General features: G+C 39.6%; 1 protein-coding gene across 5 annotated transcripts; it reads left to right on the top strand.

The window, feature by feature from the left end:
• Positions 1-9,495: 9,495 nt before the first annotated feature.
• Positions 9,496-38,348, top strand: LOC143885440 (transcription initiation factor IIE subunit beta-like). Of its 5 annotated transcripts, none has more exons than XM_077389615.1 (6): positions 9,496-10,341; positions 15,980-16,116; positions 35,051-35,344; positions 35,527-35,658; positions 36,084-36,200; positions 37,547-38,348. In XM_077389615.1, the coding sequence occupies exons 3-6, from the start codon at positions 35,078-35,080 to the stop codon at positions 37,889-37,891; spliced, it is 861 nt and encodes a 286-aa protein (XP_077245730.1). In that variant the 5' UTR covers positions 9,496-10,341; positions 15,980-16,116; positions 35,051-35,077; the 3' UTR covers positions 37,892-38,348. The 5 variants fall into 5 exon arrangements, with proteins under 5 accessions (XP_077245730.1, XP_077245729.1, XP_077245732.1 ...); XM_077389614.1 differs by having other exon boundaries at positions 15,994-16,116; XM_077389616.1 differs by lacking the exon at positions 9,496-10,341 and adding an exon at positions 15,295-15,330.
• Positions 38,349-72,089: the final 33,741 nt, after the last annotated feature.

Consider the following 72,089-nt stretch of genomic DNA (forward strand, 5'->3'; position numbering starts at 1 on the left):
GCTTTGTCTCCGAATCAAGAGGTATCCCATATACTGCCACAACTCATGTTGTGAGGGCACCATTTCTAGAGGTCCTTGGTAGAGCTCTCCTTCTCATGTGGAGATCGAGGATGAGGGGATTTATCCCCACATTCCTGGATCGTGTGGTGCGCAGTACCGGGCCAACAACTTCAGGTATTCATAAAGTCGGTGAGTTTTTCATTGAAGACAATTTAAACTCAGAAATTGAAAGATAGATTTCCGAAGTCAAAGTAAGAAACTAGACAACTGAATTCCACGCCAATCCTGGGTTTTTGAAGAATAGATGAACGTCAGAAAGATATTCTAGGATTGTTAATGCTTTAATGAGTGCTTGTCCTTGAAGATTGGAGCACATTCTAAAAGAGATTTGGAGACATAAAAGAGATGGGATTTATCTTCAGATTTAGGCACTCTGCGCTTTTATTTTGTGAATCAAATGAGTTAAAGGATCCTGTCTAGTGAACTTGTTAGTTGTTCAGTCACGTAATGAGAAATTACTGACCCACTTTGAATTTGCTTTCTTTCAATAAAGTATCGTGGTAGAATAAAACTAGATACAATTCAGGTTATGAGATGGTGTGACATGAGACATTGTTTTCCTTATAAGAGAACATGAGTATTCAACTCTTTTAAATTAAGGGTATATTAATTAAACATTCAAAAGGACAAATAAATTTCTTTTATGCCAGTATAATGGGATCACTGACTGGATCACATTTCATAGCCATTACACCAAATTATGAATGCAATTATAATTTGGGCACTGTGGAAAGATTTAATTTTTCTTTTTTTTTTTGGGAAAAGTATATGATGTAAACGTTTTTTAGATTACAAGCAAATCAAAGGTGTAACTTTAAACAAGGAAAAAGTTTTTTTTCTTTTTTTTGAAAGGTAAACAAGGGAAAAGTAATATAATTCGAAATGTGTTTGTGCCTTTACTAATTAACTAAGAGTAAGATAAAGCTTCCAAACATTCGTCAACTTGCTAATCATATTATTTGTGGGAAGCAGCCTAGCAAGTATGGAAAAGACTCTTGCATCCATGCCATTTGTTGCCCACTAAAATGAGAGAACTTTTTTTAGAAGATAACTAAACTAATTAAGAGGAAAGATCTACAGTTGGGGGCAGAGGTTGCCCCTCATACATTACATCCCAACGGACCCCAGATTTAACTAACAAATCAGCTAAACCATAAGCTGATCTCAGAATACAAGTAAACATTCACAAACCTGCAAGTCCTACATAACCGAAGGGTAATCATCTTTGAGATCGACAACAAAAATGCCTTTAGCAAACTTCCGTATCAAATGAAGCAGCTAGGTTTTGTCCTTCAGATCATGCTTGGACTGTAAATGAAATAAAGCCAAATTATTTCATAACAATTTGACTGCCGTTAAAAGCATCTCTTTATAAATCCATCTAAGACAGACATACATATGTGCATACGAGGCTACATAAAGCATGCAGAAACAAGCATTCACACATGCACAGTATGCAAGTAACATTTTTATGAAAATGCTTTTAGCCATTTCTAACCTGAATTCTTTTAACATTCTGGATGCCCAATAAATGTGGAGGATAAACATGAAGAGTCGAATATCTTGATTTTTCTTATAAATCTGACTGGCGAAATACAATGGCTGTGGTATAGATGCCTGAATACTAATGGAAGTTTCGGGAAACAACATATACATCTCTCTAACTGAGAATTGGAAGTGCCTTTGGCCTTTGAAAATGAACAGATAAATAGTTGGATTGTAGGGAAATAATTACCTTGTAAGAAAAGCGCCTTCCATCATAATACGCTTTATGGTTATTCCTCAAACTATCAAAGACGGCCTTGTTAGCATTCACGTCAACATAACATGCTTCATTTATCTGCTCAGGTGTAAAGGCTTGCCTCGTCTGTTAAAGTTTGAAATAAAAGTCACACGCAATTGCGAGAGATGATAAATTACTATTGCATTCTTTATAATATAAAACATACACCTAAAATTTACATGCAATTGCCCTAGGCTGGGACAAGACATCCCCCTACAAGTACATAAAAGACCAAAGATGCATAGTGGCAGAGAGCCCCACACATCGGATGACTCCCTGTACAACAATTGTATTCTTAAGAATGTGTAGACACCGTATTTTGACCAGGCCCTAAAGTCTCCGATGTCGAATAAAGGTCCACAAGTTGAATCAAATTTCGAGAAAATAGGCCCAAATGAGAAGAGAGCTTAAATTTTACCAACTTGGTGTAGTCATCGATAGGTGCGAAGTTCTCAAGGGATAGCTAATATTTCAAAGAAGATGTCTCCAAAATTTTGCGGTAATTGGGTGAGAATTGGTGAATAAGACGAGTCAATTGAGAGTGTATTTATCGTTTTAGGTTGTACACGTGGGGTTGAGTTATTTGTTTTATGGTTCCCAGAAGAGGAAAAGGAAAATGTATCACTATTATGAAGCAAAGCAAGGTAGTGAATCATCCATCTAGGGAGTTTCCCAAGGAAGGGAAAGGTAGAAAAGGCACCTTTTCTTTCATTATTCAATAAAGGGTCGGGGGGGGGGGGGGAGGGGGGGGGGAGGGGGGGAGGGGGGTGGTCGGTAGATTAGCCAACGGAGGGGGTGTCTGTTTCACCTAAATGGGTAAAAAAACAGATTCCTATATAATGAGAGAGAGAGAGATCGCTCGTGAGAGGGCTTCTCATTTTTTAGGGTTTTGTCTGAGAGAGAGAGAGAGAGAGAGAGAGAGACAGAGAGAGAGAGAGAGAGAGAGGTTCTGATCATCTTCTCTGGTGATTCCCACCGGAGATCCTACCATCTCCACGGCCTCATTTTCACCTCTAAGCCTTCTACAGATCATCATCTCTACCTTTCTTCCCAGACCCTCCTTCACAACCCATTAAACCCTCTTCCATTTCATCCCTCCCCTGTTGTAGATATACCCTTTACAGAACCTGAACCACGACCTAAATCTAAATCTCACCACCATCATCAAACCTGATTCCTTATCATTCATCAAACCCTAGTTCCACCAGTTACCTTTGATCTTAGACACCCTATTCATTTCAGCAGATCTGATCTTGCTGTGTTTAGATCCATATCAAGATCGGGTAGTGTTTTCATTTTCTGAGTAATTCTTAGCAATTGGGTAAGTGAAGGAGCAGATGAGGAGGTAACTTCTGTTTTCTTATCTTAAATTTTGCTTGATCTTTATTACTTTTTATGATCTGTAATAATTCCTATATGGTGCTTATTTTATAGCATAGAATCCTGATTTTTGTTCATGAACGGATGATAATCCTACATGATTTGTAATGATTCATCTGTGATGTCCATTTGCTGATATATATAAATGTGATTTCCTTCGGAGTCTGTAGTAGGTTTCGAAGGATTGTGATAATTTTGATTCGATCAACATTAGACATCATGGAGTAATGATTTTGCGTGAAATTTCCTATGATCCGTGCTTATCTCTCTTTGTTGATCATCTGATGATATACAATAGGGAGTTTACTTAGAGTTGGTCATAATTTTCTATGGTATATGATAATTTTACTCTGACGACAGTCCCATGACATATGGTATACAGAAAACCTTCTATCCCTCTTTTTCTAACTCCTTTCCTTATTCCTCTTCTAAAAAAATGTCTCATGTATTTATCTCCTCCTGTCCTAACTCTCTCTCTCTCTCTCTCTCTCTCTCTCTCTCTCTCTCTCTTCTGATTCTCTTTCCCCTCTCCTCCACCACTTAGTTTTCCCATTAACAGTCCCATGACTGTCCGAGTGCATTTCAACCTCTTTTCCCCTTTAATTTCTCTATTTCCCCTTCCACTCTACCCCCTTGCCTTTCTTTTCTTTCTTTTCTTCTTCCTCACTCATCCCTTCATCCTTCTCTCATTCTTTACCTACCTCTAGCCCATGGTTTTCCCTTACTTGGGTGTCTATTCAATTGGACTGCAATCTTTGTTGTCTAGATCTCTTCTTGTCCTCCTCTTTCCCTTCTATGTTCCATCCTCCCATCCTTCTATTCTTGTTTTCTGCTGCTCCCGCAACCTAGGGACTGTTGAACTGCAATTTTGGATTTGCTTAATACATACGTCATCTCATTTGACGCTCATTTAATACCTTTTTTATTCCCACCTATACCTTGTTGTTCGAGGGTTTGCACGAATGTCTCTCCGTCATATTTTTCTTTCTTGGCCTGCATGAGTGGTGACAGCTGTGGCTTCTCTAGATTGTTCAAGTTTCCGAGCTTCTCCACCGCCCTCCTGGCATCCGGGTGCGAGATTCGAGGTGGATGCATAGGCTTTCAAGGTGAAATCTGATCAATTGTTATTTCCAACCTTATAAGCCATTTATTGATTGGCATAGTCAGATACCCTTTTAGCCAGAGACCCTTGGCTCTACCTGATTTTTTAGATCATTTAGGCCATATAGATGGTTAGTTGGGCTCTAGTTCTATTATTTGATTTATTTTTCATATTATATTCAGACACTTACGCTCTGTTTGTCATCTTTTGGTATAAACTATTATTATTATTATTATCATTATTATTTTTATTTTATTTTTTTGATTGATAAGTTGGGGGTTATGCAAGACCTCTACCAAAATATACAAGAGAGAAACAAAACGAAATTGCAATCAAATGTAGGAAGACCCCACAGAGTCTTTAAGAATGCAATCCATCAGGGATTGAGGGTTGGGGTGTGGGGGGGGGGGGGATGTCCTCGCCCTAACTCGGACAATTGTGCTTTGAGAGTAAGTCAGCCAAGGAGTTTGCCTCTCTACAAATGTGAGAGATACAACGTGAATTGAAGAGTAAGAGGGTTTTCATGATTTCTGAGTGGGTAGGAAGGTTGTTACAAGGGCACTTGCAGGTGCCATTGATGATCTTGACAGCCATAAGAGAATCCAATTCCACCCAAATATTTTGAATGTTTTTTTGGCAAGTTGGATACCTTTGAGGATTGCTCCGTGAATGACACTGTTTTCATACGGCAAAAGGCCTCCGATTGCTGCTTGCTCACCATAAAGGGAGGCATCGGTATTGATTTTGATGGTTCTAGGCGGAGGTTTCACCCAATTTCAAGTTTTTTGTTCCTTTGGAATGGGAACCAGCTGAATATTGAGGTTCGATGCAACCGGGATGCTCCTAGGAATTGGTTCATCATTGAGGGATAGAAAGCAATGGCAGATTTTTACCGTTTGGAGGATGCTTTCAAGAACCACCCTTTTGTTCTTATGTGGATTACTATGGATTATTGCATTCCTTTCTTGCCAGATGTGATAAACAGAAGCTCTCGTCGCGAGCTTCATAGCCGTTGAAGTCTGACCTTTCCCAACGAAGTTTCTCCGAATCCATTGCTTCTCTTCATGCAAAGTTTTCTTAGGTTTTCTCCAAGAGCAGAATCCCTCGAGAATTGATGACCAAGTCCATGCAGAGAAGGAGCAATTGAAGAGGATATGGTTGATAGTCTCCCTGTCTCTGTTACAGAGGACACGTCCCGTCTCTCTAGTTCCTCCTATGGCCAGGAGGCGATCGCAAGTACGTAGCCGATTAATCATAGCTTGCCACAGGGTAAAAGAGTGCGGGAAACCAGAGGGTGGATGTCCAAGGTATCTTTGGGTGATGGCTTCGAATTGTGTCCCAAACGCTGCTAAATGTGAAGGATCCATTGCTATTTTGTTTCCATATTGCACGGTTCTCAATTCCAGGGATAGGAATTGCGGATGAGAGAATCTTTCTATCCTCTGAATACTAGCGAGTATGGAGGATTGGGTCTCAAATGTCTTTTCTTGAAGATCAACTACAATAACTGATTTTGGTATGCTTTTCAGGTAATAGTTTGCACTACTTTGCTTTGCTCTTGTAAAGGACCAACAGGATGCCATGGTTGGCGACATAAATCGATCTTATTTCCATCTGCAATGGCATACCATATATGTCTTTTGGCAAGGTCAAATACTTTGAGATTACTGCGGAAGCATCAAGATAGGTTGGATGGGGCTGCCTTGAACTAGATGTTTTTACCTTTCACATATTTCTTTTTTACCCATTGCACCCATGGAGTGTTTCTATCCGAGATTAAGAATCAAAATTGCTTTAGTTGGGCCGCTTGGTTTATGTCCTTAAATTTTCTCAGGCCAAGTCCTCTTTCATTGTAAGAAAAGAGGACTTGTATGACCAGGTGATGTCCTTAAATTTTATTTTTAAGGTGTAAATATATGTAAACCTTGAATAATATCATAAGACATAGAATCGGGACTGGTCATGCTGAGGGGTTTTTATTTTAGAATCGGGACTGGAATCGGACGTTAATGCCAACCTTGAATAATATCATAAGACATAGAAAATCATTCATATTAGAGACTGGGTGAAATGCTTTAACCAGAGTAACATGATCTTTTCTTATGCAGTACAGAGACAATTCATTCTAGAACTGTGTAATGCATTTATTTTGGTCTGTACGGACTCTTTTGGCTTCTATTAATTTAAGAAATATTGGGTTTTTCAGATTCAAAGAAGTAATTTTTTTTACTATATCAGTTACAACAATGTTTTTGTTCACTTCCTTTGGCAAAATTGATCCTTGAGAATGGTTGGTTTACCTGGCCTGCTTCAATATCATTCTGCAACTTCGTTGCAGCTACACCTGAAGTGGTAAATATGGATGCTCCATTGCCATATCTGTGATAACAGGGCACTCAGTATCTTACAGATAGCAACATATATTATACAAAATGGCACCTTAGATACTTTAAAGACAAGGTTGAAATAGGAGGGAGTACTTGTTTCTGTTAACAATGTCAATGGCCTCCTCTAGGCTCCCAGCCTGTAGGTGGGTAGTAAATCAGAGACAAACTATTGATTTTTTTTTTGACTTTTTGCTTGATCGGAAATCAATGGCGGGGAGTTTTTTTTTTTTCTCTCTCTCTCTCTCTCCGCCCTTGGTTCTTAACGGTCGGGCATCATATAATTTCTCCTTCATAGATTGCAAAATTAAAGGAATAGATTTGTTTCGCAAATCACTAAATAAATCACTAGTCCTGTATCATAGCCAGATGAATGGCAATGGACTAGGCAAGTGGTAGCTAACCAGATTAACAGTCCCGATCATGCTCACGTGTGAAAGATCTGAGGTGCCACCCACAAGTCCACAACAACAATTTGACTGTTTTTTCTCACATGCTAAGAGCCATGTTTGGCTAGTTGAAACATGTTTGGCACATGCAATGACAAATTATCCAACTAGTTTGTCTCCAAGGAGCACATATAGAGTGCCTACTATTAGTGCCCGACCTACAAGTACATAAAAGACCAAGGAGCACATATAGAAAAAATTTTCATATAGAAGAAAATTTCATATATGAAAATTTCTTCTCCAAGGAGCACATATAGACTGCCTACTATAAGTGCCCGACCTACAAGTACATAAAAGACCAAGGAGCACATATAGAACAGATTTTCATATAGAAGAAAAAATAAGTAATAAATATTGGAAGGCCCAGGTATTTATTTGGGCCACTGATCCGGTTGGGCAACATAAATATGATCCATCTTCATATCGAGATTTTATATCGTGCCCGACCGTCAAGAAACAAGGGAGAGAGAGAGAGAGAGAGAGAGAGAGAGAGAGAGAGAGAGAGAGAGCCCCTCCTCCCCTTAATTTCTGATCCAACAAAAGCCCCTTTTTTTTAACTTTTTGCTGGATCGGAAATCAATGGCGGGGAGTTCTCTCTCTCTCTCTCTCTCCGCCCTTGTTTCTTAACGGTCGGGCATCATATGATTTCTCCTTCACAGATTGCAAAATTAAAGGAATAGATTTGTTTTGCAAAGCACTAAATAAATCACTAGTCCTGTATCATAGGCAGATGAATGGCAATGGACTAGGCAAGTGGTAGCTAACCAGATCAACAGTCCCGATCATGCTCACATGTGAAAGATCTGAGGTGCCACCCACAAGTCCACAACAACAATTTGACTGTTTTTTCTCACATGCTAAGAGGCATGTTTGACAAGTTGAAACATGTTTGGCACATGCAATGACAAATTATCCAACTAGTTTGTCTCCAAGGAGCACATATAGACTGCCTACTATTAGTGCCCGACCTACAAGTACATAAAAGACGAAGAGTACATATAGAAGAAATTTTCATATAGAAGAAAATTTCATATATGAAAATTTCTTCTCCAAGGAGCACATATAGACTGCCTACTATTAGTGCCCGACCTCCAAGTACATAAAAGACCAAGGAGCACATATAGAACAAATTTTCATATAGAAGAAAAAATAAGTAATAAATATTGGAAGGCCCAGGTATTTATTTGGGCCACTGATCCGGTTGGGCAACATAAATCTGATCCATCTTCATATCGAGATTTTATATGGTGCCCGACCGTCAAGAAACAAGGGGGGGGGGAGAGAGAGAGAGAGAGAGAGAGAGAGAGAGAGAGAGAGAGAGAGAGAGAGAGCCTCCTCCCCTTGATTTCTGATCCAACAAAAGTCCCTTTTTTGACTTTTTGCTGGATCGGAAATCAATGGCGGGGAGCTCTCTCTCTCTCTCCGCCCTTGTTTCTTTAAGGTCGGGCATCATATGATTTCTCCAAAAATAGATTGCAAAATTAAAGGAATAGATTTGTTTCGCAAAGCACTAAATAAATCACTAGTCCTGTATCATAGCCAGATGAATGGCAATGGACTAGGCAAGTGGTAGCTAACCAGATCAACAGTCCCGATCATGCTCAAGTGTGAAAGATCTGAGGTGCCACCCACAAGTCCACAACAACAATTTGACTGTTTTTTCTCACATGCAAAGAGGCATGTTTGGCTAGTTGAAACATGTTTGGCATTGTAGACACCCCATTTTGACCGAACCATAATAGAGTCGTTAGGATAAAAATCCTGTCAAACTAGTGTTTTAGTGTCCCAAATTTGTTCCCAAGCTAGGTTAGGGTCCCACTAAAGTTCCCGTAAAATTTCGTCAGAATTCGAGCACATTTTGCGTAGTAAACGAGCCGAGGTAAGTGTCGTGGTGCAAGTTTATAAGGGTGGTGATTTAGCCAGAAATAGGGCTGCGCTGGAACCTGGAAAACCAGTTCAAATTTTTCGTAATGGGTTGTCTAGGGAGATACATGGGGTATACGGATTAGTGTGTAACAAAATTAGTCACGGGAGAATCTTAGAAATATCTTAACCCTTGAATCAAAAGGTGATTTGAAGGGTTAAGATCAAAGGAAGAGAAGATATTTTTTACAAATTTTTTTCCCCTGTTTTCTACTTGGGTCGCCTCTTATAGAATAATAGTTGTCCTAAACTTGCCCAGAGGGTTGTCCTGGAAGGTTTGGGGGAACAAATATATCATTTCTCTTTTTTCTTCTTGGGCACCCGTGTGTTATAAGGTATTAAAAATACACTGATGGTAGCTGTGTCAGAGGAAAAGGCGGGGTCGAATTTTTGGTATTTTCGTCAAATAAAACCCCAATCGGTCGGGGTTTTGGAGAAAAAAAAAAGGAAAAATTCTCTCATTTGCAGAGAGAGAGAGAGAGAGAAGCCGATCATCTCCCTTGGTCTCTCCCTTGCCGCTGATCATCTCCCACCTTCCATCACAGCCACCAACCTCCACCTCCCAAAACCCAAACCCACTATCATCATCATCTTCCCCAGCAAGCCTTCAATTCTCATTTCCCGCAAACCCACACCGACAATCTTGCCGGAATCCGACAATCTTGCCGGAATCCGACCGAGAACCCTCTTTACCACTCCCTCTTCAAACCCTCTTCTCATTTACCATCGCCCAAGCCCACTGCAATTTCACCATCATCTTTGACCTCCCAAACCCTTTTCTACCATCTCCTCTAACCCCAAACCCTTTCCCACCAGCAAGATCCATGGATTCCGGCGAAATCCATTGACTCCGATCAACTCCATTATCTCTTCCCTTGATTTCCATCTCTATTACTACCACCTAATTTCAATACCACCACCATTTTCATCATCTACCATAACCCAAACAGCAGCTCCAAAGCTCAATATCAACCCCTTTTCCACCACTTCAGCCCTATTCTCTCATTTCCTTCAAAACCCCAATCCTAACACCAACTTGATCTTTCCCTACCTTATCTAAAACCTAAGATCCCTCTTCGTTTCCATTTTTACAAAATCCAATACCAACAGACCTGGTCCCTCTCTCTCTCTCTATCTTCAGCCATCAGTCGTCGGGTACCCACAGCTCGCATCTCTGAAAAAGGGAAGCAGCCAATTCCAGGTTTCATCGGCGCAATTTCGGAACATTGACTCCGGCAAGGAAGCATTTGCTCATCTCAGGTAATCTCTTATCTCTTCTTTGCTAGGCTTATTACCTCGAGTATGAGTGATGATGATGATCTAAGTTTGGAAAGTGAATCTAAGTAATAGATAGCAGAGTTTGTTTCCTTTTTTTCATAAACCAAGGAATTCCACCTCAAAATACCTCTGGTGTCATAAACTTGGTTTGTACTTTGTTGATTTTCTCGCCAAGAAGTCCTACTAATCAACTAGTTGTTTTCTCACTGTAACCTCTTGTTAGAAAAACAATTGCAAAGGTCTTTACCTGTTATGTTGATTAGCGAAGATAAGTAGATGGAATGTAAGTGACAAATCTTGTGCTATTTTATCATCAGGTTCTGATAGCTGTAAGAAATCAACTTATCTTCATTTGTCTTTGTGGGATGCATTCACTTGAATTATCTCTGTTATTTCAATCCAATGTTTTATGGATGCATGGAGACATTTTGGGCACATATATACATTGTTGAAGGATTTCACACTATCATTTTGAGCCCATGGTTCAGCCACTGCTAACGCAAATCAGCCCCTGTTTTTACACTAGTATGAGACCATGTTTCAACCCTGCTAGCACAAATTCAGCCCATTTATTTGCAATTTAGTCCAAGTTCTTTGTCAGCTCAGCTACTCGCAATTCAGCCCAAGGTTAGCCCCGTGTTTTGGCACAATGTGAGCCCATGGGTTGGCCACTGTTAACACAATTCTGTCCACCAAATCTGTCCTTGTTTTGGATTAGAATCTGTCCCTGTATAGCACAAATTCTGTCCACCAAATCTGTCCCCTGTTTGGCACAAGTTCTGTCCACCAAATCTGTCCCTGTTTTGGATTAGAATCTGTCCCTGTTTAGCACAATTTCTGTCCACCAAATCTGTCCCTGTTTTGGCACAAAATATGCACAAATCTGTCAATCGGCATCGGCTCTTTCTATTTGCAGGTTCGTTCATTTATTTTTAATGGTACTGAGGAGAAGAGTTAGATTTATGGAAGAATATTTAGCTCAGTAGCACCAATAGATAATGCCTTTGTCTATTGGTGCTAATGCTCTTATCCTCTGTCCTCTGTGAGTAGCCTAAGCCTAGTTCTGGCTATTGGATTCAATTGATTTGAATTTTAGAATGGTTTTCATCGGTTGGAGCAGCATTCTATCATCTTCGTAATAGTATAATCTGCTCGTTGTGTTCCGTTGAATGTGTTTGTTAGACTCAAGCATCACCTGCTATAATTCTCTTTTGATTTCCGATAGATGTATATGAGAATTTCCTTTATATGAGAAATTCCTCTTGAATGCAAAACTTCCTAATGTCACATGCAAAGATAAATCTATCTGGGGCATTGTGAGGCAATAGGCTGATGATCAGTTGCAGCATGTTGGGATTTCGGGCATTATTTCAAGTGAATTTCTTTGTGTCGAGCCACCAGTTCTCACTCAAGGTTAGTTTTATGCGCTCTTTGGCAATGTAGGTAAAAGTTTGCATCATAAGTGCCCCCAATGCAATTGTTTTGGTAGCATGGGTAAACCTGATTTAAAAAGAAAAAAAGGATAATGAGGTGCTGCATCAAGTAATTATTGGCTTTGAATTCATAAGAGAATTGGAATAGCTTCATAGCTGGGGTCTTTCATTTCTTCGTTTTTGGTTTCACTCTATTGGGCCTCTATATCCTTATTTGTCGCGCCTTGGTTACTTGTCGGTGATTTCCATTGTATTTCGTGTATCGTCATAGAACATGCTTCAATTTTCAGTACAATGGTTATTTGTATTGTTCTACTTAGGAAGCGCTCAACTTGCATCTTTTGAATATGGTATTGAGGTCTGGATCGTCACTCATTGTCTGAAAATCTGTTTTATTTTATTTTATTTTTCTTGTAAGAATTTAGGACATGTTTGAATAATGCTTGATATCAAAGCTCTTCAGCTCTTTTCATTCTTCGGATCATGTAATCTGTTTAGCATCATGATAAAATCTGCGATCAGCTGAATGAGAGCATAGAATCACTCTATGGTGATTAATGTCCTGTTAGTTGTATTGTTATCAATGGAACCATGGGAATGGCGATGATAGGGATACTTGGAGCCCACCTTTGTGTATAGGAGGCGGGCCTTGCCTCATTTATAGAACCCCTATTTGGAGACAAGCCTTGTCTCATTTAGAGAGTTTCCCCTTTAGGAGGCTTACCTAGCCTCATGTTGGAGCCCGCCTTTGTTCTAAGAGAAAACCTTTGACTTATTTTCCCTCGCTTTTGATAGTGTTTTTAGAGTCTTTGACTCATTTCCCCCTTTCTTCGGTGTTGGTAACTGGGGGTTTCTCCTTTAGAGTTGTAGTCTTTCTTCCTTGATTAGAGACTAACTCAGTCTTATTAAAGCTTTGCTTGCTTGGGATATCGGATCGTTTCCTCTGTTCGTGGGGCACTTGTTTACTTGTTTGGGGTTTATTCGTGTGTCTTTGACACTAGTTGCTTATTCGGGGTTTCTCCCTTTTGCTTTAGGGCTTTGCCCTAGTTTGTGGTTATGCTTGTGTGTTCTCTGTAAGAGTGAAAGCGTTTAAAGGACCTAAAGCATTGAGGAATTTTAAAATCTCAAAAAAAAAAAAAACATTTGAAAACTTTAAAAATTTCAAAAGCATTTGAAAAGCATTAAAACCTTTAAATCATTTGGAGTGTTAGGTTTTAGTTAGGAGAGTTTGATTTTCGAACTACGTTGGCTTGATCCTCTTCCACGAGGTACGTAGTGCAGCTCGAGATCTTTATCCCAAGTCCAGCCAAACTTTTGTAAATAGTGTTTTAAACCTTTTTGAATAAACAACTTTACAGCCTTGATTTCAAAAGATCTTCCTCTAGAGTTAGAACTTTGTCGAGAGTTTTAGAGTTAGGAGTTTGACTTTGATGTGCTGTGTGTTTTGTTTGTGTTTGTGTTAGAGTTAGGAGTTTGTTACGCCTCTGTCTGGTCAGTTGGCGATCCACATCGCCGACTGATGACTAGAATAGGATGCGTTAATCCACCATTTGTTTTCCTAGGAAACACAGCATAGTTACATGTAGGTTGTAGGAACCACCTGCATTAGTTTAGGGCTAACCTGCATTTAGTTAGGGCATATAGGGTGTCCTAAAATCTGTAATTCACTGGAATTTAAATAATAGCGTAAGAGGTTTTAATAACTAGTCCGGTCTTTTAGATCGAGTCTAGGATAGAGGTCTAGGTGTCTTAGGCATCATAGCTTAGAATAGGCGCGAAGAACTACGTTGCCTTGATTCTCGTGGAGGCGGGGATACGTAGGCTTCTTTGGATGAACATCAGACCATCCAAGGACTCGGGCTAAATCGTTTAGAGTCTTAGGATTTGTTGTGTTGTTATATTGTATATTTTGTTGTGTTTTCTTACTTTCTTGTGCAGATCTATACCTTTAGCTGTAGCATGTATGTGTTTGTTCACCAGAACTTAGACACCAGTTAGGCATGTTACTCATAACCTAGCTTTGATTAGGCGACACACTTTTTTCATTTATATTGTGTATGTTTATTATTTTATCCCCGAGTCATGCATGATTAGTTAGACGTCCACTCGGGGATATTCGTTCCCATTTCACATGATTTTCACCCAAAACTCTTTAAAGTTAATAAATAAATGGCATGGGAGACCAAGTGTTCGCACTCAGGCGAATTGGGGGTGCTCTTCGGACCTTCTCCATTCGTCACCAGGCACGGACCTTTTGTATCTCTGGTTATCCGTTGCAGACAGAGCATTTGTTTTGGTTCCATGGCGTTTCCATGGATGGCGACTCTGAGTTATTTTCAGGTACATCTCGGTTTCGAGCCCTGGCTCCGGATCAGGATGTATCTCATTCGTTTTGTGTCGCCACTCATGCTATGCTGTGAGAGTGACACCTATTTTGAGAGTTCCTTGGCAGAGCTCTCCTTCACATGTGGAGATCTTTGAGGATTGCAGGGGGATCTCGCGTCCCTCGTAGCACTCGTCCTCTCAGGATCGGGGTCCACAGGCACATGCAATAACAAATTATCCAACTAGTTTTTCTCTAAGGAGCACATATAGACTGCCTACTATTAGTGTTTGGCCACTATGAAAGAGTATTTTAACACTTGCTCATCAAAATTTTTTAACAGTGAAAACTGTAATACATCTGACATCACATGTCATGCGCATACATGTATTTGAGGAATGCTAGACTCAAGGGCAGCCCCCATTGTCTGCCCTAATCTAATCTAATCTAATCTAAGCTAACTACCATATATAAAGGCAAAATGATGGGTTAATGTGTTCCACCCTTTGCCATTATTGCCAGTTGTGTCCCACATGCATAATCCCCCTTCTGTCACACAGCCCCAGGGCAATTTCGCCATTTGCAATGTCTATCCCTTTTGCCCACAAATCGTCAAACTTGACGACTTTATCGGCTTGAAAATCCAAATTTTCTAGATTCTTCTTCTACTTGCCCTCTCTCCGTCTCTCTCATATGCCTTTTTCTGGATTTACGATTCATCTTCCCCTTAACGCAAACGGTAAGAGATCATGCAGCAGAGAAAAAACACGCAATAGCCTATTTTGGGATTTTGTACTTCTTCCTGAAAAATGGCCGAGTTCTTTTTCGGTTTGTAGGTCAAGTTCCTTTTCTCTATTAATGGCCATGGCTTTTCTAATATTTTACTGTACAGATCATCAAACCAAGGGTTAGGCCAAGTTCCTGTTTTTCTATTAATGGCCATGGTTTTTCCTAATTTATGATCTTCTCTAATTTTTCAATTTACAGATCATCAGACCAAGGGTTAGGGTTCTCTTTTTCCTTCTACATCATTTAATCAAGATAGTGAAATAGAGTTTGCAGAGTTTGTTTTGGGTTCTTTCTAGCAGAGTTTGTTGAGTTTTTCCCCTCTTTTATATGATTTCATTCTGTTGTTGTTTCGTTTGGGTACTCTACAGGATAACTGATGATTGGGTGGACTTTTTCTGTTTAAGAAAACAATCGACAGCATATAAGGTCGAGTTCTTTTTTTTTCCTTTTTGGTTTAATGGCGATGGATTTGTCCTAATTAATGATCTTCTCTAATTTTTTGTTTTACATATATTCACACCAAGGGCTAGGGTTTTCTTTTCCGACCACATCTCACGCATCGCTATAATTTATATCCATGCTCTTCATTTTACACCTTATTTTATGCATCACACAAATTTTTCCTGTTTTGTTTAAATCCACATTGTTTGCATATTACTTGCTTTTATAGTTATGTTGTTTCTCAAGTAGTGTTCTGAATAATTTTCCAAATCATGCTGTGGCTGCATTTGGTTAATCTCATCCTTAAGCTATTCTATTCTCAGTTTAATTTGATAGCCTACACTCCCATTTCAAAAAAAAAAATTTGATAGCCTACACTTCCCTGCAAGGGGAGAAAACTTCTTGCACATCTCAAAAGTTTGGAGTGATCCTCTTAATTTTGTTGCGTCTACACTTTATATGTTACTGTTATTTATTTTCAATTCTCTTCAAATCCATGACATATTTCACTTTTAAATAATATTTTCTACTAGGACCTTTCCTATTAGATGGTTGATCATTTCCCTATGAGATGGTTTTCTATTCTTGGATTGTTTACTTCTTATTTCATACTTTTGATGTTTACTCACAATAGGAAATTATGACCAGGAGATTGTTTCTCCTCTGCCCTTGCTACCACCACAAAGCTATATTTCATGGGAGGCTTTTTCTAATGGTTTTTCGTCGGAGGCTCTCATCACTTCTGGCCTAAGTTGTGTTGCAGACTTGCAGGTAAGTCTATCTATCATGATTGCATCAAATCTAGGGTTTTTGTGGGTTTTCTATACATACTCAATATAGAGTTTCTAATATAAACATTATATGCATCATCGAATGTTTAAAGTCCTCTTAACCGGTTAGGACCTATATTTTCACGATAACGTGTAAAGAATCCGTACAAACCTAATTAGTGTCCATACAAGTTCATGGAATACATTGAGCAATGGTAATAGGATCATAGGACCTACTGATGGAATTTCAGCCCTTGTATATGGTACTTGCATATGGAATTTCAGCTCTACCATAGAAAATTATGACCAACTCTAAGTAAAATCCCTATTGTATATCATCAGATGATCAGCAAAGAGAGATTACCACGGATCATAGGAAATTTCACGCAAAATCATTACTCCATGATGTGTAATGTTGATCGAATCAAAACTATCACAATCCTTCGAAACCTACTACAGACTCCGAAGGAAATCACATTTATATATATCAGCAATTGGACATTACAGATGAATCATTACAAATCATGTAGGATTATCATCCGTTCATGAACAAAAATCAGGATTCTATGCTATAAAATAAGCACCATACAGGAATTATTACAGATCATAAAAAGTAATAAAGATCAAGCAGAATTTAAGATAAGAAAACAGAAGTTACCTCCTCCTCTGCTCCTTCTCTTACCCAATTGCTAAGAATTACTCAGAAAATTAAAACACTACCCGATCTTGATATGGATCTAAACACAGCAAGATCAGATCTGTTGAAATGAATAGGGAATCTAAGATCAAAGGTAATTGGTGGAACTAGGGTGAATGATAAGGAATCAGGTTTGATGATGGTGGTGAGATTTAGATTTAGGTCGTGGTTCGGGTTCTGTAAAGGGTATATCTACAACAGGGGAGGGATGAAATGGAAGAGGGTTTAATGGGTTGTGAAGGAGGGTTTGGGAAGACAGGTAGAGATGATGATCTGTAGAAGGCTTAGAGGTGAAAATGAGGCCGTGGAGATGGTAGGATCTCCGGTGGGAATCACCGGAGAAGATGATCAGAACCTCTCTCTCTCTCTCTCTCTCTCAGACAAAACCCTAAAAAATGAGAAGCCCTCTCACGAGCGATCTCTCTCTCTCTCTCTCATTATATAGGAAACTGTTTTTTTACCCATTTAGGTGAAACCGACACCCCCTCCGTTGGCTAATCTACCCCCCCCCCCTCGCTCTTTATTGAATAATTAAAGAAAGGTGCCTTTTCTTCCTTTCCCTTCCTTTGGCAACTCCCTAGATGGATGATTCATTACCTTGCTTTGCTTGATAACAGTGATACATTTTCCTTTTCCTCTTCTAGGAACCATAAAACAAATAACTCAACTCTACGTGTATAACCTAAAACGATAAATACACTAAATTAACTCGTCTTATTCACCAATTCTCATCCAATTACCGCAAAATTTTGGAGACATCTTCTTTGAAATATTAGCTATCCCTTGAGAACTTCGCACCTATCGATGACCACACCAAGTTGGTAAAAATTTAAGCTCTCTTCTCATTTGGGCCTATTTTCTCGAAATTTTATTCAACTTGTGGACCTTTATTCGACATCGGAGACTTTAGGGCCCGATCAAAATGCGGTGTCTACACATTTTTAAGAATGCAATTGTTGTACTGGGAGTCGTTCGATGTGTGGGGCTCTCTGCCACTATGCATCTTTGGTCATTTATGTACTTGTAGGGGGATGTCTTGTCCCAGCCTAGTAGTAGGCAGTCTATATGTGCTCCTTGAAGAAGAAATTTTCATCATCGAATGTTGTGAGGGCATCATCGTCGGAGGTATCCCATATACCGCCACAACTCATGTTGTGAGGGCACCATTTCTAGAGGTCCTTGGTAGAGCTCTCCTTCTCATGTGGAGATCGAGGATGAGGGGATTTATCCCCACATTCCTGGATCGTGTGGTCCACAGTACCGGGCCAACAACTTTCAGAAATTGAAAGATAGATTTCCGAAGTCAAAGTAAGAAACTAGACAACTGAATTCCACGCCAATCCTGGGTTTTTGAAGAATAGATGAATGTCAGAAAGATATTCTAGGATTGTTAATGCTTTAATGAGTGCTTGTCCTTGAAGATTGGAGCACATTCTAAAAGAGATTTGGAGACATAAACGAGATGGGATTTATCTTCAGATTTAGGCACTCTGCGCTTATATTTTGTGAATCAAATGAGTTAAAGGATCCTGTCTAGTGAACTCGTGGTCCACAGTACCGGGCCAACAACTTTCAGAAATTGAAAGATAGATTTCCGAAGTCAAAGTAAGAAACTAGACAACTGAATTCCACGCCAATCCTGGGTTTTTGAAGAATAGATGAATGTCAGAAAGATATTCTAGGATTGTTAATGCTTTAATGAGTGCTTGTCCTTGAAGATTGGAGCACATTCTAAAAGAGATTTGGAGACATAAACGAGATGGGATTTATCTTCAGATTTAGGCACTCTGCGCTTATATTTTGTGAATCAAATGAGTTAAAGGATCCTGTCTAGTGAACTCGTTAGCTGTTCAGTCACGTAATGAGAAATTACTGACCCACTTGCAATCTGCTTTCTTTCAATAAAGTATCGTGGTAGAATAAAACTAAATACAATTCAGGTTATGAGATGGTGTGACATGAGACTTTGTTTTCCTTAAACTCATATAAGAGAACATGAGTATTCAATTCTTTTAAATTAAGGGTATATTAATTAAACATTCAAAAGGACAAATAAATTTCTTTTATGTCAGTATAATGGGATCACTGACTGGATCACATTTCATAGCCATTACACCAAGTTTTGAATGCAATTATAATTTGGGCAGTGTGGAAAGATTTTTTTTGGGAAAAGTATATGATGTAAACGTTTTTTAGACTACAAGCAAATCAAAGGTGTAACTTTAAACAAGGAAAAAGTTTTTTTTTTTTTTTTGAAAGGTAAACAAGGGAAAAGTAATACAATTCGAAATGTGTTTGTGCCTTTACTATTTAACTAAGAGTAAGATAAAGCTTCCAAACATTCGTCAACTTGCTAATCATATTATTTGTGGGAAGCAGTCTAGCAAGTATGGAAAAGACTCTTGCATCCATTCCATTTGTTGCCCACTAAAATGAGAGAACTTTTTTTAAAAGATAACTAAACTATTTAAGAGGAAAGATCTGGAGTTGGAGTGCAGAGGTTGCCCCTCATACATTACATCCCAACGGACCCCAGATTTAACTAACAAATCAGCTAAACCATAAGCTGATCTCAGAATACAAGTAAACATTCACAAACCTGCAAGTCCTCCATAACCGAAGGGTAGGCATCTTTGAGATCGACAACAGCAATGCCTCTAGGAAACTTCCGTATCAAATGAAGCAGCTAGGTTTTGTCCTTCAGATCATGCTTGGACTGTAAATGAAATAAAACCAAATTATTTCATAACAATTTGAATGCCGTTAAAAGCATCTCTTTATAAATCCATCTAAGACAGACATACATATGTGCATACGATGCTACATAAAGCATGCAGAAACAAGCATTCACACATGCACAGTATGCAAGTAACATTTTTATGAAAATGCTTTTAGCCATTTCTAACCTGAATTCATTTAACATTCTGGATGCCCCAATAAATGTGGAGGATAAACTTGAAGAGTCGAATATCTTGATTTTTCTCATAAATCTGACTGGCGAAATACAATGGCTGTGGTATAGATGCCTGAATACTAATGGAAGTTTCGGGAAACAACATATACATCTCTCTAACTGAGAATTGGAAGTGCCTTTGGCCTTTGAAAATGAACAGATAAATAGTTGGATTGTAGGGAAATAATTACCTTGTAAGAAAAGCGCCTCCCATCATAATACGCTTTATGGTTATTCCTCAAACTATCAAAGACGGCCTTGTTAGCATTCACGTCAACATAACATGCTTCATTTATCTGCTCAGGTGTAAAGGCTTGCCTCGTCTGTTAAAGTTTGAAATAAAAATCACACTCAATTGCAGAGATGATAAATTACTATTGCATTCTTTATAATATAGAACGTACACCTAAAATTTACATGCAATTGCCCTAGGCTGGGATAAGACATCCCCCTACAAGTACATAAACGACCAAAGATGCATAGTGGCAGAGAGCGCCACACATCGGAAGACTCCCTGTACAATAATTGTATTCTTAAGAATGTATAGACACCGCATTTTGACCGGGCCCTAAAGTCTCCGATGTCGAATAAAGGTCCACAAGTTGAATAAAATTTCGAGAAAATAGGCCCAAATGAGAAGAGAGCTTAAATTTTTACCAACTTGGTGTAGTCATCGATATGTGCGAAGTTCTCAAGGGATAGCTAATATTTCAAAGAAGATGTCTCCAAAATTTTGCGGTAATTGGGTGAGAATTGGTGAATAAGACGAGTCAATTGAGTGTATTTGTCGTTTTAGGTTGTACACGTGGGGTTGAGTTATTTGTTTTATGGTTCCCAGAAGAGGAAAAGGAAAATGTATCACTGTTATCAAGCAAAGCAAGGTAGTGAATCATCCATCTAGGGAGTTGCCCAAGGAAGGGAAAGGTAGAAAAGGCACATTTTCTTTCATTATTCAATAAAGGGCGCGGGGGGGGGGGGGGGGGGGTTTAGATTAGCCAACGGAGGGGGTGTCTGTTTCACCTAAATGGGTAAAAAAACAGTTTCCTATATTATGAGAGAGAGAGATCGCTCGTGAGAGGGCCTCTCATTTTTTAGGGTTTTGTCTGAGAGAGAGAGAGAGAGAGAGGTTGTGATCATTCTTCTCCGGTGATTCCCACCGGAGATCCTACCATCTCCACGGCCTCATTTTCACCTCTAAGCCTTCTACAGATCATCATCTCTACCTTTCTTCCCAAACCCTCCTTCACAACCCATTAAACCCTCTTCCATTTCATCCTTCCCCTGTTGTAGATATACCCTTTACAGAACCCGAACCACGACCTAAATCTAAATCTCACCACCATCATCAAACCTGATTCCTTGTCATTCATCAAACCCTAGTTCCACCAGTTGCCTTTGATCTTAGATTCCCTATTCATTCCTGCAGATCTGATCTTGATGTGTTTAGATCCATATGAAGATCGGGTAGTCTTTTAATTTTCTGAGTAATTCTTAGCAATTGGGTAAGAGAAGGAGCAGAGGAGGAGGTAACTTCTGTTTTCTTATCTTAAATTCTGCTTGATCTTTATTACTTTTTATGATCTGTAATAATTCCTGTATGGTGCTTGTTTTATAGCATAGAATCCTGATTTTTGTTCATGAACGGATGATAATCCTACATGATTTGTAATGATTCATCTGTGATGTCCATTTGCTGATATAAAAATGTGATTTCCTTCGGAGTCTGTAGTAGGTTTCGAAGGATTGTGATAATTTTGATTCGATCAACATTAGACATCATGGTGTAATGATTTTGCGTGAAATTTCCTATGATCCGTGGTAATCTCTTTGCTGATCATCTGATGATATACAATAGGGATTTTACTTAGAGTTGGTCATAATTTTCTATGGTATATGATAATTTTACTCTGATGACAGTCCCATGACATATGGTATACAGAAAACCTTCTATCCCTCTTTTTCTAACTTCTCTGATGTATTTCTCTCCTCCCGTCCTAACTTTCTCCTCTCTCTCTCTCTCTCTCTCTCTCTCTCTCCTCATTCTCTTTCCCCTCTCCTCCACCACTCAGTTTTCCCATTAACAGTCCCATGACTGTCCGAGTGCATTTCAACCTCTTTTTCCCTTTACTTTCTCTATTTCCCCTTCCACTCTACGCCGTTGCCTTTCTTTTTTTTCTTTTCTTCTTCCTCACTCATCCCTTCATCCTTCTCTCATTCTTTACTTACCTCTAGCCCATGGTTTTCCCTTACTTGGGTGTCTATTCAATTGGACTGCAATCTTTGTTGTCTAGATCTCTTCTTGTCCTCCTCTTTCCCTTCTATGTTCCATCCTCCCATCCTTCTATTCTTGTTTTCTGCTGCTCCCGCAACCTAGGGACTGTTGAACTGCAATTTTGGAATTGCTTGATACATACGTCATCTCATTTGACGCTCATTTAATACCTTTTTTATTCCCATCTATACCTTGTTGTTTGAGGGTTTGCACGAATGTCTCTCTGTCATATTTTTCTTTCTTGGCCTGCATGAGTGGTGACAGCTGTGGCTTCTCTAGATTGTTCAAGTTTCCGGGCTTCTCCACATCCCCTCCTGGCCTCCGGGTGCGAGATTCGAGGTGGATGCATAGGCTTTCAAGGTGAAATCTGATCAATTGTTATTTCCATCCTTATAAGCCATTTATTGATTGGCATAGTCAGATACCCTTTTAGCCAGAGACCCTTGGGTCTACCTGATTTTTTAGATCATTTAGGCCATATAGATGGTTAGTTGGGCCCTAGTTCTATTATTTGATTTATTTTTCATATTATATTCAGACACTTACTCTCTGTTTGTCATCTTTTGGTATAAACAATTATTATTATTATTATTATTATTATTATTTTTTGATTGATAAGTTAGGGGTTAAGCAAGACCTCTGCCAAAATATACAAGAGAGAAACAAAACGAAATTGCAATCAAATGTAGGAAGACCTCACAGAGTCTTTAAGAATGCAATCCATCAGGGATTGGGGGGGGGGGGGGGGGTTTGTCCTCGCCCTAACTCGGACAATTGTGCTTTGAGAGTAAGTCAGCCAAGGAGTTTGCCTCTCTACAAATGTGAGAGATACGACGTGAATTGTGAAGGATCCATTGCTATTTGGTTTCCATATTGCACGGTTCTCAATTCCAGGGATAGGAATTGCGGATGAGAGAATCTTTCTAACCTCTGAATACTAGCGAGTATGGAGGATTGGGTCTCAAATGTCTTTTCTTGAAGATCAACTACAATAACTGATTTTGGTATGCTTTTCAGGTAATAGTTTGCACTACTTTGCTTTGCTCTTGTAAAGGACCAACAGGATGCCATGGTTGGCGACATAAATCGATCTTATTTCCATCTGCAATGGCATACCATATATGTCTTTTGGCAAGGTCAAATACTTTGAGATTACTGCGGAAGCATCAAGATAGGTTGGATGCGGCTGCCTTGAACTAGATGTTTATACCTTTCACATATTTCTTTTTTACCCATTGCGCCCATGGAGTGTTTCTATCCGAGATTAGGAAGCAAAATTGCGTTAGTTGGGCCGCTTGGTTTATGTCCTTAAATTTTCTCAGGCCAAGTCCTCTTTCATTGTAAGAAAAGAGGACTTGTATGACCAGGTGATGTCCTTAAATTTTATTTTTAAGGTGTAAATATATGTAAACCTTGAATAATATCATAAGACATAGAATCGGGACTGGTCATGCTGAGGGGTTTTTATTTTAGAATCGGGACTGGAATCGGACGTTAATGCCAACCTTGAATAATATCATAAGACATAGAAAATTATTCATATTCGAGACTGGGTGAAATGCTTTAACCAGAGTAACATGATCTTTTCTTATGCAGTACAGAGACAATTCATTCTAGAACTGTGTAATGCATTTATTTTGGTCTGTACGGGCTTTTTTGGCTTCTATTAATTTAAGAAATATTGGGTTTTTCAGATTCAAAGAAGTAATTTTTTTTACTATATCAGTTACAACAATGTTTTTGTTCACTTCCTTTGGGAAAATTGATCCTTGAGAATGGTTGGTTTACCTGGCCTGCTTCAATCTCATTCTGCAACTTCGTTGCAGCTACACCTGAAGTGGTAAATATGGATGCTCCGTTGCCATATCTGTGATAACAGGGCACTCAGTATCTTACAGATAGCAACATATATTATACAAAATGGCACCTTAGATACTTTAAAGACAAGGTTGAAATAGGAGGGAGTACTTGTTTCTGTTAACAATGTCAATGGCCTCCTCTAGGCTCCCAGCCTGTAGGTGGGCAGTAAATCAGAGACAAACTATTTGATTTTTTTTTTTGACTTTTTGCTTGATCGGAAATCAATGGCGGGGAGTTTTTTTTTTTTCTCTCTCTCTCTCTCTCTCTCTCTCCGCCCTTGGTTCTAAACGGTCGGGCATCTTTTGGTATAAACTATTATTATTATTATTATTATTATTATTTTTATTTTATTTTTTTGATTGATAAGTTGGGGGTTAAGCAAGACCTCTACCAAAATATACAAGAGAGAAACAAAACGAAATTGCAATCAAATGTAGGAAGACCCCACAGAGTCTTTAAGAATGCAATCCATCAGGGATTGAGGGTTGGGGTGTGGGGGGGGGGGATGTCCTCGCCCTAACTCGGACAATTGTGCTTTGAGAGTAAGTCAGCCAAGGAGTTTGCCTCTCTACCAATGTGAGAGATACGACGTGAATTGAAGAGTAAGAGGGTTTCCATGATTTCTGAGTGAGTAGGAAGGTTCTTACAAGGGCACTTGCAGGTGCCATTGATGATCTTGACAGCCATAAGAGAATCCAATTCCACCCAAATATTTTGAATGTTTTTTTGGCAAGTTGGATACCTTTGAGGATTGCTCCGTGAATGACACTGTTTTCATACGGCAAAAGGCCTCCGATTGCTGCTTGCTCACCATAAAGGGAGGCATCGGTATTGATTTTGATGGTTCTAGGCAGAGGTTTCACCCAATTTCAAGTTTTTTGTTCCTTTGGAAGGGAACCAGCTGAATATTGAGGTTCGATGCAACCGGGATGCTCCTAGGAATTGGTTCATCATTGAGGGATAGAAAGCAATGGCAGATTTTTACCGTTTGGAGGATGCTTTCAAGAACCACCCTTTTGTTCTTATGTGGATTACTATGGATTATTGCATTCCTTTCTTGCGAGATGTGATAAACAGAAGCTCTCGTCGCGAGCTTCATAGCCGTTGAAGTCTGACCTTTCCCAACGAAGTTTCTCCGAATCCATTGCTTCTCTTCATGCAAAGTTTTCTTAGGTTTTCTCCAAGAGCAGAATCCCACGAGAATTGATGACCAAGTCCATGCAGAGAAGGAGCAATTGAAGAGGATATGGTTGATAGTCTCCCTGTCTCTGTTACAGAGGACACGTCCCGTCTCTCTAGTTCCTCCTATGGCCAGGAGGCGATCGCAAGTACTTAGCCGATTAATCATAGCTTGCCACAGGGTAAAAGAGTGCGGGAAACCAGAGGGTGGATGTCCAAGGTATCTTTGGGTGATGGCTTCGAATTGTGTCCCAAATGCTGCTAAATGTGAAGGATCCATTGCTATTTGGTTTCCATATTGCACGGTTCTCAATTCCAGGGATAGGAATTGCGGATGAGAGAATCTTTCTAACCTCTGAATACTAGCGAGTATGGAGGATTGGGTCTCAAATGTCTTTTCTTGAAGATCAACTACAATAACTGATTTTGGTATGCTTTTCAGGTAATAGTTTGCACTACTTTGCTTTGCTCTTGTAAAGGACCAACAGGATGCCATGGTTGGCGACATAAATCGATCTTATTTCCATCTGCAATGGCATACCATATATGTCTTTTGGCAAGGTCAAATACTTTGAGATTACTGCGGAAGCATCAAGATAGGTTGGATGGGGCTGCCTTGAACTAGATGTTTTTACCTTTCACATATTTCTTTTTTACCCATTGCACCCATGGAGTGTTTCTATCCGAGATTAGGAATCAAAATTGCTTTAGTTGGGCCGCTTGGTTTATGTCCTTAAATTTTCTCAGGCCAAGTCCTCTTTCATTCTTCGGTCTGCAAATGTTGTCACGTGAAATGCGATGAAGTGTTCTTTTTAGGCTGGTACCCGCGCAGAGGAAGTTTCTGGTGATGGATTCAATTTCATCAGGAATACCAACAACTATGTGATAGGCCGAGAACCGGCAAATTTGGAAAGAATTGAGAAAAAATGGTGAACTATTATTGTGATGCATGTTTGGGCAGTTTCTTAGGTTTATAATGGAATTTTCTCAACAATCAAACTAAAATAAACTTCCTCACACAATTGACTAATTTTGTGAGCCCTAATATGGAATTGGAACTGGTCGTGCTATTTAACATTGAAGATTGATACTATTGGCTCTTAAAGTTCTCCATAATTACCCGTGAACCTCCGAGATTGCAGTTTGCACCATTAACATACCTCGACAATCAAAATCGCATATTAACTGATGCAACCGATCACCCAATTCCAATGATACATCACCCATGACCCACGCAACCTCAAGTCCAAATGGACTCACCAATCCCCCCACATGCAGATTCACCTCGTCCTCAAGGTTGAACTCCAGATATCTACTCGCAAAGAAATCTATGGCGAGTCGATCTGTTCATTTTAAATGTGTTCCTTCGATTTTTTTTTGTGATCGATGTCACCATGCCAAGGTCCTTCTATGAGGGACAACCTTTGATTCTTGCATTTGTGGCCGGGATAGAATATCTCATCACAGTTATAGCATAAGCCTCGTTCATGCCGTACTTTGATTTCTATATGGGTGAAACACTTGATTGATGGTATTGGCCACTATGGATTCGAAGATTTCCGGTCAGTTGAGTTGGCATCGAGTTGCAACCTTCTCCTCAAGTCCAAACGAACTCATCATAATCAGAACAAAAAATGAAGTCAGAATTTACTGCAATAGGAATTGATCTCTAATCACGAAACCAAATCTAGACTCTAGAGCACATTTCTCATGAGCATGACAAAAAACAGAAGGGCTCTCATCAAAGTTATATGGGGGTTGGCATTTATAATACTAATGCAGACATACAATAAAACAATTTTTTTTTTCCAAATAGAAGTGCAAGATATTAGTTTAAACCTATGTGCAATGTCATTCATTTAAACAATGGATGCCATACTCTAACATGGATCCGATGCTAGCACCAAAATTAAGAAGCAACTTCCTCTTCAAAAAAAAAATTAAGAACCAGCTGAATTTATGGTTTAAGATGTACACAAAATCTTTAAGCTATGATAAGCCCAAACTTTTTACAATTAAAGTCATGATAGAACGGAAACATACAGAGTATGTATGATCGAACAGAGAGTAGTAAGGGAGGCTTTTGGTGCGTTGTAGAGATCTGCAAGTAAAAAAATCAACAAGAAATTTTACTTCTTTGTCCTGCTTTTAGTCCAAATTAGCAATACATATCAAACCAAGACAAGTCCTATAGAAATGGAAGAAGACTAGTATTAGTTGTCTATAAAAAAAGTCAAGGCAAGGGGTTAAAATCAAGATTCTTTTTCATCCAAAAATACCAACATAGATAAAAAAATATAACCCATAAAAGAAGGGAAAAAAGAAAAACAGAAGAAAAATAGGGAGGAAAAAAACAACGGCGAGTTGTCTGAGGAGATGAATTTCGCCTTTAAATAAGATTAGTCCCTAATATCTCGACAATGAAATCACTTTTTCCCTGACCTGATAGTAAATCCTAATTTACAAAGCTCGTTACATGAAACATCAGATTGGATGGCGAGTTGTCTGAGGAGATGGGGAAAAACTGAGAGAGAGAAGGGGGGGGGGGGGTCGCTTGAGAGTTGTTTTACAGGGTATTCGCTCTCTCCCCTAAATTTTACCCAACTTAATGATTTTCCAAATCGCAATGGCGTTTTATTATTCTTCTTTTTTTATATGGGCAAGCTGGCGAGAGAGAGAGAGTCATGGTTGACCTTGACTTTTTCGTGGGCATTCCAAAATCAGAAAAGTAACCCGAAAGTTTTTTGGGAAAACTACGAGAAACCTCCTAAAATTTTATTAATTACCAATAGTAATGTATTGCGCTATAAATAGCTTTTAATTTTTTCTTTTACCGATTTTACCTTTTCTATTGTTACCTTAGTTATAGATTCCTAAAAGCTATCTTCATCAACAAAGACAACATTAATGAAAATAACTCTCTCTACGCTATTCGATTCTAATTTTTTTTTTTGGCAACTCTAACTCGGCCCAGGACCCTTGCCGCAGCAGAGCTAGCAGCAGAGCCACATTCAAATCCGTTAGTCAACGACGTGACTCGCTCTGGACGAATCTATCAGCCTGTGCAGCATAGCACACTTGGATGTCGCACGGCCGAAACCAGAAACAGAATACCTAGGTCGCAAGGCAAGGCCGGAGTTGGTTCTTAACCTTGGCTCTATAGTAATTGCGTCAACAGGCTTTGTTTGACAACAACTCTTCTCGTTTGCCAAAAAAAGATAAGAATCGGATAGAGTGTAGAGTGAGAGAGTTAGTTTTCATTAATGTTGTTTTGTTGATGAAGAGAGATTTTAGGAATCTATGACTAAGGCAATATTAGAAAGGGTAAAATCGGTAAAAGAAAAGAAATAAAAGCTATTTATGGTTATAGCACACTACATTACTATTGGTAATTAATAAAATTTTAGGGGTTTCTCGTAGTTTTTCCGAAAAAAAATCTGGTTACTTTGGATTTTGGAATGTCCACAAAAAGCCAGGTCGACCAAGACTTTCTCTCTCTCCAGCTTGCCCTTATAAAAAAATAAGAATAATAAAACACCATTGCGCTTTGGAAAATCATTAAGTTGGGTAAAGTTTAGAGGAGAAAGCGAATCCCCTGTAAAACAACTCTCTAGCGACCCCCTTCCCCCTTTCTCTCTCTCTCACAGTTTTTCCCCATCTTCTTTGACAACTTGCCATCCAATCTGATGTTTCATGTAACGATCTTCGGAAATTAGGGTTTACTATTAGGTCAGGGAAAAATCGATTTCACTGTTGAGATATTCGGGATTAATCTTATTTAAGGGTGAAATCCATCCCCTCAGACAACTTGTCATCCCTTTCTCGCCGTTTTTTTCCCCTATTTTTTTCTTTTTTCTCCCTTCTTTTATGGGTTATTTTGTTTTATCTGGGTTGGTATTTTTGGATGGAAAAGAACCTTGATTTTAACCCGTTGCCTTTACTGGTTTGATCTGTATTTTGCTAATTTGGACTGAAAGCAGGACGAAGAAGTAAAATTTCTTGTTGAGTTTTTTACTTGCAGATCTCTACAACGCATCAAAAGCCTCCCTCCCTACTCTCTGTATGTTTCCGTTCTATCATGACTTTATTTGTAAAAAGTTTGGGCTTATCATAGCTTAAAGATTTTGGGTACATCTTAGATCCTAAATTCAGTTGCTTCTTAATTTTGGTGCTAGCATCTGATCCATGTTAAAGTATGACATCCATTGTTTAAATGAATGATATTGCACATTGGTTTAAACTAATATCTTGCACTTTTATTTGGGAAAAAGACTGTTTTATTGTATGTCTGCATTAGTATTATAAATGCCAACCCCACACTATTAATTATTAATTATTATTATTATTATTATTATTATTATTATTATTATTATTTTTGGCACTCGCAAGCTTATTCTTCATTACTGTATTTTCATGAAAATGTCTTGAATCGTCGATAGCTAGACTAATAAGATATTGCAAGGAGGGAGGAGGGTCTAATTCATTTAAGAGAATCCCATATCGCCGTGCTCCTATTAGATTGAGTCCATGATAGGAGTGTTACAATAAGGCTCTCTATGATAAAGTCAGGATGAAAACTGTGCGAGGCAGCATATACTAAAGGCCTGATATATCTGTTGGGCCTTAGTTCTCAAGGAGATGGAGTTGGTCAAAGGTGGCGAATGACGATATCTACAGATATTGTAAGGCCTTTGTGACCAGTGAGAGGCTTAACTTTGATGAGAGCCCTTCTGTTTTTTTGTCATGTTCATGAGAAATGTGCTTTAGAGTCTAGATTTGGTTTCGTGATTGGAGATCATTTCCTATTGCAGTAAATTGTCACTTCATTTTTGGTTCTGATTATGATGAGTTCGTTTGGACTTGAGGAGAAGGTTGCAACTCAATGCCAACTCAACCGACCGGAAATCTTCGAATCCATAGTGGCCAATACCATCAATCAAGCGTTTCACCCATATAGAACCACCCTTTTGTGCTTATGTGGATTACTATGGATTCTTGCATTCCTTTCTTGCTAGATGTGATAAACAGAAGCTCCCGTCGCGAGCTTCATAGTCGTTGAAGTCTGACCTTTCCCAACGAAGTTTCTTCGAATCCATTGCTCCTCTTCATGCAAAGTTTTCTTAGGTTTTCTCCAATAGCAGAATCCCAGGAGAATTGATGACCAAATCCATGCAGAGAAGGAGCAATTGAAGAGGATATGGTTGATAGTCTCCCTGTCTCTGTTACAGAGGACACATCTTGTCTCTCTAGTTCCTCCTATGGCCAGGAGGAGGTCGCGAGTACTTAGCCGATTAATCATAGCTTGCCACAGGGTAAAAGAGTGTGGGAAACCAGAGGGTGGATGTCCAAGGAATCTTTGGGTGATGGTTCCGAATTGTGTCCCAAGAGTTGCTAAATGTGAAGGATCCATTGTTATTTGGTTTCCATATCACGGTTCTTAATTCCAGGGAAAAGAATTGCGGATGAGAGAATCTTTCTAACCTCTGAATACTAGTGAGTATGGAGGATTGGGTCTCAAATGTCTGTCTTGAAGATCAGCTATAGTAACTGATTTTGGTATGGTTTTTCAAGTAATAGTTTGCACTACTTTGCTTTGCTCTTGTAAAGGACCAACATGATGCCATGGTTGGCGACATAGATCGATCTTTTTTCCATCTGCAATGGCATAGCATATATGCCTTTTGGCAAGGTCAAATACTTTGAGAATACTGCGGAAGCATCAAGATAGGTTGGATGGGGCAGCCTTGAACTTGATGTTTTTACCTTTCACATATTTCTTTTTTACCCATTCCACCCATGGATTGTTTCTATCCGAGATTAGCTTCCTACATTTGATTGCAATTTCGTTTTGTTTCTCTCTTGTATATTTTGGCAGAGGTTACCCAACTTATCAATAAATAATAATAATAATAATGATAATAATAATAATAGTTTACACCAAAAGATGACAAACAGGGAGTAAGTGTCTGAATACAATATGAAAAATAAATCAAATAATAGAACTAGGGCCCAACTAACTATCTATATGGCCTAAATGATCTCAAAAGTCAGGTAGAATGGTCTCTGGCTAAAAGGGTATCTGACTATATGCCAATCAATAAATGGCTTATAGGGATGGAAATAACAATTGATCATATTTCACCTGGAAAGCCTATGCATCCACCTCGAATCTCGCACCCGGAGGCCAGGAGGGCGATGGAGAAGCCCGGAAGCTTGAACAATCTAAAGAAGCCACAACTTGCGCTACTCATGCAGGCCAAGAAGGAAAAATATGATGTAGAGACATTCATGCAAACCCTCGAACAACAAGGTACAGATGGGAATAAAAAAGGTAATAAATGAGGGTAAAATGAGACGATGTATGTATCAAAGAATCCCGAGAGAGAGAGAGAGGAGAAAGTTGGACGGGAGGAGAGAAATACATGAGACATTCTTAAGAATAGGAATAGGGAAAGAAGCTAGAAAAAGAGGGATAGAAGGTTTTCTGTATACCTTGCGTCAAACGTTAAGAGGAGGGGCTTCACACAATTTTCTCCAAGTTGTAGATTTTTCGCCCCCCTTGGCCTCCCTTTTATAAGCTCTTTTAAGAGATAGAGGTGGATTTCACTTAAGTCTTTGCCCCTACTTAAAACAAAACCACCCTAAAATAGAAATCCCGCCATAAACATGTACTACGTCCGTAAATCGTCCATAACTTCCTCAAATCGCGTCAAAATTGCATGATCTTGGGCTCATTTAATAGGTAATCGAAAAACCTTTCTAATAATACCAATATCAAGACAATTGAACAAGATTTGATACCTCAAAAGTAGGCTAAATGTCAAAATGAAAATCATGGTCAAGGTAAAGTAAGGGGTAGTCGTGAGGTGATGGTGGACACTAGGTGATGTGGACAAACTCCCCACCTTTTTTTTTTTTGAAAAATGACATATATATTCATATTGGATCAGATGTACAAAGTGATGGGGACAAATTATCCCGCTACATTACATTACATCATAAAATACCAATGGAGAATTCTCCAATGGCCCCAAAAGATAAAAACATCATAAACCCCATAAACCGCAGAGTAGCTGTCCACACTACTCCCCTAAAGTGCAAAATACTACGACTCATAACAACCATCTCTAAAGACAAACCCCCCATCTAGGCTACATAATAACAATACAATGAAATATAAAGTCCTAGATAAATACAAAAACTAAATAATTGAAAAATCTCTAAGATCGTATGAAGCCAAGGCCGGATCACATCAGTTTAGTAGGTGATGTTAGTGGGTTATTAAGAGTGGTGTTAGTAGGAAATGAGAAGTGGCTTGGAGTAGTTTTGCATGTTAGTGGGTTGTCTTTGAGAAATGTTTGCATGTCAGCAATTTTGCATATTAATCTCTCCTCCAAGTCTATTTAGTCTTGGCAAAGAATTGCCCGGCTCGGTAAATCCACGCAGATGGATCTCCATTATTAAATGCTGGGAAATTGAGCTTCATTGTTCGAGGTTGAATAGCACCCGTGTAACTAAAATGTGACGGCCCAGTTCCGTTTCCTCTTTGGATGCTCAGGGTCTCGCTCATCTCAAATTTACCCTTGTACACAAAGCTTGCCAATTCGTCAAGCTTGCTGTCATTCTGAGCTTGCCTAGCTTCAATCACCGCCAATCGTTGGCTTATCTCAACCAAGGTCTGCTGCAAAGAGGCCTCGTCACTGTGCTCCATCTTATTCTTGTCCATCATTTCAGCCGGCTCTGATGCCAGTTTGATGCATCCTCTCCCCTTACCACCTACAATTTAGTGTTGAAGAAGAGAATGATGCCTTTGGTTCAATTCAAGGAAAACCAGTTCCTCCTAAATTTCTCACGAAGTTGCAAGAAAATGAAGTAGTTCATTCACTGAATAACTAGTCATTGGTTACAAAATCCTGTGTTTTTTTTTGTATCGTAATGAACTGTATTGATTTGAAGAAGAGGGGGGGGGGGGGGGGGGGGGGGGGATATGGTCAATACAGTGTGGGGAAATAAAAGATACAGTGAAGGCCCCGCAAGGGGGAAGGAAATAAAAAATCTCCTAAGAAGCTCTATTGACTCCTCTAGTGAACCTATCGGCGACACTATTCGCCGATCTTCGAACATGAAGGAAACCAATCGATGTTTGAACTACATGATCCGAAATCTCATCCATTTAATGTGCAAATGGCCATGGGGGAGGAGAATCACCCTGCAACTATCTAATGACGTTGAGAGAGCCCCCCTTCCACCACATCCTTATCTAGAAGGGTTGGGTCAATAGTCCTCAACCCTTGGAGCACCACTCTTTGTTCCGCCTCATTGGAATCCGCTCTACCAATGGGCCCCGAGAAGGACCATAAAACTGTCCCACTCTCATCTTTTAGAAGGCCCGCCTATGCCGGAAGGAACTGATTGCTAAGACTTCGCCGATCTTTGAACATGGAGGAAACCAATCGATGATTGAACTACATGATCCGAAATCTCATCCATTTAATGTGCAAATGGCCAAGGGGGAGGAGAATCACCCTGCAACTATCTAATGACGTTGAGAGAGCCCCCTTCCACCACATCCTTATCTAGAAGGGTTGGGTCAATTGTCCTCAACCCTTCCTTGGAGCACCACTCTTAGTTCCACCTCATTGTCCCACTCTCATCGTTTAGAAGGTTGCCTATGCCGGAAGGAACGGATTGCTAAGACTTCGCCGATCTTCGAACATGGAGGAAACCAATCGATGATTGAACTACATGATCCGAAATCTCATCCATTTAATGTGCAAATGGCCAAGGGGGGAGGAGAATCACCCTGCAACTCTCTAATGATGTTGAGAGAGCCCCCCTTCCACCACATCCTTATCTAGAAGGGTTGGGTTAATAGTCCTCAGCCCTTGGAGCACCACTCTTAGTTCCGCCTCATTGGAATCCGCTCTACCGATGGGCCCCGAGAAGGACCATAAAACTGTCCCACTCTCATCTTTTAGAAGGCCGCCTTTGCCGGAAGGAACAGGATTGGTAAGACTGGAGCCGTGAAAGTTTAACTTAAGCTGTCTTGGTTCAGGAGGGCTCCACTTGGTTACAGAATCCTGTTGCTGGTTGCCTATGCTATTTTTGTCACAGTGAGGCTCCATTCACACTCAAGGGGGGTAGCGAAGATCTGTTTAGGATTCTGTTAAAACTTTAATGCTATTGTGCATTTTTTTCTTTTAATCTGGAAAATGCTTTAAATTAAAATATAATGAAGGTTACATTTGTTTATTGAGGTTTCGTATTTAGGATTATTACATTTCACTGTTATCTTTAAAAAAAAGTTAAAAAAATATATTTTCACAGTTGTTTGCCTTTGTCACATGTTGTGCTGTGCATACTTGCTGACCCAAATCTGACATAAAGAAGTTTTGCCATACTTGCTGACCTAAATCTGAAATAAAGAAGTTTTGCCATACTTTTGCACGACCATTCTCTGGCTCCATGTTTTCATTGCTTGAATGTTATGTAATCATATAAATTATCTTTTCTGCCTCTGAGTATGGAAGAACTGTAGTTCTTTTAGAAGGCACAAGTCTCTACTAGCGTGGCATTATAATCTGCTGTTAGGTGTATCTCTGTTGGAGTTGATCATGCTGGGGGCATTCTGTGCAGCCGAGCTGGATTGTCTTTTCTGTTGTCCAGTTTTAGTCACTGCATTCTTAAGAATACAATTGCTGTATAGGGAGTCGTCTGATGTGTGGGGCTCTCTGCCACTATGAATCTTTGGTCTTTTATGTACTTGTAGGGGGACATCTTGTCCCTGCCTATGTATGTGAGCATGCTTTATCAATAAAACTATAACAGTCATCTTTCAAAAAAAAAAAGTTTCTGTATGAGAATTTATTTCAAAATTTGAACATTCTGCTTCTAATGTGATGGGGATTCATTTCGTAACAATTTTTACCTTGTGTTTTCTTAATATGTACGCCTTTTGTTTTTTGTTTTTTCAGCACTCGGTTTATATATCCTCTTCCAAGATGTCGTCATTGAAGGACAGCCTCAATAAGTTCAAGCAGCAACAAGAGAAGTGCCAATCAACCTTGACCAGCATTGCAGCTCGAGCAGCCTCCTCTAAGCCTGCTCAATCTCACAAGAATGTACCACCAAATGCACCTTCATCTTCAACAAGAGCTCCACCTGCAGTCAAATTTTCAAGTGATACAGATAGGCTCCAGCACATCAACAACATTAGGAAGTCCCCTGTTGGTGCTCAGATTAAACGTGTTATTGACCTTCTCCTAGAGGTATTAATCTTTTTTTTTCATCCACTACCTTCATATGTGCAGTTAAAGAGGGTTTGGTAGAACTAGTGGCACCCTTGTCTGCTGTAAATTTTAGGTGTATGTTTTATATTATAAAGAATGCAATAGTAATTTATCATCTCTGGCAATTGCATGTGTGTGACTTTTATTTCAAACTTTAACAGACGAGGCAGGCCTTTACACCTGAGCAGATAAATGAAGCATGTTATGTTGACGTGAATGCTAACAAGGCCGTCTTTGATAGTTTGAGGAATAACCATAAAGTGTATTATGATGGGAGGCGCTTTTCTTACAAGGTAATTATTTCCCTACACTCCAACTATTTATCTGTTAATTTTCAAAGGCCAAAGGCACTTCCAATTCTCAGTTAGTGAGGTATATATGTTGTTACCCGAAACTTCCATTAGTATTCAGGCATCTATACCACAGCCATTGTATTTCGTCCGTCGGATTTATAAGAAAAATCAAGATATTCGACTCTTCATGTTTATCCTCCACATTTATTGGGCATCCGGAATGTTCAAAGAATTCAGGTTAGAAATGGCTAAAAGCATTTTCATAAAAATGTTACTTGCATACTGTGCATGTGTGAATGCTTGTTTCTGCATGCTATATGTAGCCTCATGCACATATGTACTTCTGTCTTAGATTGGTTTATAAAGAGATGCTTCTAACGATATTCAAATTGTTTTGAAATATTTTGGTTTTATTTCATTTACAGTCCAAGCATGATCTGAAGGACAAAACCCAGCTGCTCCATTTGATACGAAAGTTTCCTAAAGGCATTGCTGTTGTCGATCTCAAAGATGCATACCCTTCGGTTATGGAGGACTTACAGGTTTGTGAATGTTTACTTGTATTCTGAGATCAGCTTATGGTTTAGCTGATTTTTTAGTTTAATCTGGGGTCCGTTGGGATGTAATGTATGAGGGGCAACCTCTGCCCCCAACTGCAGATCTTTTTTTCTTAATTAGTTTAGTTATCTTCTAAAAAAGGTTCTCTCATTTTAGTGGGCAACCAATGGCATGGATGCAAGAGTCTTTTCTCTCATTTTTGGTTTTATTTCATTCTTCAACTGCTTCCCACAAATAATATGATTAGCAAGTTGAAGAATGTCTGGAAGGTTTATCTGACTCTTAATTAATTAGTAAAGGCACAAACACATTTCGAATTGTATTACTTTTCCCTTGTTTACCTTTCAAAAAAAAAAAAAACTTTTTCCTTGTTTAAAGTTACACCTTTGATTTGCTTGCAGTCTAAAAAATGTTTACATCATATACTTCTCCCAAATTTTTTTTTTTTTTTTATATCTTCCCACACTGCCCAAATTATAATTGCATTCAAAACTTGGTGCAATGGCTATGAAATGTGATCCAGTCAGTGATTCCATTATACTGACATTAAAGGAATTTATTTGTCCTTTCGAATGTTTAATTAATATACCCTTAATTTAAAAGAATTGAATACTCATGTTCTCTTATATGAGTTTAAGGAAAACAAAGTCTCATGTCACACCATCCATAACCTGAATTGCAAGTGGGTCAATAGTTTCCCATTCCGTGACTGAGCAGCTAACGAGTTCACTAGACAGGATCCTTCAACTCATTTGATTTACAAAATATACGCGCAGAGTGCCTAAATCTGGAGATAAATCACATCTCTTTTATGTCTCCAAATCTATTTTAGAATGTGCTCCAATCTTCAAGGACAAGCACTCATTTAGAAACCAAAGCATTAACAATCCTAGAATCTCTTTCTGACATTCCTCTATTCTTCAAAAACCCAGGATTGGCGTGGAATTCAGTTGTCTAGTTTCTGACTTTGACTTCGGAAATCCGTCTTTCAATTTCTGAGTTTAAGTTGTCTTCAATGAAAAACTCACCGACTTTATGAATACCTGAAGTTGTAGGCCTGGTACTAAGCACCCTTCTAAGCATGTCATGTTCCATGGCAAGTTAACCAGGTTAAACCTGCGGCTTTTTGGACCTTGTTTCAGTTTATTGTAATGAATGATGCTTCCTATAGCTACTAGTAGTTTTACAGCTCCCTCTATTATTGCCGCAGCTGAAATCCTTCCTTATTACCACCCAAACAATTATCATGTTCCTTTGTTTCATTATTATTACAAAGTAAATGTGATCCGAAGTGTCTTTTAAAGCCAAAGTTACATGCCCATATTTGCAGGGTCTGAAGGGCGCAGGTGAGATATGGCTGCTGTCAAATTTTGACTCACAAGAGGACATAGCCTACCCCAATGACCCCAAGGTGGTGATAAAAGTTGATGATGATCTGAAGCAACTCTTCCGAGGTATTGAACTGCCACGAGACATGGTTGACATTGAAAAGGATCTCCAAAAGAATGGGATGAAGCCTGCGACTAACACTGCCAGGAGGAAGGCCATGGCTCAGGTGCATGGCATTGCCCCCAAACCCAAACCTAAGAAGAAGCGCGAGATAAGCAAGAGGACTAAGCTAACAAATGCACATCTTCCCGAGCTTTTCCAGAACCTAAACGTTCCGGATACCTGAAAATTAATGACAATGTTCTTATTTCTGCGTGTTCCTATAACTAGGTGATCCTCAATAATTATAGCTTTGGAAAATGACCCAGAGTGCCTTCCCATGTTATATTTTTAATCAACAGATGCCTCATGACGAGACTGAGAACAAGGAAAGAGGGAGAGGAGAGTGCTTGATGACTTGCCGTCTTAGAAGGGTGGTGTTGGGGAGCTGTCTGATTAGGGTGCATCTTCATGGCAGTAGGGTGGCTTGGTTTCTGAAATTTCATGAGAGGCCTTTGAAAGAGCGGCTTGGGCTTGGCTTTGATACTTCATTACAATGTTAGATTTGTCTGTCTTTATGCAAAATTTTAAGTTTTCTCTTACATAATGAAAAATGCAGTTGCTGAATTGTAAGATGACCATTTCAAAATGTTGTAGTAGTTGCAGCATACAAATTATTATTTCTTAAGGGGGCTTGATTTCAATTGTTCTTTTTTCACTGAGCTAACCATTCAACAACACAAAAAAAGAACAGAAAAAAGGAACCGAAACCGAGCTTTCGTTGGCTATTTGATGTTACAACTGGATGATTGGCCTCAGGGGTTCTAATGCAGGCCTATCTATTGAACGGTTTGGATCGAGCCTCGGTTTCATTTCTTCTTCTAAGGCAGCTAGCTAGGCCTGTTAACGGACGTGATCATGTAAAGGAGATGCAAGTAGGACCTGATAAGGGTCTTTTGTAGAAAGTGACTCTTGCAAGTATTTACAACTTTTTCTAAGGTATTTGCTAGGGACTTTCGCAGAATGGCTTTTTGAGGCTGGCTGTCGCATGAGAGCAGCCACGTAAGCTCATTTTTCCTTCTAAGGCCACGATTGGAGACCCACAAGATTTAGATTTGGATTTCTCACATTTGCAGTTGAGATTTGGAACCGGATCAGATCCAACATTGAAAAAAATTCTGATTGTCAAATCTATTTTGCAAGACATTATTTGGAAATCAATATTTGTGGCAATTACCTTCACCGTCTGCCCCACCCTCACTGCGCCTTGACCGGCCCTTGATCTTGCTGCAGCAGTAGCGAGATTTCCCGGCCTCTCTTTCTCCCTCTTGTACAACATGGGCGTGAGGATGATTGATGTATTTTGTTCCCAAAACTCAAATCTAAATCCAAATACAAAAACTTGAGGTATCCAAACGTGGTTAATTCATCTGAGGCTGATTTCCCGGCCTCTCTTTCTCCCTCTTGTACAACATGGGCGTGAGGATGATTGATGTATTTTGTTCCCAAAACTCAAATCTAAATCCAAATACAAAAACTTGAGGTATCCAAACGTGGTTAATTCATCTGAGGCTGCTCTCCCATGCAACAGTCGGCCCTCGACCCCATGAGATGGTGGCTGTCAAATCCCATCAAATAAATAACACTTCATAGCAGAGAGAGAGAGAGAGAGAGAGAGAGAGAGAGAGAGAGAGAGAGAGAGAGAGATGGCATACGGGCGGGTTGGGTTACCCACGGGTCACGCGGGTGCGGGTCATACGGGTTGGGTAAAAAATGACCTAATACCCTACGGGTCAGCAATTGCGTGACCCGCACGGCCGCACCCACTGCGGGTGGGTTGGGTCAACCCGTGGCTAACCCGCAATTTTTTGCCAAAGAGTTTTTTTTTGGGCGGTGATAAATTCACCCCCTAATTTTCAAAATGGACTGCAAAGCCCACACCATAGGATGATCCAAACCGTCCATTTGATGGGCAGCACAACGCAAATAAGTTGTGCCCCAAAATTTATTTCCATAGGATGATCCCAACCGTCCGATCTATAGAAGTTTCCATAATGAGAGTCTCTATTTAGATTGGAGGGCTAGAATCATCCTATGGTAATGATTTTTTGGGCACAACCTATTTACGTTGTGGCCCATCAAATGGACGGTTTGGATCATCCTATGGTGTGGGCTGTACCATCCATTTGGAAAAACAGGGTGTGTTCAATTTAATTCAACTATTCCAGCCACTCAAACCAAAAAAAAAAAGAAGAAGATAAAATGAATCACGGGTGCCCGCAGGTCCACCCAACCCAACCCCTGTTTTGGCGGGTTGGGTGACACGCGGGTCAATTTTGACGGGTCACTCAAATGTCACCCGTACCCGCAAATTTGCGGGTGGGTTGGGTCAACCCGCGGGCACGAGTCGATTTTGCCAGGTCTAGAGAGAGGAGAGGAAACAATTTGGCCAAAAAGTTTGCAGTAATCAAGGAATTAGAATAGTTGCATCTCTTGGAAAGGGAATGGGAACAAAATCAAACATCAATTTAAAGAAAATTCCAATAAAAATTTCACTCCAGAGAATGCAATGAGTAAACAACTAAAATAAAAATTACAGATAACCATCGGAGATAAATACAACAATTATCTTAACTAATCATCTCATCCTCTATAAATAAGGTTATATAAACTACCAAATCAAGCTAGATAGCCTAATCTCACCCTTTAATGATCTAACGGTCAGATCTTACCATATATGATCTAGATATCTTAACAAAGACTTTCTCTCCTGCTCCATAAACTGCCCACAATCTAACCCAATTTGAGTAAACGCCGTGCAGAGCTTGCGAACGAGACGTTGCAGTGAATCCTTGAATTTGGATGAGCAGACCTCGTTGCTCACAGAAAGAGATCCGACCTGACCCCCATTCATATAGGCTTTACAAGCCTCTAGAATACCAATTCCACGAAAGCTAAAATGCACTTCCACAATCTTCTCAAAATGCTTTGGAGGCCTCTCTAAATTATACAGCATCATTTTGCACGACTGCAAAAACGCATTCGCTCTGTATTCAAGAGAATTTTTCTCTCCTTCTGGCGTAAGTCTTCCATATAAGGGCTCATTGAAATAAGGCTTGGATTCAAAACCAAGCCTTGAATAGAAACAAGGAAGCTAAGACAGTCTCTGTTGGTATTTTAATACAAAAGTGACCATTGTTTGTATTTTACAAAGTTGTTTTGTTTAAAAAAAAAAACCACTTTTGTTTTAGAAAATGAGTTTGTTCACTTCCTTCACAAAAGCGAATAGTCTGTATTGGAGAGTGAAGAAAAGCTTCATGTGTTTATAAAGCGAGGAATGATAGATATAAGGGAGCCCTTGCATAAACAGCCGCAAAATGGCTCTTGGTTGGATCCGCATCATTAAATGTAACCGATTTTACTTTTTCAATCAATTTTAAAATGTAAATGAAAAATGAGGTGGATCCAATGAAGGGCCCTTCTGCGGCTCTTTATGCAAAGGCTCCCTTGCATCTCTCATTGCTCTTATAAAGCTTTTCACTTCTTTAGCTTTGAGAATGAGAAAAAGAGAAAGGGGCCTACACGCATGAGCCACCAAGTGGACCTGGTGGGCTTTTGGCTTTACCACACACGCGCGCAGCCCGGTCCGGACCGACCCGGTGGGCTTTTGCTATACCACACACGCACACAGCGAGGCACGGGCTGGCCGCGCGTGAGTCAAGGCCCTAAATTTTAATTTTTGTCCATCAAAACATTATCTGAACACCGACGTTATTAGGTAAGTAGACGTACCTGGGTAAGCAGGCTTACTGGAACGTCGAATAACTGGATAAATAACGCCGCCGTTATTTTACGAATAACTGCGCCGTTCCTGAACGTTGTAGTTGTTGGGATGTGACCTTTCGCAGGGCGTCTTTACGACATTAAAGGGTGTGTTAAACGGATACGTTTTGGTTTATAAAAGACAAAGTTCTTTGTGTTTTCTTCTAAAACACAACATAACGAAAACTATTACAGAAGTTTTACTGTTTTCTTCTTGCTTTCCATTATTTTATAGAAAATTTGATATTTTGGCAGGAATTGGGTTCACAATTAAAAAATAATATTTTATTTAAACAAATTGAGAATTTTAGGTTGAAATTTCTGAAAAATGGCTATATAATTAAACAAATTGAGATTTTTGGGTTGAATTCCTCGAAATTTCAGACGAACGAAATTTTAAAAACACGAAATTTCAGCAGGAATTCGATGCCGTTTCGAGTATTGGCAATTTTGGATTTCGGTTTCAGTGTTTAGAAATTTGACCCGGCCCGTATGGGTCACATCAAAACTGGGCCAGGCCGGGTGGACCCGCGTGTGCCCGTAAAACCCAAACGATCAAGATTTTGTGTGGTGTAAGCCCTTATAGTTCCGTATTTTTCAGAAAGTACTGTACTGATCATATCATAGGTTGATCTAAACCGTCCATGTGATGGAACACACTGTAAAAAGGTCACCCACCACATATCATTTCCATATGATGATCCTAGCCCTCCGATCTATAGTGGTTTCCATAAATAATAATTCACAATTCCTCCATAGATCAGAGGGCAAGGATCATCCTACATAAATGATTTTTTGGGCACAATCTATTTACGTTATGGCCCATCACATGGACAGTTTGGATCATCCTATTATAGTGTGGGAATAAAAACAGTAAAAAGAAACATAATCGGGCGACCCGCAGGCCCACCCGGTTTGTACGGGTGGGGTCCGGGTTCACCAAATTGAGACCTATAAAATTTTGGGTCATTTTTTTCCTGGTCCGTATGACCCGTACCCGTATAGGTTGGGTGAAACCCAGCTCGGCCCACCCATTTGCCAGGTCTAGCCACAACCTACTTACGTGGTGGGTCATCAAATGGACAGTGTGGATCATCCTATGGTGTGACCCACACAGTACTTTTTGAAAAATACTGGACCATACGGGTTTACACCATATGAGTAATGAACGGTTTGGATCATGTTATGAAGATTGCCTCACTTTACTTTTTGAAAATACAGGTCCTCACACGCACACACGATATAAAATCTCTTATGCTCAATGACATGAGTTAATAGAGATTAAATCAATCATAATGACTCATGTCACAAATGATATGAATACAACATCATTGTGGACCCCGATCCGAGGACGAGTGCGAGGGAACGGGTCCCTAACACCCTCTACTGGATCATCCACGTGTGAAGGAGAGCTCTACCAAGGAACTCTCAAAACGGATGCCACCCTCATAGCATAGCACGAGTGGCGATATAAAAAGAAAGAGATATGTCTCGATCCGGAGCCAAGGCTCGAAACCAAGACATACCTGAAATAAACTCAGAGTCGCCATCCATGGATATGCCATGGAACCCTAAAATCAAATCCTTTGTGCAATGGATAACCAGAAATATACATGGGTTTGTGCCTGGTTACGAATGGGGAAGGTCTGAGAGCACCCCCAATTCGTCCGAGTGCAAGCACTTGGTCTCTTATGCTATTTTTATAAACTCCAAAGAAGTTCGGGTAAAAATCATGTGAAATGGGAACAATCCTCAGGAGTCGTCTACCTAAGCATGCATTTCCTGAGAATACAAATAATAAACACACATAAAATAAAATGAAAGATGTGTCACCTAAGCATAGCTAGGTTATGAGTGACATACCTAATGAGTGTCTAAGTTCTGATGTGCAAACACACGCAAGCTATAGCTAAAGGTATAAGATCAGTACGATAAAGTAAGAAAACATATCAAATCACACAACAAATCCTAAGACTCTAAATTATTAGCCTGAGTCATCGGATGGTCTGGTATTCATCCAAAGAAGCCTACGTATCCCCGCCTCCACGAGAATCAAGGCAACGTAGTTCTTCGCACCTACTCTAAGCTATGATGCCTAAGACACCAAGCCCTCTATCCTAGACTCGATCTAAAAGACCGGACTAGTTATTAAAGTTTCTTGTACGATTATTTAAATTCCAGTAAATTGTGGATTTTAGGACACCCTATATGCCCTAACTAAATGCAGATTAGCCCTAAGCTAATGCAGGTGGTTCCTACAACCTATGTGTAACTAGGCTGTATTTCCTAAGGAAAACCAAGGGCGGACTAACGTATCCTACTCTAGTCATCACTCGGCGATGTGGATCGCCAACTGACCGGACGGAGGCACTCCTATAAGTCTAGGACAGACCCCTAACTCTAAAAACAAGCACACAACAAACAAACAAACAAACAACCTATCAAAAGAAACACCTAACTCTAAAACTCTCTATCTAGGAGAAACTCCTAACTCTAGAGGGAAATCTTTTGAAAAACAAGGTTTTAAAGGTTTTTTGAAGAAAGTTTAAAATATTATTTACAAAAAAGTTTGGCTGGACTTGGGATGTAAATCCCAAGCTGCACTACGTACCTCGTGGAAGAGGATCAAGCCAACGTAGTTCGAAACGAACTCTCAAACTACGCTTCTAAAAGAAACACTCAACACTTTAGATTTTTTTTTAAAGGTTTTTTATGTTTTTCAAATATTTTTTTATGTTTTAAATTTCTAATATTTTTGGATTTTAAAGCTTTTCCAATACTCTGGACCTTTAAATGTTTTCAATCTTAAAGGGAACACGCAAGTAACACCACAAACTAGGGCAAAGCCCTAAATCTAAAGGGGAAACCCCAAATAAGCAACTAGCGTCTCAAAGAGACAAACCACAACAAGAAAGATAGCGCCCCAAGAACAAAGAAAACAATCTAAGATCTCAAGCAGGGAAGGCTCTAATAAGACTAAGTTAGTCTTGAACGAAAATACTCCTAACTAATGACACCAGGGAGGGAGTACAAATGAGTCGGAGACTCTCTAATAACACTACCAAGTCAAAGACTCGCTCTAAAAGAGGAGGCCACTCTAACATGAGGCTAGGTAAGCCTCCTAAAGGGGAAACTCTCTATATGAGACAATGCTTGTCTCTGAGACACAAATGACGTAAACAAGGGTTCTGATGAGACTGGGCAAGTCTCCTAATATACAAAGGAGGGGAGTTCTACTCGGACTGAGCAAGTCCCCTAAGGATGGGCTTGGGCTAGCGTCTTCATCGCCCCTTCAAGAGAAATGATCATCTAAGATTTAAAGGTACTTGAAAGGAGAAAAAGAGAGAAGAGGGTACTACCACAACCAGATAAGTCCCTCTAATGATGGGCTTGGGCTAACGCCTTCATCGCCCCTATCTTGAGATATCAATACCTCAACTTCAAGTTTATCAGCTCCAATGGAGCATTAGGCTTTTATCAAGAATTCGTCTAAACCATGACTGGCAGATATTGCTTACTCAGCAAAAATGTGAACATGAATCCGCCATTTCAACAATTAACCTGTACATGTAATCCTAAAGCTAAAATATCCAAAACCAAAATAAGAATAGCATCAGTTTTGAGCCCTGTTGAAATTCCATGCCGTTCCTCATAAGCAATCCATGTAACTACATAACAGAAATCATTTTCTGTCAAAACTTTGGTGACTTTGAAAACATTTTTGAATGGGCAAATTCCACAATATTTCCATTACTACCACAACATCTGCATATATGAAAGGAATATCATATACTTTCATACCATATATTCTTGAATTTTTCAACAAAAACATATCCCAAACAAATTACAGCTGTATGTTATAAACGACCATCAATGAGAGAATACCAATAGATCACAAAATTTATCCAACATTCCAAACAGAGGTATCACTACATGTTGCAGACGATATTTAAGGTCCTGAATAACCACAGCTCCCTGGAGGATTACTATGAAATCCAATGAGATTGTCACCAGTTGCCCTTAAGCAATTACCCAAAGAAGAATTAGCATGATTGATGAAAGAATAATCACAACTTTAAACAAAACCAAATTATACACCCTTGAATGAACATTAAAATGGAATTATCAGATCACAGGAAGGTTGCCATAAATTTTAAACAAAACCAAACCATATATCACTTTCTCGGGGAGCAATCATCATACCATACGATTAGATTTAAACTGTAATTCAAAGAAAGGAGAAAATACCTAATTCTTCCAGGGATTTGGATAAAGAATCAATCGACAATTACCAGAGATAATGGTATTTGCTACTGTTTTCACAAATCACTTAAATCTACCTTCTCCAATGAGCAGCACCGGGTAATAGTAGAATTGGACGAAGGATTTGGAGACAAACAATCTGGTATGCGCCTGGAATATTGGATTTTATAAGAGAATTGGGCGAAAGTTGCAGGGGATTTGGGATTACCGGAGAGTACAAGGGTCGTTGGAAAAAAAATGGGTTGGTGTGATGGTTGGAAATGGTCGGATTCCGGGCCGGAATCTACGGATTCCGGGCCGGAATCTACGGATTTTGCCGGTAGAAAAGGAGTTGGGGTTGAAGGAGATGGATAGGGTTTTGATGAAAATGGGTTTAAAAGAGGTATTAGTGGTCAGATAGGGTAGAAACGAAGTGGGTTTGGGTGGTAGTGGTGGTGAGGATCGGAGGAGGTGATGGCCGGAGAAGGAGATGCCTAAAATGGGTTTTGGGGATGATGGAAGAGGTACGGTAGTGGGATGGGTTTTGGGTTAGAGGATGAAATTGATGGCTAATGAAGATGGGATTCGATGGTTTTGGGCTCACCAGATTCCAACAATTTGGTCGGAGAAAAAGAGGGTGGTGTTGACCGGTGGTGATAATGGGGAAGTGGTGAGATGGGGTGGTAGCGGAGGAGCTTTGGTGGCTGAGATGGATGAGGGAGTAGCTAGTGGTGGTGGAGATAGGATCAGGTGGTGGGGATTGAATCGGAGGTAGCAGCAGATCTTAGGGAAAAATGAAAGGGGTTTGGGGTTTTGGGATTTTGGGGTTTTGCAGAGAAGAAGAAGAAGGTGGGGTTGCTGGTGGTCGGAGGTGGTGGTAGGTTTGGGGAAGAAGAAGATGATGGGGTTGTTGGTCTCGGAGAAGGTGGCCGGCCGATCGGAGCTCCGGCACCATTGCCGGAGGAGAAACACTCCTTTTCTCTGCAATCTCTCTCCCTCTTTCTCTGCTTTTTTTTTTTTTTGAAAATTCAAGAAAAACCATCTCTAATCTCTGAAAATCTCAGATCTAGATCTGAGATTTTCTCAGATCCAGATCTGAGATTTTCTCTCTGATTTTTGAAACGAAAATGGATTTTTTTTTTTTTCAAAACTTCGTCTGATGGCTTTATCAAAGGGAAATGATAAATTTTTGACTCATCTATTCTGCTCCAGGACAGCCCCCTTGTAGATGATTCACTCCCCTTTTGGTCAACATTGCGCCCGCTGTCTTGGCTCCTTCGCCAGGCAAACGCACTCGGATCGCGACAAAATTTTACGGAGACTTAAGGGAGACCTTAAGCTACCCTAGGGTTCAATTTGGGACTCCAGCTCACTGATTTGACAAGCTTTCGATCAAACAAATTCAATAAGGGAGCGGTCAAAATGGGGTGTCTACAGATGCCCCTCTTTGGCAGAGCGCGTGCAAACGCGAATGCCGAAGCTGAACAGACAACACATTTTGATCGACCCGAAAACAAAGCAAAGCAAATTTTTAGATTTTTGGTTCTAAGAACGGTATTCACAAGGATAAGATTCTACCAATAATAGGGAGATAGCCTCTCACCGACTCTTAACTCGGCAACTAAGATATCTCAAAGAGATAGCCTCTCTCTAACGCTCACGACTCAACTATCTAGACTAGTTAACAAAAGACGAACGAATGATTACAGAAACACAAACACTTTTTTTTTATCAGGCTAAGCCAAAGTAAACATAACAATTGCTCAAAGAGCACCAACCAAACAAACAAACAAATCATTTCAATCACTCAAAGAGTTTTCATTTTTTTAGAAACCACAATGCAACTCGTCTAAGACAAGCATAAATCCAAACACTCAAAGAGTTTTTCCTTTTTTAGAAACATGCAAAATAAGCTAAAGACCACTGTATTGAAATTCGTCCAAAACAAATTCAAAACTAAACACTCAAAGAGTTTTTTTTTTTATATCATGCAGATCAGTCTAAGACTTGACCAATTTATTAGGGTATTCGAATATTTAAGCTAAACTCAAACATCTAATACCAAAGGCGAGACTAAGTCTCAAGCCTAGCGATAGTTATACAGATCATTGCTGAAAATATATCTGTTTAACTATCCGAGTAACTCTGACTCCTCTCTTTCAAGGTAGCGAATCACTCCGGATCATGCGGTTCTGCTAAACAGTTCCACATAAATCCAAATTCGTATGTCCTGCTAAACAGTCCCATACAAACCTCTTCGCAGATACACATGACTCCTAACACGTTAGGAAGCTGCACATTGCGGAACGATGATTAGGTAAGTCACTACTTGACATTACAATACTAATCATCAGGGTACTAAATACCCGGGAGAAGGAAGAAAAGACCAATCCGTGTAACACAGGATCGAAAATATTTTCCCTATTAAAACATTTCAAAAAAGACCAAACCGTGTAACACAGGTTCGGTAACTTCCATCTCTATTAAACTTTTTCAAAAAGATCAAACCGTGTAACACAGGTTCGGTAATTTCCAATTCTGTTAAAATCTTTCAAAAAGACCAAACCGTGTAACACAGGTTCGGTAATTTACCTTGTTAAAATCTTTCAAAAAGACCAAACCGTGTAACACAGGTTCGGTAATTTCCAATTCTGTTAAAATCTTTCAAAACGACCAAACTGTGTAACACAGGTTCGGTAATTTCAAACTCTGTTAAAATCTTTCAAAAATAGACCAAACCGCGTAACGCAAGTTCGGTAATTTCAAACTCTGTTAAAATCTTTCAAAAAGACCAAACCGCGTAACGCAAGTTTGGTAATTTAAAACTCTGTTAAAATCTTTCAAAAAAGACCAAACCGCGTAACGCAAGTTCGGTAATTTCAAACTCTGTTAAAATCTTTCAAAAAGACCAAACCGCGTAACGCAAGTTCGGTAATTTCTATCTCTGTTAAAATCTTTCAAAAAGACCAAACCGCGTATGTGGTACCCTGATCCCGCGAGAGGGGTGTGGGGCGCGAGCCGCCGCTCTCTCTCTCTTGGTCTCTCGTATCCACGCGATTGGCGTGTGCATTTTATTATTGATTTGAATTAATCTTTCCTGTGAACTTGGGATCACTAAGGCAATCCGAATTCCACACGAAAGAGACTGACAGAGTCGCCACCTAGATGTGGGATCTAGGACCCGTAATTAACCAGAAATCTAGACTCGCTACCTGGTTACGAGAATGGAAGGTATGGGGAGTTATCCACCACATGCACCATTCTTGCCCGATAATCGGTCTTCGATTCCAAAAGCTAACTCTTTTAAATTTATTTTAAATGGCTCATTCAACTCTATGTTAATGTGCGAACTAAGTGACATGCATCCTATGATCTAATTTCAATGTGAATCCTAAATGTGTATCATGATTTATTAATTTGTCTGGATTCAATCTAAGTGAAAGTTCTCCTAAAATTCTAATTTCATGGAAAGTCCTAAGTGATTTGATTAAGCATTTACAAGAAAATTAATATAGAAAACACCACAATTTGTTGTGGTGCCGACTCGCGGGTGGTATGCCGTCAGACATCCAAGCTGCCTACGTACCCAAGCCTCACTGGGATCAGAGTCGACGTAGTTCGGTGCACCTAAGCTAAGCTACTTATGCCTAACTCAACTAGGACACCGACCTAGACGGGATTGACTGTTTCAACAGTTTTAGGAGAAGTTATTTAATTCAAGTTGAGGATTTTATTATCTTAGGATTTCATCTAAGATGCTATATGATTCTCATCTAAATGCAAATGGTCCCTTAGACTAATGCAGGTTTGCCTACATCCTAGTTTACTAGGCTTGTCCTAGGGAAAGATTGGGTGACTAGTGTAACTAGACCTATGGCACGGTTGCTATACATAGCAAACGTCCGTGATGAGGCTGGACTCCTAACTCTAGGACTCCCTAAAACCTAAGACTCCCTAAAACTTAGGACACGACACCAGTGTTCCTAAATTGGGCTCTAAGGGTTCCTAAAGGAATTTTGAATCCACCGGCTCTTGGGAATCTCGAATTCTTTTGGGCTTGTGGAAACTTTTAGAGTTTTCTTGAAGCTTTTATTATCTGAAGGTATTTAGTGTGTTTGGTAGCTTTTAAAGTTGTTTATTTAGAAGGTTTTAGTTTCACTTGAAATTTTTAGTGGTCTTTTGGTTAATGGCTTTTAACGGATTTTTATCAGTGGATTTTAAATGGGTGAATTTTAGTTTTGTTAATTTTAGGTTGGATGTACTTTAGATTAATGTCTTTCGATTTTGGTTTGGAAAATGACGTTAACACAACCAAGTTTTGACAATTGCACAAATTCGACAAACCATTGACCATTAAAAGATCTAACAAATGCAGCCCACTAAAACTGTCGTAACTCTTTAACAGCTTGGCCAAATTCAACGTACAAACATGCGTTGGAAAGATATTTTATAGGGCTACAACTTTGCAGTTCTCCATTATTTGTAAATCTGTGATTTAGAGGTTCGAATTTGTGTTGCAAACAAAAGGACAGCAACAGTTTAACATTAAACTGGAAATGCCTAAAGGTGTGCCGCAACCATTTTGGACTTAACTTTTTAACCGCTCGCCGTCTGATCTAGCACGAATACTCGTTGGAAACGGAACGAAAATATCTACGACTTTGTAGTTAACCATTTCCCACGATTCTGTTGTTTAGAGGTCGAAAAATCTGTTTAAAGTCTAACAGCTAGCACTATGACGGGAATGATATTGGCACCCCCATGTTTTCTTTTGATAGTTCTTATTTTTTTAGTGATTAAAAGACGGTGAATATGAAAAATGGCTTGAATGGGCCTGAGATTAGATTCAAATGGGATGTTTGAAAAAGGGGTTGTTTTTATCTACTTGGCAAGGTGGGGTATGGATATTGGGTTCTTGAGATTGAGTGGGGGCTGTTGTTATCAAATTGGAGTGGGGGCTGTTGTTATCAATTGAAAGATGGAGGTTTTGTAAGCCAAATTAAATGGGTTTTGATAATTCATGTAAAATTCAAGTTTTCTTTCTTGTAAATGTTCAAAATTTTTAATGAATTGTTTTCCCAAAACAAATCCGAAATTCCTAAAAAAAAGCTAATGACTTTAAAATCCCACTCTAATAGGTTCTAATGACCCTAACACATTAATTATATTTAGCATAAGTGAGAACATGACAAAGGCCAAACCGGTACGAAATTAAACATGACAGTAACCAAAATATACGCAAAACAACACTCAATCATACAAATATAGAAAAGAAAATAAAATTCCAAAAGGCATACCTTTTTGTAAACGATATTCCATGCAAACTTATGGAGAAGAGGGATTCGGTCTAGAGAAAGGGCTTGAATTTTCTAAGAGAGGGGTTCTCCCCTTCTTCTCCTCCTTTTTTTTCCTTCTCTTCTTTGGTGAGATGAGAGGGTATTTATAGGAGAATGGGATAGGAGGTTAGGTGAGGTTAGGTGAGGTTAGGTAAGGTTAGGTGAGGTTAGGTGATGTTAGGTGAGGTTAGGTGAGGTTAGGTGAGGTTTGGATGGTTATGATGGGAGGAGAGGTTAGGTGAGGTTAGGTGAGGTTTGAATGGTTAGGATGAGAGGAGAGGTTAGGTGGTTTTGGATGGTTAGACCCAGGTCATGATCTGCCATTGATCTAACGATTTACGGAAATCGGGTCTCGGAATGGAATCAGGGTCCGGGCTATGAAGTGACCCTAGCTTATTTTGTCCCGATTGATGATCCGTAAAGTCAGATCAAGATATTAATGACCTAAAACATATAAATCAATGATAGAGGGGGTTCTCACATGGATTTAACACACTAATTTATTTGTTGATTAAAACAAAACAAAATGGGGTGTCTACAGATGCCCCTCTTTGGTAGAGATGACGTAGTCATTGAATACCAAAGTTAAAAATGACAGAACCATTTTGCGTAGTTTTAATCGACAAAGGACTCTCTAGACACAACGCACCTTAACATAATGCAAAACCTTAGATGAAACCCTAGAACTTGAATAATAATAAAAACTCGATGCGGCGCCGTTCACAAACGGGCAATTAGAGAATGAGATATCATTTTCGAATGGATTCTGAAGGGAAAGGACAAAGATCGCTCTCAAACAGTTTTTAGAAGGAGATGAGACGCCGCTCACAAGCGGGTTCAACGAGGATAAGAAGCATTCCCAAATGGACTTGGATAATGAGGCACCGTTCACAAACGGCCTCAAGGAGGATAGAAAACCATTCACAAATGGACTCGAGAAAAGAGGCACCGTTCACAAACGGGCTCAAGGAGAAGACAAGACCATTCACAAATGGACTCGAGAAATGAGGCACCGTTCACAAACGGGCTCAAGGAGGATGATACCATTCACAAATGGATTCGAGAAAAGAGGCACCATTCACAAACGGGCTCAAGGATAAGACAAGACCATTCACAAATGGACTCGAGAAATGAGGCACCATTCACAAACAGGCTCAAGGAGGACGATACCATTCACAAATGGATTCGAGAAAAGAGGCACCATTCACAAACGGGCTCAAGGATAAGACAAGACCATTCACAAATGGACTCGAGAAATGAGGCACCATTCACAAACAGGCTCAAGGAGAAGACGAGACCATTCACAAATGGATTCGAGAAATGAGGCACCGTTCACAAACGGGCTCAAGGAGAAGACAAGACCATTCACAAATGGACTCGAGAAATGAGGCACCGTTCACAAACGGGCTCAAAGAGGACACGAGACCATTCACAAATGGACTCAGAAAATGAGGCACCGTTCACAAACGGGCTCAAGGAGAAGATGAGACCATTCACAAATGGACTCAGAGAATGAGACACCTGTTCACAAACGGGTTCGAAGAGAAGACGAGACCATTCACAAATGGACTCGAGAAATGAGGCACCGTTCACAAACGGGCTCGAAGAATTTAGGGATTTTTTTATGAACTTGAATTTGACGTAGGAATGGATTTTTATTTTTATTTTTTAATTAAGGATTTGGATTTGATAAATTTTTTTATTTTTGGAAAATGAGGTACCGTCCGCAAACGGGCTCAAGGAGAAGATGAGACCATTCACAAATGGCCTCGAGAAAAGAGGCACCGTTCACAAACGGGCTCAAAGAGGACATGAGACCATTCACAAATGGACTCAGAGAATGAGAAACATGTTCACAAACGGGTTCAAGGAGAAGACGAGACCATCCCCAAATGGCCTCGAGAAAAGAGGCACCGTTCACAAACGGGCTCAAAGAGGGCATGAGATTTTTCATGAACTTGAATTTGACGTAAGATTGGGTTTGTTTGAATCGGGGATTGGTTTTGATGAATTTTTTATTTTTGGGAAATGAGGTACCGTCCGCAAACGGGCTCAAGGAGAAGACGAGACCATTCACAAATGGGCTCGAGAAATGAGGCACCGTTCACAAACGGGCTCGACGACACAAGATAGCTTTGATTGATGAATTCAACAATGAAAAATTTAGAGATTTTTATGAATTTGAATTTGACGTAGGATTGGATTTTTTGAATTGGGGATTGGATTTGATGAATTTTTGATTTTTTGAGAAATGAGGCACCGTCCACAAACGGGCTCAAGGAGGACATGAGACCATTCATAAATGAACTCAGAAAATGAGGCACCGTTCACAAATGGGCTCAAGGAGAAGACGAAACCATTCACAAATGGACTCGAGAGATGAGGCACCGTTCACAAACGGGCTCAAGGAGAAGACGAGGCCATTTGCAAATGGGCTCGAGAAAAGAGGTACCGTTCACAAACGGGCTCGAAGAATTTAGAGATTTTCCATGAACTTGAATTTGACGTAAGATTGGATTTGTTTGAATCGGGGATTGGATTTGATGAATTTTTATTTTTGGGAAATGAGGTACCGTCCGCAAACGGGCTCAAGGAGAAGACGAGACCATTCACAAATGGGCTCAAGAAATGAGGCACCGTTCACAAACGGGCTCGACGACACAAGATAGCTTTGATTGATGAATTCAACAATGAAAAATTTAGAGATTTTTATGAATTTGAATTTGACGTAGGATTGGATTTTTTGAATTGGGGATTGGATTTGATGAATTTTTGATTTTTTGAGAAATGAGGCACCGTCCACAAACGGGCTCAAGGAGGACATGAGACCATTCATAAATGAACTCAGAAAATGAGGCACCGTTCACAAATGGGCTCAAGGAGAAGACGAAACCATTCACAAATGGACTCGAGAGATGAGGCACCGTTCACAAACGGGCTCAAGGAGAAGACGAGGCCATTTGCAAATGGGCTCGAGAAAAGAGGTACCGTTCACAAACGGGCTCGAAGAATTTAGAGATTTTCCATGAACTTGAATTTGACGTAAGATTGGATTTGATGAATTTTTTATTTTTTTGAACTCAATGAAATCGGGGATATTATGGATCGTGCCCGACAAAGATGTTGGAAACTAGGACTTTGACGAATGATGAAACGGCAAACCTTTGGAACGAAGAACCATTACTAGCAAGAATGGATTAGGAACATTTTTATGAAACTTCAACAAGATTTTTCTCAAAGAGACTGCTGGTCTTGTCTTCTGGGGATTTTGATAACTGAAACCTTGAACAAGACATTTGAGATTGGTAATTTAGAACAACGACTCTCTTGGATATTAACATGGAAAAGCGGGATCTGCTTCTTGACAGGTGTTTAGATAAACATTTCTTGACCAGGATAACTAACCGGAAGGGAATTATGAATTTGAATGGTTCATCTTTCTGAGAAATTGGCTCAACCACCATTGCATCTGAGGTTCTTCCAAGCTTAAGGTGCCTTCCTGGGGTATGATCTTTTTACGGAAGCTGGGCTTTCTGATGTTTCTACTTCTGAATTTTTCTGAGCTGATCTTCTTTGAAATGAAGTTGTTTGACTAAATTCTCGAGCTCTTTCAGGTATAATTGCAGGGAGCTGCCTAGGCCTGGCCTCCTTCACCAAGACAGTTACATCATTTGGACATAGGAACGACAATTGACTCTTTCTAAAGAGAAAACTTAGATGAAAGGCACTACTCAAAGGATTGAGCAGCCCTGAAGGAGTGAACTTAGAATAATAAAGATTGACTGACTATACTGACAAACATAGTGATGCTTCTGACTTAGTTAATGTTTTGTTTGGTAAGTCTATCCTTTCAAGGAATAGTTTTTCAATTGGTAAACACCGGACTTCTTCCTCGAAACAGTAATGCCTCAAGAATTTAATTACGACCCCTAAGATTGCTTAGCTTCAATGCCCCCAGTTTTGAGGATATCACTTGAATTTGCTTGAACTTCAGTTGATCTTCAGTCTTGATACCGGCTGTTGCCTTCTTATACTGATTCTCTTACCGTGACCAAGTCACCTCTTCAGGGTTTTTAACTTGGCGGACCGCGCTAGCCTTAACTTTTGCCTGAACCACCTTTCTAGGTTTTCGATCCAGCAGGCTATCCCCTTAGCTTTTGCCTAAGCCGCCCTTTCGGGTTTTCAACTTAGCAGGGGAATGATCTTAAATTTTGCCTAGACCGCCCTTTCAGGTTTTCAGTCTAGCAGATCTTCAAACTCCGTTATTTTTCTTATTCATCATCATTTCATTTTTTTATTGTATCTCAGGACCTAGCTCATTAGTTCTGAACACCAGAAGGACTTTTATAGGTAGGATAGGGCTTTTCAAAGAATGGCTTAAGGCTCAACAAAGATTTCGACCGAACCTGTGAACAGGTCGCCTACATATCCCAAGGTAGGAATCAGGTCGTGTGTAGTTCAGGGCGAATGCCCCTAGTTTGAAGATAAATTGTTTGATTTTTTTTTTCCTTTTTTCTTTTCTTTCTGGAACAATTAACTTCTCTTCTTTTGGAACTTGTCCCTCTCTTTTTTTTTTTTTGAAAGGATTGAATTTCTTTTCCTTTTTGAATCGACCGAACTCGGTTCAACCGAGTTGCCTACGTACCCCAGTATAGGGATCAGGTCTCGCGTAGTTCGGGGAAATGCCCCTGGTTTGATGGGTTTTCAAGAAAATTTTACTCAGGCTCGAAGGGTTTGCAATCGGTATTCTTTTGACGTTGGGTTCTGATTTTGGGATTTATTCGGCCAAAGGAGGCCTTCTGATGTTCAAATTGGGAATCGATCTAGGTTACTAGAGTCCCTCTGGTACTGATTATTTTTTTTTTTCTCTTTTGTTTTTTTTTTTTTTTACGGAGTTTGACGGCATTTCCAGGTAAGAGATAATGGATCTTCTTCTTCCAAGATTCTAAAGTGTGCTTTCGACTTTCATAGAGCGAAACTTGTTCTTTGACATCCTCCATCTATGGATTCGTTCTGATGATCACTTTTCAATGCTTGCTCTTGAACTTCTTATCTTGAATTTGTTGGCTTTATGTTATGAATTTGAGAACCAAGGTCATTAATTGGAAATATGAAAGTTGTTTCCACTCTATGCCCCTTGTATAGCATATATCTTCTCACTTTCTTCATTTTCTTTGAGCTTTCCAACTATGTCTTGCCCCTGGTATCGGTTGTAGCTTTTCTAGACAATCATCTTATTCTTGAAATAATTTTATCAATTCTTCACACTCTTCAGAGGGTAATGTATTTTCAATCGGCATTTACTGAATCAAAGTTTCAGTGCCAGCGTTTACCACTTCAATTTCATTTTTGAAAAGCTGGGATTGGCGCTCCTCCTCTTGTTCAAGTAATTGCTGTGACTCAAGTGGAGTTTCGTCAATTTTGTCCTCATTTGAGGAGGGAATCTTATTTTAAGATCAGAAGCACACTTAAGAAACAAACACAAGTGAATTATTGGACACGACCTATCCTGAACATGCTCAGGATTCACAACTCTAAATAAAAAAGAGAGATGATTTGCCTGGACTAGGCATTGACCTTGAAATGTAAGACCGGACTCAACAATTGTACTGACCATGATGACTGATTCAACATAAAATAGTAAGTGACTAAAACTTTAACTGCTGCAACTGTTTGGCGTTGAAGGCTCAGCGAAGGCTGGTTCGTTCTGAACATCATCATGGCTGATACTTTCAATTTTGGACAATGATGACTGATTCGCATAGGGGAATGCCCCTAGCTCAAGGATTCTGAGAGTGAACTCTGAAGGACTTAGCAAAATAATCTTGAAAAAGGTAGCCCCTAGAGGAGGAAGAGACCAGGGGTACAAGCAAGATTGGATTATCTGGACCAGGCATGATCAGATCATGAGAATGCATAATCGAAAGATTGTGAGATTCTGCATCTGCCAGTTAGGGGATGGCATGAAGATACGATCGAATCGTATGACAGAAGAACGAAAGACGCACGATCAAAAGATTAGATGAGATAGCATAAGATTGCTTTCAACGGATAGATCATGAATGACTAATCCTATGAGATCTTTGGAAATGATGGGATTTATATCCTAACCCAAAGGGAATTTTTTTTTTTTTCACATTTTATCAGTGTTACCTGAAGGCATCAACCCTAATCCTAATCTATCGGAGTGGAGAGAGAATCTCGACTCATGACTTTGTTCGTGTATATAAGGACCGATCGTGACCATTGGAAGATGGACCACGGCCTAATCTAGACACCAATGGGTAGGATATCCTAAACTAGGCTCACACACGTGATGCACATGTGTTCGTATACTACATGCATGTGTGGGTTAATCTAGGGGTAAGGCCAAGAGTTCCCTTAGCGCGAATCCCTGTTCGATATACTGTACCAGTGTCCGGCGTATCAGTACGTGAACAAGAGATCCGTTTACGTACCATAAAGGTACTAGGCTAAGGGTGGAATGCTTCTCTAGCACAGAGGCACCAGGTGATGAAATCCCAGTCAACCATGCTAGATAACACTCCGGGTTCCTAAAATAGGACGTGTGTGCACGTGAGATGCAAGGGTTTAGATGCAAGTGATGTAAGTGTGTGCAATAAGTTCGCGCGATCTATGATGCCTTCAGGTTTTGTTAGATTAAGTTTGAGTAAAATGTGATGAGAAAATAAAACAAGACAAACTAATCTGACAAGTATACAAGAGATAGAGTTCTTATGAGCCAGTTAAATTAAATTCAAATGAATTATCTTTTGGAATTTTAATGAAGTTAGGTGATCCCCAGCAGAGTCGCCAAACTGTGGTACCCTGATCCCGCGAGAGGGGTGTGGGGCGCGAGCCGCCGCTCTCTCTCTCTTGGTCTCTCGTATCCACGCGATTGGCGTGTGCATTTTATTATTGATTTGAATTAATCTTTCCTGTGAACTTGGGATCACTAAGGCAATCCGAATTCCACACGAAAGAGACTGACAGAGTCGCCACCTAGATGTGGGATCTAGGACCCGTAATTAACCAGAAATCTAGACTCGCTACCTGGTTACGAGAATGGAAGGTATGGGGAGTTATCCACCACATGCACCATTCTTGCCCGATAATCGGTCTTCGATTCCAAAAGCTAACTCTTTTAAATTTATTTTAAATGGCTCATTCAACTCTATGTTAATGTGCGAACTAAGTGACATGCATCCTATGATCTAATTTCAATGTGAATCCTAAATGTGTATCATGATTTATTAATTTGTCTGGATTCAATCTAAGTGAAAGTTCTCCTAAAATTCTAATTTCATGGAAAGTCCTAAGTGATTTGATTAAGCATTTACAAGAAAATTAATATAGAAAACACCACAATTTGTTGTGGTGCCGACTCGCGGGTGGTATGCCGTCAGACATCCAAGCTGCCTACGTACCCAAGCCTCACTGGGATCAGAGTCGACGTAGTTCGGTGCACCTAAGCTAAGCTACTTATGCCTAACTCAACTAGGACACCGACCTAGACGGGATTGACTGTTTCAACAGTTTTAGGAGAAGTTATTTAATTCAAGTTGAGGATTTTATTATCTTAGGATTTCATCTAAGATGCTATATGATTCTCATCTAAATGCAAATGGTCCCTTAGACTAATGCAGGTTTGCCTACATCCTAGTTTACTAGGCTTGTCCTAGGGAAAGATTGGGTGACTAGTGTAACTAGACCTATGGCACGGTTGCTATACATAGCAAACGTCCGTGATGAGGCTGGACTCCTAACTCTAGGACTCCCTAAAACCTAAGACTCCCTAAAACTTAGGACACGACACCAGTGTTCCTAAATTGGGCTCTAAGGGTTCCTAAAGGAATTTTGAATCCACCGGCTCTTGGGAATCTCGAATTCTTTTGGGCTTGTGGAAACTTTTAGAGTTTTCTTGAAGCTTTTATTATCTGAAGGTATTTAGTGTGTTTGGTAGCTTTTAAAGTTGTTTATTTAGAAGGTTTTAGTTTCACTTGAAATTTTTAGTGGTCTTTTGGTTAATGGCTTTTAACGGATTTTTATCAGTGGATTTTAAATGGGTGAATTTTAGTTTTGTTAATTTTAGGTTGGATGTACTTTAGATTAATGTCTTTCGATTTTGGTTTGGAAAATGACGTTAACACAACCAAGTTTTGACAATTGCACAAATTCGACAAACCATTGACCATTAAAAGATCTAACAAATGCAGCCCACTAAAACTGTCGTAACTCTTTAACAGCTTGGCCAAATTCAACGTACAAACATGCGTTGGAAAGATATTTTATAGGGCTACAACTTTGCAGTTCTCCATTATTTGTAAATCTGTGATTTAGAGGTTCGAATTTGTGTTGCAAACAAAAGGACAGCAACAGTTTAACATTAAACTGGAAATGCCTAAAGGTGTGCCGCAACCATTTTGGACTTAACTTTTTAACCGCTCGCCGTCTGATCTAGCACGAATACTCGTTGGAAACGGAACGAAAATATCTACGACTTTGTAGTTAACCATTTCCCACGATTCTGTTGTTTAGAGGTCGAAAAATCTGTTTAAAGTCTAACAGCTAGCACTATGACGGGAATGATATTGGCACCCCCATGTTTTCTTTTGATAGTTCTTATTTTTTTAGTGATTAAAAGACGGTGAATATGAAAAATGGCTTGAATGGGCCTGAGATTAGATTCAAATGGGATGTTTGAAAAAGGGGTTGTTTTTATCTACTTGGCAAGGTGGGGTATGGATATTGGGTTCTTGAGATTGAGTGGGGGCTGTTGTTATCAAATTGGAGTGGGGGCTGTTGTTATCAATTGAAAGATGGAGGTTTTGTAAGCCAAATTAAATGGGTTTTGATAATTCATGTAAAATTCAAGTTTTCTTTCTTGTAAATGTTCAAAATTTTTAATGAATTGTTTTCCCAAAACAAATCCGAAATTCCTAAAAAAAAGCTAATGACTTTAAAATCCCACTCTAATAGGTTCTAATGACCCTAACACATTAATTATATTTAGCATAAGTGAGAACATGACAAAGGCCAAACCGGTACGAAATTAAACATGACAGTAACCAAAATATACGCAAAACAACACTCAATCATACAAATATAGAAAAGAAAATAAAATTCCAAAAGGCATACCTTTTTGTAAACGATATTCCATGCAAACTTATGGAGAAGAGGGATTCGGTCTAGAGAAAGGGCTTGAATTTTCTAAGAGAGGGGTTCTCCCCTTCTTCTCCTCCTTTTTTTTCCTTCTCTTCTTTGGTGAGATGAGAGGGTATTTATAGGAGAATGGGATAGGAGGTTAGGTGAGGTTAGGTGAGGTTAGGTAAGGTTAGGTGAGGTTAGGTGATGTTAGGTGAGGTTAGGTGAGGTTAGGTGAGGTTTGGATGGTTATGATGGGAGGAGAGGTTAGGTGAGGTTAGGTGAGGTTTGAATGGTTAGGATGAGAGGAGAGGTTAGGTGGTTTTGGATGGTTAGACCCAGGTCATGATCTGCCATTGATCTAACGATTTACGGAAATCGGGTCTCGGAATGGAATCAGGGTCCGGGCTATGAAGTGACCCTAGCTTATTTTGTCCCGATTGATGATCCGTAAAGTCAGATCAAGATATTAATGACCTAAAACATATAAATCAATGATAGAGGGGGTTCTCACATGGATTTAACACACTAATTTATTTGTTGATTAAAACAAAACAAAATGGGGTGTCTACAGCGTAACACAGGTTCGGAAATATTTTCATCTCTGTTAAAAAATCTTTCAAAAAGGACCAAACCGTGTAACACAGGTTCGGTAATTTCTCATTCTATTAAATTCTTTCAAAACGACCAAACCGTGTAACACAGGTTCGGTAATTTCTAATTTTGTTAAAATCTTTCAAAAAAAGACCAAACCGTGTAACGCAAGTTCGGTAATTTCAAACTCTGTTAAAATCTTTCAAAAAAAGACCAAACCGCGTAACGCAAGTTCGGTAATTTCAAACTCTGTTAAAATCTTTCAAAAAGACCAAACCGCATAACGCAAGTTCGGTAATTTATCTCGTCAATCAGTCTAAAACTTACTCGACCACTTATTAGGGTACTCGAATATTCAAGCTAAACTCAAACTTCTAATACCCGAGGCGAGACTAAGTCTCAAGCCCAGCGATAGTTATACAGATCATTGTTGAAAATAAATCTGTTTAACTATCCGAGTAATTCTGACTCCTCTCTTTCAAGGTAGCGAATCACTCCGGATCACGCGGTTCTGCTAAACAGTTCCACGTAAACCCAAATTTGTATGTCCTGCTAAACAGTTCCATACAAACCTCTTCACAGATATGCATGACTCCTAACACGTTAGGAAGTTGCACATTGCGGAACGATGATTAGGTAAGTCACTTCTTGACATTACATTACTAATCATCTGGGTACTAAATACCCGAAAGAAGGAAGAAAAGACTAATCCGTGTAACACAGGATCAGAAATTTTCCCCTATTAAAACCTTTCAAAAAGACCAAACCGTGTAACACAGGTTCGGTAATGCTCATCTCTTAAAAACACTCAAAGAGTTTTTTTTTTTTTTTTTTTGAATTAAAACTTTGTCAAAGCAAACAAAAATCAAACACTCAAAGAGTACAAATCAGATAAGTACACACTAATCACTCAAAGAGTTCTTTTTTTTTTAATGATGGAAGAAAATATCAAACCGTATAACACAGAATATAGTAATTTCTTCCTTTATTGAAAACTTTCTAAAACCATGGAAGAAAAACCAAACCGTGGAACACGGAACCATCAATTTCTATCCTTATTAAAAACCTTCAAAATGAATGAAGAATTTACCATCTTTGATTGATTTCAATAATGGGCCAGTCATCTCTTACCGAGAATAACTACGAGCGCATGATCTTTGCTGAAAGCAAAACTCAAGTAGATTGATGAGATTTTCAGGTGCTGACTCTTTTAACAGGTGAAAAGCATTCTGATGAGGTTTGAAGGATGCAGGAGTAGATTCTATACTCCGCTGGGAATTGAAGTTTCTGAAACTGACTCCTGAATGAACAATTTGATCAAGGAATTCAACTCAAAGAGTACGCTCAAGCTTCCCTGGTTTCCATTTGCTAAGAATAGATATCCCAGTTATCATTGTGTAATATCTTTTATGACGCAAGTCATAAAAGATGCCCCTAGTATGATGTGCTTCCATGACAAGGTCTTAAAAAAGCAGAACCAAGGTAAGTAGGAAAAATTTATGTTTGCAAGGGTTCTTTATTTGGTATAGTGGTAAAACCAACTCCACAAAGGCTAGAACGCAAGAATTCTTCATTTTGCTCATTGCTTGAGGCTTTGATGATTCAGGCAGGTCTGAATAACAAATCTCTTGCCCTTCTTTGATTCTTAAACCAGGATCTACTCTAGATTTTTCTTTACATTTCGGGAGGTGTACACCCATTCTCTCCAGTGCCAAACACTTTTGATTCTAAAAGAAAACAATGATAAACAAGGAATAGACTCCTGAGGACTCTTTCAAAGAAGACTTATAATTATTCAAAGGACTTGACTAAATTCTGATTCACCCTTAGATAAAATGTGTTATTTTTAAATGGTAAGGTCAACCACTCTTAGAGTAGTCTCAAAAACCATGCCAAGAGGCTCTAGTTTCCTCCATCAGGACATCCGTCATGGTTATACCCCTTCGGATTGCTCGGTTTTAATGCCCCTAGTTTAAAAAGGTGTCAAAGTAAGCCTTGCTGACACTATTCGGATTCCAAGATCCTGCCCTGTAGAGGTTGCTTCTCGGTCTCCTTGATTTGTCTTTTCGGAAGAAGTCAAAATTAATGTCTTCCAAGTTTTCAGTCTAAAAGACCACTTATCTCAACTTTTGCTTTCCAAGCTTTCCGTCTAGAAGACTATTTATCTCAACTTTTTCTGTCCAATTTTTCAATCTAAAAGACTACTTGTCTCAACTTTTGCTTGTACTCAAACTTGGGAATTCTACGTAACTGAGGAACTCCTTCTGCTTCTATTCAACTCAACTTTTCATGGGAAGTATTTGCCTCTGACTAGATTGTTTCTTCAAGTTTTCAATCTAGCATACCACTACCCTTACTATCTGGTAAGTCAATCCCTTTGCCTGTTGACTTAGCAAGTGCATATCTCTAGGCCGCCCTTTCGGGTTTTCAACCTAGCGGGTCTTCAGACTCTCATTCTTTTCTTTCTGTTTTTCTTTTCATTCGTCTCGAACCTTTGCTTGTTTCACCAGAAAGACTTTCTAGGTGGGCTTGGGTTCAAAAGGGTTGAATACCTAAGGTTCTAAGGATTTGGACCGAATCTGGTCTAGCCAGACTACCTACGTACCCCAAAAATGGAGGATCAGGTCCGCGTAGTTCGCTCTGGGATTTTTCAAAGAATGGTTTAGCATTTAGCTTCAAAATTTTGAAAAGAGATTTTATCCCAAGGTTTGACCGAACCTGAATTAATCAGGTTGCCTACGTACCCCTGAAGAAATGGGGATCAGGTCCGACGTAGTTCGGGTGCATAATGCCCCGGGTTTATAATGTGTTTGAAAAGAAGTTGTTTTAATTTTGCTTTTGGCCCAAAGGGTTTACAAATGGATTTTAAAACATTAGGATTTTGGCTATAAAAGCTCAAACGATCAAGGATGGCCTCCTGATGTATTTGATGTACAAGCTCGTTTGCTTAAAATTCAAAGACTTAGAATTTTTTTTTATCGAGGAGTCTGGCGGTTTTCTGGCAAAACTTCAACCACTGTGCTCCACTCCCATCTCAAAGATCTTGAATTTATGCTCAAGATTCCACAACTCCTTATCTGAAAATCTTCTCTCAATATCTCATCAGCTCCACAGGATGTCTGACGTTCCCACTTTTTAAAATCTTCACTTTCAACTAAATGTTTAAATCCAATGGAGTCTTGCTCTGCTCAACAACAGGGCATTCCCCTGGTTTATCCTTATAGGATCAAGCAAGACTACCTCAAACTCCTCTAAACAGGTTTATCAATTCTTTGCGCTCCTCGGGAGATAAAGTTTTGCCACTCCATCTTTCCCGAGTTTCGGATTTCGATACCACTATCAATGGCTTTAATTTCTTCTTTAAGTGGCTTTGCTCTACGCTCTTCCTCTCGTTTGACCATCTTTCAGATCTCGAGGTGAATTTCGTCTGCATTCTCATCCGAGAAGGGGGTCTTTAGTTGTTTAAACATTAAATCTAAGAGTGAATCATAGAGTATCAAAGATACGAAATCAACCACTTTATAGAATTGAAGACTGTAAGTTCATTGATGATTTTTGACACACCTCAATGGGATTTTCATCAGTTCTGATAGAAAACAGAACGCTGACTCTATATAAGAAAGACTAACAGATATGACACTTCTCTCTTTCTTTCCTTTTTTTTAACATCTACATAACTGAACTTTTTCAACTTAGAGAAAAGAAAGTTGATGTACACTCAATGAAAGGCAAATCTAAAGACACAGGACACTTCTTCAAAAGTAGTGAACTGACACTGAAAGTTTATAGATGATACACCTTTCCTCATGAGAATGATAACTATAAAGTTCGATCCTGGAGTAGGAATCCCAGAAAAGGCAATTCCACAAGGTCTAGGTTAAATGGGGCAACAAAAGGCTTATGTTGACACTGTGGGTAAAACAATAGACTGCCTGGATCAAGTATGATTGGAAATGGTCAGTCTTTAGAAAGAATGGTCTTTTGCTAAACATAGACTCTTGACTTGGAAGCACATACACTAGATCAATAGTCATGAGATAAAGATTCTGAACAAATAGAGAAGAGAGTAATTTTGAAATACACCAAAGGGTATTTTATTCAGAAAATCAAAGAAATACTGTCTATGAAGGTTAAAGAAAAATAGACAGTGATCATATGACCTACATCAACAGGGTCTCAATGAATTCTCAATCTACACCTTTAAGTCTCATTTGAGTATAACTGCTCTTCTTTTTTGGAATGAAAGAGTCAGGAACGATAAACATCCCTAATCAAAATAAGTTTCTATCTCAGCAATGATCATGCACTCAAAGAATACCGGTAAGATCAAACTTTTTCATCAATGATTTCGATATGATCCAAGGGTAAAAGATATATGATAGGTAAACATGGATCAATGAAAAATCAATGGCTCAGATAATAGATCATGGCCATAAGAATGACAAAAGTAGGGTCAAGGACCAGATCTAAAATCTGAATGATGGATACCAACAATTGTACGATCAATATGATCAGAAATGATAGACCATGGTCATAAGGACAGCAAATGAGCTATCGGCCAGATCTCAAGACAAAACAGGTAAGGATCTAATCCTACTGAGCAATGTATGCATGGGAATCAAGACAAGGTAGGCTGACTCCAAAGTATAGCAATCGTGCTTAACATGTTTTTGGATAAAATCCAGCAGCATAACGGCTATACGAGGAGGTCAAGGTCCAGACTAAGTAAACTGACTCTAAAGAGTAGCAGTCATGCTCAAAATGTATTACGAAAAATTCAACAGCATAACGGCTAAACAAGAAAGCCCATGGTAAGGTAAACTCATGGTTTTCTTAATTCTAAAAAATGGCAGTTATGCTAAAAAAATGCTCTGGATAAAATCCGGCAGAATAACGGCTATACAAAGGATTCTCACAGCTCAATCAAAGGTATATGAATAATGGTGGCCAGAGAGAAGGGATCAACTAAAGGACTGACCAAAGGTGAGAGCATACAACAAAGGGTCAAACCCTATAATCAACAGATCAAAGACTAAACCTAGCCAAGGTAATGGCTATCAAAAGCCACTGACTAGATCTAGATTTGAATAACGAATGGATACAACTGATTGAAATAAATAAGGAACTCTACCTAAGAGGAGAACTCTAATATACATAATCAGTATATATAGGTATATACACATACACACAAATCCTAACCAGGGGCACCAGCCCTAATTCTAATCTAGCTGGGTCAAGAAAATCTCAACTCAAGACAGACTGATAAGTGTACTAGGACCGTGCTGTAGCCATGTAAGAATGAACTACCCTAGTCTACAAATGGGGCAAAGCTCCTAACTCTAAGCTCTACATGTGTGAGCAACACATGTTCGACCCTACATGAATGTAATATACTTATATAAACACGGGTACTTCCTAGTTGGATTTCACTAGGCTAGTAAGTATATACATAATATATAAAAACAAAGTAGGGCTCCGGATTCAATCTAATGGGTACTATGCGTATGAAACATACTTAACATGTATAACACAAGTACACCTAGTGTTATACATAGTATGCTTCATTGCTCATCAGCTGCTGTAAACACAAGTACACCTAGTGTTTACGGCTGCAGCACCGGCGCATAGCTTGGAAATAGATTCAACAGTACCATCAGGGTAAAGACATCCCAGTCGGGCACGCATTGAATCTATCCCGTGGAGCAAATAATAAAAACAAGAAAAAATAATGAAAGAAATAACAAATATGATAATGCATGATGTGTAGTGTGTGATTCCCTTGTTTTAATTACGCACCTATCTGGTGCCCCTGGATTCTAACGATAGAATTCCCATTTAAAATGATTTTAGCCCAAATTTCTCCAAAGTTAGTAAAAAAGGCATTTTTATAGAGTTAGGCAATGTTTCAAAAACTCCCTAGCAGAGTCGCCAGCCTGTGGACCCCGATCCGAGGACGAGTGCGAGGGAACGGGTCCCTAACACCCTCTACTGGATCATCCACGTGTGAAGGAGAGCTCTACCAAGGAACTCTCTAAACGGATGCCACCCTCATAGCATAGCACGAGTGGCGATATAAAAAGAAAGAGATATGTCTCGATCCGGAGCCAAGGCTCAAAACCAAGACATACCTGAAATAAACTCAGAGTCGCCATCCATGGATATGCCATGGAACCCTAAAATCAAATCCTCTGTGCAATGGATAACCAGAAATATACATGGGTTCGTGCCTGGTTACGAATGGGGAAGGTCTGAGAGCACCCCCAATTCGTCCGAGTGCAAGCACTTGGTCTCTTATGCCATTTTTATAAACTCCAAAGAAGTTCGGGTAAAAATCATGTGAAATGGGAACAATCCTCAGGAGTCGTCTACCTAAGCATGCATTTCCTGAGAATACAAATAATAAACACACATAAAATAAAATGAAAGATGTGTCACCTAAGCATAGCTAGGTTATGAGTGACATACCTAATGAGTGTCTAAGTTCTGATCTGCAAACACACGCAAGCTATAGCTAAAGGTATAAGATCAGTACGATAAAGTAAGAAAACATATCAAATCATACAATAACTACACAACAAATCCTAAGACTCTAAATTATTAGCCTGAGTCCTCGGATGGTCTGGTATTCATCCAAAGAAGCCTACGTATCCCCGCCTCCACGAGAATCAAGGCAACGTAGTTCTTCGCACCTACTCTAAGCTATGATGCCTAAGACACCTAGCCCTCTATCCTAGACTCGATCTAAAAGACCGGACTAGTTATTAAAGTTTCTTGTACGATTATTTAAATTCCAGTGAATTGTGGATTTTAGGACACCCTATATGCCTTAACTAAATGCAGATTAGCCCTAAGCTAATGCAGGTGGTTCCTACAACCTATGTGTAACTAGGCTGTATTTCCTAAGGAAAACCAAGGGTGGACTAACGTATCCTACTCTAGTCATCACTCGGCGATGTGGATCGCCAACTGACCGGACGGAGGCACTCCTATAACTCTAGGACAGACCCCTAACTCTAAAAACAAGCACACAACAAACAAATAAACAAACAACCTATCAAAAGAAACACCTAACTCTAAAACTGTCTATCTAGGAGAAACTCCTAACTCTAGAGGGAGATCTTTTGAAAAACAAGGTTTTAAAGGTTTTTTGAAGAAAGTTTAAAATATTATTTACAAAAAAGTTTGGCTGGACTTGGGATGTAAATCCCAAGCTGCACTACGTACCTCGTGGAAGAGGATCAAGCCAACGTAGTTCGAAACGAACTCTCAAACTACGCTTCTAAAAGAAACACTCAACACTTTAGATTTTTTTTAAGGTTTTTTATGTTTTTCAAATATTTTTTTATGTTTTAAATTTCTAATGTTTTTGGATTTTAAAGCTTTTCCAATACTCTGGACCTTTAAATGTTTTCAATCTTAAAGGGAACACGCAAGTAACACCACAAACTAGGGCAAAGACCTAAATCTAAAGGGGAAACCCCAAATAAGCAACTAGCGTCTCAAAGAGACAAACCACAACAAGAAAGATAGCGCCCCAAGAACAAAGAAAACAATCTAAGATCCCAAGCAGGGAAGGCTCTAATATGACTGAGTTAGTCTTGAACGGAAATACTCCTAACTAATGACACCAGGGAGGGAGTACAAATGAGTCGGAGACTCTCTAATAACACTACCAAGTCAAAGACTCGCTCTAAAAGAGGAGGCCACTCTAACATGAGGCTAGGTAAGCCTCCTAAAGGGGAAACTCTCTATATGAGACAATGCTTGTCTTTGAGACACAAATGACGTAAACAAGGGTTCTGATGAGACTGGGCAAGTCTCCTAATATACAAAGGAGGGGAGTTCTACTCGGACTGAGCAAGTCCCCTAAGGATGGGCTTGGGCTAGCGCCTTCATCGCCCCTTCAAGAGAAATGATCATCTAAGATTTAAAGGTACCTGAAAGGAGAAGAAGAGAGAAGAGGGTACTACCACAACCAGATAAGTCCCTCTAATGATGGGCTTGGGCTAACGCCTTCATCGCCCCTATCTTGAGATATCAATACCTCCACTTCAAGTTTATCAGCTCCAATGGAGCATTAGGCTTTTATCAAGAATTCGTCTAAACCATGACTGGCAGATATTGCTTACTCAGCAAAAATGTGAACATGAATCCGCCATTTCAACAATTAACCTGTACATGTAATCCTAAAGCTAAAATATCCAAAACCAAAATAAGAATAGCATCAGTTTTGAGCCCTGTTGAAATTCCATGCCGTTCCTCATAAGCAATCCATGTAACTACATAACAGAAATCATTTTCTGTCAAAACTTTGGTGACTTTGAAAACATTTTTGAATGGGCAAATTCCACAATATTTCCATTACTACCACAACATCTGCATATATGAAAGGAATATCATATACTTTCATACCATATATTCTTGAATTTTTCAACAAAAACATATCCCAAACAAATTACAGCTGTATGTTATAAACGACCATCAATGAGAGAATACCAATAGATCACAAAATTTATCCAACATTCCAAACAAAGGTATCACTACATGTTGCAGACGATATTTAAGGTCATGAATAACCACAGCTCCCTGGAGGATTACTATGAAATCCAATGAGATTGTCACCAGTTGCCCTTAAGCAATTTCCCAAAGAAGAATTAGCATGATTGATGAAAGAATAATCACAACTTTAAACAAAACCAAATTATACACCCTTGAATGAACATTAAAATGGAATTATCAGATCACAGGAAGGTTGCCATAAATTTTAAACAAAACCAAACCATATATCACTTTCTCGGGGAGCAATCATCATACCATACGATTAGATTTAAACTGTAATTCAAAGAAAGGAGAAAATACCTAATTCTTCCAGGGATTTGGATAAAGAATCAATCGACAATTACCAGAGATAATGGTATTTGCTACTGTTTTCACAAATCACTTAAATCTACCTTCTCCAATGAGCAGCACCGGGTAATAGTAGAATTGGACGAAGGATTTGGAGACAAACAATCTGGTATGCGCCTGGAATATTGGATTTTATAAGAGAATTGGGCGGACGTTGCAGGGGATTTGGGATTACCGGAGAGTACAAGGGTCGTTGGAAAAAAAATGGGTTAGCAAAGAGGAGAAATGGAGGATGTGGCTGATGGTGTGATGGTTGGAAATGGTCGGATTCCGGGCCGGAATCTACGGATTTTGCCGGTAGAAAAGGAGTTGGGGTTGAAGGAGATGGATAGGGTTTTGATGAAAATGGGTTTAAAAGAGGTATTGGTGGTCAGATAGGGTAGAAACGAAGTGGGTTTGGGTGGTAGTGGTGGTGAGGATCGGAGGAGGTGATGGCCGGAGAAGGAGATGCCGAAAATGGGTTTTGGGGATGATGGAAGAGGTACGGTGGTGGGATGGGTTTTGGGTTAGAGGATGAAATTGATGGCTAATGAAGATGGGATTCGATGGTTTTGGGCTCACCAGATTCCAACAATTTGGGCGGAGAAAAAGAGGGTGGTGTTGACAGGTGGTGATAATGGGGAAGTGGTGAGATGGGGTGGTAGCGGAGGATCTTTGGTGGCTGAGATGGATGAGGGAGTAGCTAGTAGTGGTGGAGATAGGATCGGGTGGTGGGGATTGGATCGGAGGTAGCAGCAGATCTTAGGGAAAAATGAAAGGGGTTTGGGGTTTTGGGATTTTGGGGTTTTGCAGAGAAGAAGAAGAAGGTGGGGTTGCTGGTGGTCGGAGGTCGTGGTAGGTTTGGGGAAGAAGAAGATGATGGGGTTGTTGGTCTCGGAGAAGGTGGCCGGCCGATCGGAGCTCCGGCATCATTGCCGGAGGAGAAACACTCCTTTTCTCTGCAATCTCTCTCCCTCTTCCTCTGCTTTCTTTTTTTTTTGAAAATTCAAGAAAAACCATCTCTAATCTCTGAAAATCTCAGATCCAGATCTGAGATTTTCTCTCTGATTTTTGAAACGAAAATTGATTTTTTTTTTTCAAAACTTCGTCCGATGGCTTTATCAAAGGGAAATGATAAATTTTTGACTCATCTATTCTACTCCAGGATAGCCCCGTTGTAGATGATTCACTCCCCTTTTGGTCAACATTGCGCCCGCTGTCTTGGCTCGTTCGCCAGGCAAACGCACTCGGATCGCGACGAAATTTTACGGAGACTTAAGGGAGACCTTAAGCTACCCTAGGGTTCAATTTGGGACTCCAGCTCACTGATTTGACAAGCTTTCGATCAAACAAATTCAATAAGGGAGCGGTCAAAATGGGGTGTCTACAATCATAGATACATAACCATTAAGCAAGATAAGCATAGTTGTATCCATGGTTTTAAATAGGGCTGCAACAGGGTCTGGTTGGGTCGGGTTTTTCGAAGCCCTAGCCCAACCCTGGATCCCATTATCTCGGCCCTGACCCTGAGTTAAGGCCGAAAAACCTCAACCCATTGCCCGCCCTACAGGGCTCAGTGCAGGCCCTGATCCGCCCTGATTGGGCAGGGCCGTGCCGGGTTGGCCCTAATTGACCCTAGTGCAAATACCTGTTAAGAGTGTCAAAATTAAAGCAACCACTTATCATGTAGAACAAAATGATCAATAAAAAGAAAGAAAGGAAACAAAATAAGACAATATGAATTCAACAACATGACGGGCAACAGAGACAATTAATAATAATCTAAAGAAACATCAATCCAAGATAATAGAAAACATTAGCAAAAGAAACATGCACAGATGGTTCAATTCTATAATAGAAAATTTAGGGTCAGGCCGGGTCAGGGTACCCGAGGCATTAACCCAGAACCCGACCCGACATGAGTCAGGGTCTAAAAATTTGAACCCTGACTCGCCCTCAGGGTTGGAAAATCCAGCCCTGACCCTGTTCGGGCTCAGGGTGGGTCATGGTTGACAGGGCCAAACTTGCACCCCTAGTTTTAAATTTCGGTGCAGACCGACACCGAAATCACTTAAGCCCGAAACGGGTTATTATTTCGCTGAAATTTTGAAAATTTCGGTCAGAAATTTCGGTAATTTCGGAATTTGTACCGAAATTTCGGTTCCCTCTGAGGACCTAGTGTGGTTACAAAATTTCGCCGAAATTTCTGAAATTGCTACGAAATTTCTAAAATTGCAACGAAATTTCAGAAATTGCAACGAAATTTTCGAAATTTTTTTTTTCAACTTTTGTGCAAGTGTGCAAGTGCATAATTTATGTTTTTCACCTTGTGGGTGACGATTTGACATAAGATGCCTTCCTCGTGAAAGTTTTTTGTCCCCTTGTGTGCAAGGCATGTGAAATTGTGAATATGTGATGGCA

Source organism: Tasmannia lanceolata, unplaced genomic scaffold (assembly GCF_043159265.1).
Source record: "Tasmannia lanceolata isolate RefF3 unplaced genomic scaffold, GAP_Taslan_0.1 ptg000008l, whole genome shotgun sequence".
Taxonomy (NCBI): domain Eukaryota; kingdom Viridiplantae; phylum Streptophyta; class Magnoliopsida; order Canellales; family Winteraceae; genus Tasmannia; species Tasmannia lanceolata.

What these genes read in the sequence shown, in the direction of transcription:
- LOC143885440 (XM_077389615.1), top strand. Translation starts at nt 35,078, where the DNA reads ATGTCGTCATTGAAGGACAGCCTCAATAAGTTCAAGCAGCAACAAGAG. An exon ending in GGAGGCGCTTTTCTTACAAG is followed by an intron (nt 35,659 to 36,083) that starts GTAATTATTTCC and finishes TTTCATTTACAG; the next exon opens with TCCAAGCATGATCTGAAGGA. An exon ending in CGGTTATGGAGGACTTACAG is followed by an intron (nt 36,201 to 37,546) that starts GTTTGTGAATGT and finishes CCATATTTGCAG; the next exon opens with GGTCTGAAGGGCGCAGGTGA.